Below are 72,089 nucleotides of genomic sequence, written 5' to 3' on the forward strand. Positions count from 1 at the left end.
CCAAACTCCCTTGCCTCTCAATGAAAGAAGTAGTCAAGCCAAGCACTATAGTCACCAGCATCTCCAATGTCTTGTCCTGCTTCTCAATTTTCTCAAACAATGGAGTGAGATTAGTAGATGTATTGGTCTCCTCAACTTTTCTTCTCTTTGCAGCAGGTTCCTTCTTTACTGGAGAGTCTCCAATATTGCACAGCTTGTCACCCTTAATGTCTAGTCCCTTTTGGCGCAGAATCTTCAAGGAGAATTTCTGTGCAGGGATGGTGTCACCACTCAGAGTGTGACCTTCTTTCATCAAGATCCCAGAGATAAGGGACCCATAGGCTAGAGAGTGAGAGGGAGCATTCTTGCAGTTCATCATGTGTTCAATTATTAAGGCAGGGAAATTAATTTTCACATTCTTCATCATTAGGTAAATCAGAACCATATCCATGATTCTAACTGACCCTCTACCCTATGACTTTTAGATCAACACTTTTTGACAGATTGAATGCAAGATCTTCATTATAGGTTCCCTAAGACTAGTGGTTTTGAACCCTTCCCTAGTCCTAACAACACTACTACAAAAATGAGCAAAATCACCATTTTTAAGAAACCGGTTAATTCAAATCACCGGTTTCTTACCTTAAGAAACCGGGTATTCACATTAACCGGTTTCTTAAATCCGTCTAAAAGACCGGTGAGAAAAAACACATCTCTTAAATGAAGAGAAGACATCGGATTTATAAAAACCGGCCTCCAATCTTATTTAATACATTTTTTATTATTATTTTACAGTTGTAAAGTTGACAACTCTACAACTCTCTAGAACTAACACACACTATCCTCACGTATTCTCTCTCCTTACTTTTTATCTGCTCCATACCTACCCCTTTTCCTCTCCTTTCACACAACTCCTCTCTTGTCTGACTCTTTTATTTGCATCTTATCTCTCTCATCTCAATCTTTAACTTGCATCGACACTTGATGAGTTCGATCTATCTGTAAGGTATTTCATATCGCTCGATTTTTTGCTTGTTTTTTTTTCTGCTCGATCATTATTTGCTGGTTGTAAATTTTTGCGAATTTCTGCTCGATTTTGCGAATTTTTTCTTTTCGATTTCTGCTCGATTTTTGCGATCTACTGGTTTTTAATTTACTTCGTTTTTTTCCTGTTCGACCTGCTAGTTTTTTTTTCTCCCTGAATTTTCCTTTTTTTGCTTCGCTTTTCAATTCAATCTCCTGCTTCATTTTGATTTTCTTGCTTGGTTTTTGAATATTTTTTGTGGGTTTTTCAATATCCTGGGTTTTTAATTTTTGCGCTTTTGATGTTGTTTTGTTAGGTTTTTTGTACTTTATTTTCCCTTTTGTTGATTTCGTTTTTCAAATTCTTTTTTTTTTTGTTTTTTTTTGTTCTTCAATTCCTTCGTTTTTCATTTCTTCATGTTCGTTTATCAATTTGTTGATTTTGTTGGAAGATTACATCTTTATCTCATTTTTCTTGCTTAGATTTATTGATTTTCTGTTTTGTTTTGAGGTAATTTAATTGAAATTATCATTGTTTAATAATTTTTACCCAGTATTTTGCTGTAATTTGGTGTTTACATCTGAATTCTGAAGTAAGTTTCATTTGTGCTTATTGCAGGCCTGTGGGATATACAAGGAATAATGTTGAATTAAAAGTAAAATGGTGTTTACTGTATTGTTATTGTTGTACTCCTTATTTTGTTTGTTTTGATATATTTTTTTCTTCACTAACATTTTTTAATTTGTTTTTACAGGTTAAAACAAATAGCTTGAAATAGAATGTTAATACCTCAAAATGAAGAACAAGTTTTATGGGAATTTAGATCTTCGTATTTGTAATTTTGATATGTATAATACAATATATTTTTTCTATGTATTTTGTTATAGTGTTTTTCTAATATTCATTAATTTATCGTTTATATCGAAATAAAATTAATGCTAGCCAACTTGCATAATGAGATGTAAGTGGGGCCAGCTTTTTTAAAAAAAAATATTTACCAAAGAGACCGGTTGTAAGTCAAAACCGGTCTCTTATGTAAATCAAAGAGACCGCATTTGTCATTAAAACAGGTCTCTTTGATCAATCTAAGAGATCGGTTTTGACATACAACCGATCTCTTTGATTGATTTAAGAGATCGCAAAAAATACCCGGTCTGTTTACCTAAGAGCCTTGTCACCTTGAGACCTGTTGTTTTGTGGTCTCTTTGGTCTTTTTCAACCGGTCTCTTAGGCTTTTTTTTGTAGTAGTGCAACCTTCCCAAACAGAAACTTCATTATCTCCTCATGACCTACACCAGCAACAGTAGGCCAACCATCTGCACTGTACCCAGCATAACCATCTCTAGGCACATTCAAAAACTCAACTAATGACAAAACAGACACATGCACATCTTTGCTATAAACATTGCTAACTAAACTCATATCAAGATATTGAAATAAATTAGCATAAAACTCCTTCACAGGCTCTACATAAGCCTTCTTAACAATCCTAATATGATTTAGCCAACCCTTAAATTCTAACACTTGTTTCACCTCAAATAACGCAGGAATATCCCAATAACCTTCTTTACAACCACAACCAGACATAACAGCTTTCTTAGAAGACTGAACACTAGAAGGAGAAGCAGCTGTTTTACCTTTAGCAGACCGGGGAACATGTGTGTAGACACCCATTGTGTCTCCCCAAAACCAAACCCAGTGATGAATGCCTTGTGCGTCGTGTTATTATCAAATTAGGTGAAAGTGATTCGAAGGTCAAGTGTTGCGGTTTAGTTTTAATTAATTTCTTTTCTCTCTGTTTTTGAAAATGACTTTATTTATTTGAAAACGTCCAATTCAGTTTATTTTGGTCCATGATAAGGGTCCAATAATGGTGTAGTTGGATGGGGCTTGAAAAGACCTTTCCAACGATATATTATAAGCCCAATTCCGATGAATAATGAGGAAGTTATGGCCAAAATACTAAACTGGGCCCGGTGCTTTATTTTAATACGGCCCAATGATCTAGAGGAGGGCCCAATATTAATTACTATTCCTAAAATTATTAGGATTAATTATAGTTTTCTAGAAGTTTCTAGAAAGTTCTTTTTAATTCTAATATTGATAGGATTAATAATTAATTATCTTTAAAGGTTTTTTTATTTGGAATAAAATATTATTTTGTTATCTTAAAATATGTATTTTATCTTCTGTACGGATTCCGTAGATCAAGTTGATTAAAGATCGGATTCCGTGTGAAGAAAAACGCGCTTATACAGGCTGTCGCCAGACGACAAGTCTGTCGCCACGCGACAGACTCTGTCGCCGCGCGACAAACCCTGTCGCCTCGCGACAGACATTGTCGCGTCGCGACAGAGTTAATTCCTGGCGACAGCGTGGAGTTTTATTCCTTATCAAATTCCGTGATTTTCCGGATTATTTTCATTATAAATAGCGTCCGAATTCCTGTTTTCAGAATCAACAATCAACTATCAACTCTCTCAATCATCTTTCATCAACTTCCATCATCAATTCTCTTTAACTCTTCCTTAATTCTCTCTTTTCTCTCTTGAGCAATATATGCTTTCTTTCCCTCTTTTTCTAAACTAGCTTTTCACAAACACAATTCCGCATTCACATGATCTTGAATCTCTTAACCAAGTTCGAAGTTGCCTTCGCCCTAGACGTGAAAGGTTGATAATTTCTGAGGGTTTGGTCCAAAACTAGTCTAAACTTTATTTAATTTGATTTCAATTTAATTATTTAATTATTTTTTATTATTTTCATTGAAGTTTACTAACTTGTGTATTTTGTTATTAGAAAGAGGTACGAGGCTTCAAAGTAAGTAGATTAGCTTACTCCCTATTTCTTTCACAATGTAGATTGCATGTTTATTATCGTTTTATAATTTCTAGTATCATGTTAGGATGTTTTTAATGCTTTCTAGTATCATGTTTAGGGTGCCTTTACTCTTTCTAATATCATGTTAGTACCATGTTAGGTTGAAAGCTTTGATCTTTATTGTTTAGTGACATGCTAGGATTTGTTATTAATCTTGTTAGTATCATGCCTAGGGTCTTGCTATTGTTTTTACGCTTTATTATGCCTTATCATGTTATTATCATGATTATTATTATTGCTTTATTATTTATGTTGCTTGATATTATATTTTTATTGTTATTGCTTGATCACGCCTTTTATGCAGGCTTAAAGGGAATTTGTACTTGAAATCACGCTTAATAAGATAATTAATAATTTGGTTTAGGCTAATGTGATCTTAATTCAAGTGATCGCCAATAATAGCATTATTTGTGCATTAATTTCAACCAACATAGATAAACAGGGTAGGTTTAACATAATGTTTGTATGTTATTCGAAAAGCGCACATGAATACGAGCATAACAAAGTAGAGGCCTATTTTATAGGGCGGGTCCTTTCTTTTGTAGATTGGATTCGTACCCTCATCCCCGGACCCTATTTGGTTCAAGACCTTATGGAGTAGTTGATGGTCCTTTTGGATTGTCTTTTGGGTACAAGTTCCTTAAAACTTGTTGGCGACTCTTTTTGCTGTTTGTCTTTCCCTTTGGAACGCCACAGTATTTTAGTGTATGATCACAGTGGGGTTCAAGTTTGGGGTTATCATAATGCTTGAAATATTCCCTACAGTTTTTGGCGACTCCACTGGGGAGGATTTCTATTTATATTCCTGAAATTTATTTAATTTTGGCAATTATTTAGAATGAGCGAATGAGACTCGAAAAATTCTAAGTATTTCATGTGCGTGATTTGATTAACATTATTGTCATATGCATTAAAAGGTCCTCATGGGAGTACCCCATGAGTCAATCCATAGGAATTTTACACGTAGGAAATTTGGGAAATATCTTTCATGACTAGAATCGAAAAGATAATACGAAATCTGGAAAATTCGAAGAACACAGAAACTTGCCAAGGCATGTAGGAACTAGCGTCTAGAAAACAGGGCTTGTCGCCCGTAAAAAGTTTCTGTCGCTTGGCGACAGGAGCTTTTTTGCGGCGACAGTCCCTGTAGTCTGGCGCCAAGTTCTTCCAATACCGAGCCAGGGGTTTGTCTTCTTGCTTTGACCATTTCTAGTGTTGTTGGCTTGATTTTGCTTATTGATTGAGTCATTTTCTCACTTTTCTGAACCCATATGTGTTCTACATATGGATATAACCCTCTGGGGGTTCCTGCTTCGCCTACCCAATGGAATATTCCACTATCTTGTGCAAAGTTCAGATTTGGGGACGTGTAAGTTTTGTGAATCCACCAAACTGTGGCGTCGAGTTCGATTTCATCTCGCACTCGCGGAATCTTGTCCATTCGCTCCAACCCTCCCGGTAGGCTTGTGTGCAATGCATATGGATTCTTAACCATGGACCTTTTTGACTTAACCCATATCCTCGAACTTTAGAGAACTAGAGCCATGGTTAGGTTGCAAACTCATCATGTTGTGACTATGTGAACTACTTGTGCCTTTGTTTGTATATATTATATGTGTGTTAACCGTTTGTTTGACTTGTGTTTTAAAGACTAAATAAATTGACTAATGACTAAAAGGACTTTGTCTAATCAATCAATTAATTAATCTTGAATTAATTAAAGGCTAATAATCTAATCAATTCGACTTAGTACGACTTTAGGCATGTCCATTTAGAGTAAAATTACTGGAAACAGTCCAGATTAATGTTCCAGCAATGGCGCAGGAATTTGGACTGTGGCGCTGCAGTCTAGTGTCTGTCGCCTGGCGACAATTTTGTCGTCTGGCGACAGGCTCTAAACGGTGGCGACAGTCCTGTTGCTTTAGCGACAGTCCAGTTTTCTTGCTCGAGTCATCACGATGAGTCTAATTAACAGTCTACTAATCGGTTAATCAGTTTATTAATGGTTCAAACCATGTTTAAGTCTTTAATCGAGTCTAGGCACTTAAAAGTCCAATGGTCATACACTAAGAGTCAAAGACTTTGTTTAATTAATTAATTAATTAATTTGAACTAATAAAATTCCCTTAAATCGAGTCATAATTCCTTTTAGTCAACCCGGATTTTTATTCCCGTATACTGCACATGCGTCAACTTGTTTTGGTCATAGCCGGAGTTCTAGTAAGAACCACGAGTCGCATAACCTATGGATCTGTAGCCCCGAGTTTTATCTTTAATTTGGCGTTGGTTTCGTCCCAATCAGAGTCACAGATTAAAAGTTATGACTAAAATACCACAGCCTGTCCAGTTTAATGCATATACGTGAAGTCTTAACTTAGTCTTTGCTTGAGTCTAGTCACATAGTCTAGCCACATGGTCATGACACTGATGAGTGACATTTTTGGCACTCATTTGGTTTCTTTTTGGATGATTTTTATTTCATTTTATCTCTCTTTTCTTTAGTTTTCCTTGGTTTTATTCTTGTTTTCCTCATTTTATGCTTTTTGTAGTTTATTTCTCTTTTTCATGTCTTTTTCTAGTTTATTTGTTATTTTTTCTCTTTTACTTGCTTTTTATCTTTTGCTTGTAGGTGGTAGTCGATTGTCCAAGAATTCCCGAGCCTCCTCTCTATGATTTTTCATTGCTTTTATGCCTAGAGAAGGTGCAAGAAGTTTCAAGTCAAAGGTGGATTCAAGGGGCAAGCTTCAAGGCTTTGTTTATGCTTTATTCATGGCTTTCATTCTTCAAGAAGTTCAAGAAAGTTTCTGCCCACCTTGTCCTCCATCATCATCATCCTAGGTGCGTGCATCACTTGAGCTAGGACGAAGAGAAGAAGGGGAGGAAACCCAGCTATGTGCGGGCGCACACAGGGAGTGTGCGGCCGCACAGTGGTCGTGTGCGGCCGCACACCAGGTGCGTGCGGGCGCACATGCCTGGGTGTGTCCCGTGCGCACCTTTCTCCCTCCTCCGAGCGCCCGCACTTACGAGGGTCTATTTTTGGGCGTCATTACCGACCTCCTCCTTGTATATATAGTTATTTCTACCTATTTTTAGAAAGGAAGTTTAGATTGAATTAGATAGTTAGTTTTTTTGGAGGATTTTTAGAGAGAGAAACTCAAGAACTAGAGAGAGAAACTCATGATCTTTGGTGTTTGTTCAAGAATTCATCATTGTATTTGATCTTTTGATCAAAGTTTTGTAAGGATCTTCTTCTTAATCTCAATTCAAGTTTAATTTTAGTTGATTTCATTAGTTTTTCATGTTGTTGATGATTGATTTGGTTATTGATTGAATTTTGATTGATTTTGATTGATTGTTGGTTTAATCTTTGAATTCAAGCATGTTGATGATGAATTTGATGAATGTTGTAGTTTTGATCTCCATTTCTATGGCTAGTGAGTAGTTCCCTAGCTAGGGAGATGGTGAAGCATGCATGAATGATGGAATAGTGTAATTTGGGGATAATTGATGGAGTTGATGATATGATTAAATTGGTTGATTTTTCATGTGCATGTGTGTGATTAATTGAGGTTTGGCCATCTTTGATTAATACACTAGATTGCATTGTAAGCTTGCTAAGATACGGACAATTGATTAGTAGACTTGCAATTTCACGATTGAGGTGCTTTGTTATGTTCCCTAGTTAGTGTTTAGCGTAGTTGACGCTAGTTAGACCTCTAGGTGAACCACCTTAGCATGCTCTTTTGGATACATGATAATTTTCCCTCATATCCATTGACTTAGTCGGTTTGACCTCCCAAATTACCAATTCCATTGTGAATGTATGTGGATCCATTGCCCTAGTGTTTTAGATCGATTAGATACAAGTTTGCATACCTAGTTTAGACCTAGTTCTACTTCAAACCCCTTTTGTTTCCGAAATAGCTTGATCTAAACTTCGTGCACTTAACATCATTCCCTTGGGATTCGACCTTGACTTGCCGCTACACTATTAGGGGTTGGTTAAGCTATAAATATTGTTTGATAGGGCGAGGTGGTAGCCCAACGACCTACCATTCTCCCCACATCAAAATGGCGCCGTTGCCGGGGAATGGTGCTTGAGTGTATGTTGTTTTTGAGTCTATTTCATTTTTGATAAAATACAAAAAGATTTTGTTTCTCTAGGATACATTTGTAGCCGTGCTACTAACATTTTTGTGTGAGTTTTGCATGCATAGAACCCGTGATCGTCCCCTTGTTCCCCTTGATCCGGAAATAGAAAGGACTATTTCAAGAAGAAGAGTGGATATTAGATCTTTGGCTTATAGCTCTTCGAGTGAAGAAGAAATTCAAGAAGAATAAGGAATGGGTGAACATCCTAGAATAGCCTTGAAGGAGCTTGGAGTGCCCGGGGCATATAGATTTGAAAGTGGAATTGCTCCACCAACTACCCCGGCAAATGACTTCGAAATCCGTCCGGCAATGATCACCTTGATCGAGAGAAGGCAATATAGTGGGGCTAAGAATGAAAGCCCATTGAACCATTTGAAAGAATTTGAAAAATATTGCAACACTATCAAAGTCAATGGGGTCTCTCAAGAATTCATCTGCCTCAAGTTGTTCCCCTTCTCTCTAATAGGAAGATCTTTGGAGTGGCTAGACAAGGAGGTGAAGCCCAACTCCTTGAGAACTTGGGATGATGTTACAAAGGCTTTCTTGTCCCGTTTCTATCCCCAAAAGAAGACGGCGGAGGCAAGAGCCTTGATTCAAGGGTTCAAGCAAAGGCCAAATGAAAGTCTCTATGAAGCATGGGAGAGATTTAAAGAGTATCAAAGGGAGTGTCCTCATCATGGAATCCCCACATACCAAGTGATCCAAATCTTCTATGGCGGTTTAAGTCCCCAAGGCAAATCATGCCTTGATGGAGGGGCCGGGGGCCCTATCATGAACAAAACCGAGGAAGAAGTTGTGGACATCATTGAGGATGTGGTGACATATTATAGGGATTGGCAAGATGGGGAGAGAGACTCTTCAAGCAAACAATCTTCATTGTATTCGGTGGACCATCTCAATGCAATCAACAACCTTTCCTCTCAAATGACAAATTTAGGAAAGGAGGTCACCGCAATCAAAGCTAAGTTGGAGAGCACTTCTACCTCTTCTCAAGCTTCCAATCTTCCCTCCCAATTTAAGGGGAGAGGTACTCCTTCTAACTCTCAACCCCCTCCCTCTTCACATAATATGCCTTTGGGTTGCTTGTTTTGTGATGCATGTGGATCATATGATCATGATTCTAGTGCTTGTCCTAATGAATGTGTTGATGAGTTTGACAATGAATGTGAACATGTCAATTTTGTGTCAAACAACAATGTTCAAAGGTTTGATAATCAAAAAGGCCAATGGAATAGGAATTACCAAAACCAAGGCAATTTTGACAACTATAATCATAATGGTGGTTATAGGAACCAAGGGAATCAAGGTTCTCGTGGTAACAATAACCAAGGTTATAGTAGCCAAAATCAAGGCCAAAATTATGGTAATCAAAATCATAATTATGGTAATCAAAACCAAGGTTATGTGAATCATAACCAAGGTAATGGAAACCATAATCATGGTGGTGGTAACCATAATCAAGGTTATGGTTCAAATCAAAATAGGAGTAATTGGAACAACCAAGGAAGGGGAAATTTTCAAAACAATGCTCAAAGAGGTCCCCCACCCGGTTTTGCTCCAAAGACTCAAAATGAAAATTCCTATTCACAACCTTCTTCTCCTAAGACAACCTTGGAAGAGTTGATTGATAATCAAACCAAGATCATTAACACCTATATGGCGGTTAGTGATAAGAAATTCAATGAGATGATGACTCACAATAAGATGCTTGAGACTCAAATTACTCAATTAGCAAGCACAATTAAGGATTTTGCTAGTCCTTCATCTTTGCCTTCCCAAGGTGTTAACCAAAGAAACCCGTGTACTCTATAGCCACTAGTGGTGGATTTGATTTTGATGAGGGAGTTTCTTGGTCAAAGGAGGAAAGAGATGAGTGTGTTGTTAAGGAGAATGAAGAGGAAAAAGTTGAGTCTAAGGAATTCTTTTGTGAGGTTGACAAAAGAGAAGAGTGTGTTGATGAAAGGATGAGTGAGATAGAGAGAATTCCCGATCTTCCATATCCCCAAAAATACTTGAGATTTAAAATGGATGAGCAATTTGGGAAATTCCTTGAAGCTTTTAAGGATGTTCATGATTCTACACCCCCTACCGAACCAATTCCCGATATGCCTAAGTACTCCAAGTTTGTTAAGGAGATCTTAGAAGAGAGAGAGGATGTTGATGAGGGTAGTTCGGTGGATGGAGGGAAGTGCTTTAGTGCTCTTATCCATGGTGAACTCCCAAGGAAGATGGAAAATCCGGGGAATTTTTCAATCCCTTGTCGAATTAAGGAAATGCTTTTTGAAAATGCTTTGTGTGACCTTGGTGCTAGTGTTAGCATTATGCCTTACTCGGTTTTCAAGCGGCTTGATCTTGGTGAGCTTCAACCATCCAAGATAACACTTCAATTGGCCGACCGTTCTATTAAGCTACCTAAGGGAAGAATTGATGATGTTCCCTTAAGGATTGGAGAGTTTGTTTTTCCGGTGGATTTTGTTGTTCTAGAGATTGAGGAAGATGAACATATTCCAATCATCTTAGGGAGGCCTTTCTTAGCTACCTCGGGAGCTTTAATAGATGTCAAAGGAGGTCAAATTACTTTGAGGTGTGGGAATTTAGAAGAGAGATTTAAGTTGAAACCTATGCATGAGTCTTTGTCTTGTGTTCAAGATATTGCATGTGCTAGTCTTTCTCATTCCATCAATGATATATGCATGGTTGATTCTTCCACTAACAATGTTTTTGAGTTTGTTGATGATGCTTGTGCAAGTATTGATGTTGTTAGTGAAGAAGAATTTGAGATTCAAAAGCCAAAGGATGAGAAAGATATTGGTTTTCCAAATTGGTTCAAACTTAATCCTCATGAGGAAGAGAAAGCTTCCATGACAATGGATGTTGAAGTCGAGCCAAAGAAAAAGGCTCGTGACTCTAAGAAGGCAAGAAAAAGGAAGAAGTTGAAAAGTGAAAAAGAAGAATTTGAAAAGAAGTTTGTGAGAGTTTCATCAAGCAACAATGAGAAGTTGCCAAAGGTTGAAGAAAAATTTGCTCTATCAACCACCTTGAAGAGGGTGGTGTTCTTTGATCCTCCGTGATTAGGAGGAAGGGTCGAGCTTAGGACCTTAAGCAAGCGCTTCCCGGTAGGCAACCCGGAGTTTCTAACCTTTCTCTTTGATTTTTGATTTTTCTCATTTTTTTGTTTCTTTTATTACTTTGTCTTTTCTTTTACTTTTCTCTTTATTTGGATTTTTAGGATGTTCGTTTGTGGGATTGGAATTCAACAAGCATACATGATGATGGAAGGTGTTCATGGCACAAATCATATTTTGTTCGATTTCAATCGAAATTTGAGGTAAAAGGGTAAGAATTTTTAGAAAGGTGAGATAGGAAATTCATATTTTGAATAATGGAGGAAATTGATACTTGGTGAATTTTTGAGGTGTGCACATGAATTTTCAACTTTGAGGACTTTGTAAATAATTTTTGCTACTGCCTATGTTGTTCCTCATCACCATCATGATTCATGTGCGCACCCAAATAGGCAGTAAGTATCAAATTTTTGAGAAAAAAAAGAAGGAAGGAGACGCACAGTATGTGCGGCCGCACACAAGGCTTGTGCGGGCGCACAGCCTTCGTGTGCAAGCGCACACCAGCCCTGTGCGGCCGCACACGGGCTGGACGTGCCTATTTCTCTTCTTCCTCCTTCTTTCCCTTCATTTCCTTATTTCCTCTATCTTCCTCACGAACTCCCCTCATTCAAACCCTCTTGTGCGCACCATTTCATCCCTCATTCACCATCAAAAATCACTCAAATCCTCACTAAAATCACTCCATTTTCAATCAAAATCACTCACAAACCTTCCTACACTACAAATTCCTCACAAATTGACCCAAATTTCACTCACTCTCTCTCCTACACATTGTGGCCGAAAATTTGGGGGTTTTGTGTGGAGTTGGAATTGCTTACTCAAACTTGGTTTATCTTGCTTCTTTGATGGTATAATCACTAATCCTTGCTTTAATTTTGTCAATTATATCATAAATTTGCATGATTTACAATTTTGTATGAGCATGAATAGTGTAGTATTGATTTTGTGATTTTTTGATGATTGTTCTTGATTTTGGTTGTGAATTAGTGATGATTGTTGATTGATTTTGCATGACATTGTGTTGTTTGTTGATTTTGTAGCAATTTTCATCAATTTTGGTTGAATTCTTGTGAGTTGAAATTTTGGAAAGTTGGTAGTAAGTGGTGATTTTGGAATTGGCTTTGTGTTTTGCTCTTGGATTGATTGAAAGGAATTTTTCTTGGTACATTGATATTATTAATTGGTTTGGATTTGGTTTGGTTGAAAGAAATTGTGAAATTGGAAGTTTGGTGATTTTGGTAGTAAGCGTTGAATTTGGGTGTGGTGTTCTTGGTTCTTTGGTTGATTACTTGATTGGTTGTTGGTGATTTCTTATACCTCTCAAAATGTCTAAATACCTCAAGAAACTCACCAAAAAGCGAAAAACCGATGTTAGCATTGAAGAGCCTCCCCGCCCAAGCACCTCCTCTAGGCCTAGTACTTCCAACCCATCTTCTACTCAAACACGACCTCCAACCTCTCTTCCAAAAAAGAAAAATTTCACCGAAAAACAAAAAGCCTTTTACCAAAATCTCAAAGATGAAAGAACCCTCAAACAAACCCGCCATTACTTTCAACCCGATATGTTGAAGTTGGGGATCGATGATGATGTGCGGTCATTACTTTTGAACTTGAGATTGGGGACTTTCATCGCCGATGCTTACCGCACTTACAAGGAGCCTACCTTGGAATTCTTGGCTACCTTGGAACTAGTACCCATTGGAGGGGTATATAGAGTGCGGTTCCAATTATTAACCAAGTTTTTGACCAATCTTTGGAGGAGTTCAACGCTGCTTTGGACTTTGATCCCCATGGGGATATTATTAACGTTGAACACTTCATCTTCCCGGATTATGATCAAGATTCTTGGTGGGAAGACATCTCCGGTGGTAGTGAGTTCATTGCCAACAAGGCCAAGATCTCGGACGTGTTCCAACCTTGCCTTAGGGTTGTGCATCGTCTATTGGGCTATGTCTTGTTCCCCAAGCAAGAGATGGGGAAATTGAGCAAATTGGAGCTCAAGGTACTTTGGCTTTCTACTCGCCCGGAGTTTGTGGGCCGGTTGAACTTGGGCTACATCTTTGCCCAATATTGCTTGGAACTTCGCAAAAGAAGGTCGGGAGAGATCCCTTGTGGGGGTATGGTGACTAGGCTTGTGACTCGCCTTCGCCTCAATGATTATCTTCCATTTTGTAGGGAGATAGGGGATGCGGCTTCCATCTATCTTGATATGCAACAATTGGGCCAAATCCAATTTATCTCCAAGGGTTTCAGTGAAGGGAGATATGAGTGGCTAAGGGGCAACGAGCATTGGTGCTTCTTGCCTAACCCTCGCTTGACTTCTTTGGCTAGGGTTGCCAACAATGTTTGGCATGTTCCAAGGTCCTTCCGGCATCCCAACTTTGATTCCGAGGAGGATGAAGAAGAAGAAGATGAAGAAGAACAACAAGATCAACAACAAGATCAACAACAACAACATTTCTCTCCACACCAACAAGCTTCCCAAGAGCAAGAGCAAGAGCAAGGGCAACATGCTTTTGCCAATGATGACTTGAGAGCTCTTAGTGAGCAAATGAGTGGATTGAAAATCCACATTGATGGCATGTATGATCAAGACTTTGGGGCACTCTATGACCAAGTAAGAGTTATTCAAGAAGTGCAACAAGGTATGTTTTCACAACAACAACAACTTTATGATATGGAAGTTAACCGTGGGAACATCACTCCCCCGGTTAACTATCCATATTTCCCGCCCCAACAAGGTCCTCTACCTTCGTTTGGGCACCCTTATTGGTCGGGGCCTTCTAACCCCGACACCGAGCGTCGCTATTACCCGGATGAGCATGGAAACTATGATTACAAGGCTCCGGGTGGTAGTGACTTTAGGGGGGATCCTAACTACCCCCATGTCCATCCCAACCACCCTTTTGAGCTCACTTTGCCCGATAGCTACACCCCTCTTGCTCCTTGGCAACATGATCTTTTCAAGGGGCGTTATGGGTGGCCCGATGGGTACACCGGAGGATGGGAGCCTTACCCTCATCCCTTCGATGACCCCGAGCGCAACAGAGACCCCGATGGGGCCGGGCCTAGTGGGAGTAGTGGTGGTGGTGGTAGTAGTTATTAGTTCCCTTCTAGCTTCTCATGCTTTTTACCTCCATCCCTTATATTTTTGATACTTGCTTTGTTTTGATTTGGGATGTTGAGATGTATTTTCTATCTAGCTTGGGGGAACTAGTAACTTTCTCGGTAACCTTGTTGTTGTTGTGTACATATTTTAGTTGCTTGCATGTTTATTTTCTTTCCTCTTTTTGGTTTCCTCATTTTCTTGATCTCTAGGCTACTTTCCTTGTAGCTAGCTTGTTTGCCCTATTCGCTTGGATGTTTGTTGTTTGGGGAGATGCTTTGCTTGACATGTTGTTGTTGATAATCCCTTAAATCCAAATCCCTCAATCCAAATCCCTTTAATCCAAATCTTGTAGTTTAGAGTAGTTCTTTAGTTAGTTTAGTTTTAGCTTTTTCTTTCCCTTAGTTGTATATATTTTTTGCTTTGTTTATTTTCTTTTATTTGTTGTTTCCTTTTCTTTGTTTTGAAGTTACTAACCATTTTCTTTGTTCATAGTTTCTTTTATTTCTTTTTCTCACTTAATTCCTTGAAGAGCTGATGGATATGGAATGCTACGAGGTGGTTTCTTATTGCTTCGTTTATTTTGCTATGCTTGGAATCCCGGTGAGACCTTTCTTATTTTTCTATTTATTTTCCTTGGTTGCATAGAATAGGATTAGTTTAGGAGAAGTTGAATGGTTCGAGGATGGATGCTTGTTAACACGTAATGTGTTTGGGATCGGTGACTTTGTTGTCTATCGATCACTTGTTTGTCGATTGGGATTTTTATGTGTTTAACATGCTTTCTAGACCTTTGCATGATTTTCTCCTATGTTTTCCTTTCCTATGTCTCCATTTTTCTTTTCTTTTACTTTCTTTTATTTTACCTTTTTCTCTTATTTTCTTTTATTTTTCTTTTTATTGTTGATGTGATTTTGAGGCATTGTTTTTCATTTCTTTTCCTTTGAGATGATCATTGTACATTGGACTTGTCTTTTGCATGACTTTCTTCCTAGGTTGTAAAGGTATGCACGATTTGAGACTATGTTTGGTTGACTCTAGGATAGTGTATGCTAGGGTAGTTGGTTTGAACTAGGAGGATCATGAAGCCGGATTCTACTTGTTTGTGGTATGTTGGTAGTTGCTTCCTATAGTTGATTTGACACCGTTGGTGAGTTTTTGCCACAACCTTGTGAGGTTACTTGTTTTTCTAGCCTTCAACATTCCTTGTATGAGCGGCGTGGATCCTTGACTATGCAAACCTAATCTAATAAAGCTTGATGTATGATTCTCAAACACGAGACCGAACTATCTAGGAAGGACAAAGGCACATTTTTCGGGGTGGTATTTTCATTTTTACTTTGTTTTGCTACTTTCTTTTATTTTTGGGTTTACATTTGCCTTCTTGCAACCATTTGAGCCTAATCCCTTCTTTTCAAGCCACATCTTTAGTTATTTGACCTTTTGTTTCATTTTCTACTTTTCTTGATTTTTGTGAAGCAATATGATCATTTGAGATGAAGTTCGTGGTGGTTAAGTTGGAAGTTTGGTTTTTATGAAAGCAAGATTGTGTTTTGATTTCTTTGTGAATAATGGCATTTAAGTTTGAGTAAAAGCCGTCCTATGTTATAAAAGGCATGGACAAATAAGTGCAAAAGTTGTAAAAGCCGTCCAAAGTTAAAAAAGGCAAGGACTTTGCAATTACTTTAAAAAAAAACAAAAAATGTGAAAAGTGAATAAATTCAAAAATATTTTGATGTATTCTTTTTCTCCTACTAAGCATTGAGGACAATGCTCCATTTTAGCTTGGGGGAGAAGCGTGTACGCTTTTTGTATATATTTTTGTGAGTATAGCTTCAAGTAAGCTTGGGGGTGTTGTTTTTGTTTGGTAATTTCTTGATTGTGGTGTTAAGGATTGATCACCCTTTTGCTTCACTTTTTAGGAATATCACCAAATTTTTAAATTTTTAGCTTACCTTCACCCTTTATGCCTTACGTTACAACCTTGGGGAAAGACCTTTCGACTTAGATAGTTGAGTCACTATTCGGGGGAGGGCATCATGGGTCATTGCCTAAGGAAAGGGGATGCATAGTCAAGATGTCGAGTAGCCTAATAATATTTCTTTTTCCGGTTCCTTCGAGGAATCATTGGGACACTCACTAAAGGGAGATTTGAGACTAGTGGGAAGAACGCGGTAAGATTGTTTGGGATGAAAGTGAATTGTGATAACTAGTTCCTATGCCTAGCATACCCTATGTTTCAATCAACCTTGGATATCTTGAAACGTGCATACCTTAACTACTTGAGAAAGATTGTCATTCATTTGTTTATAGTCTTTATGTTGATTCATTTCGTAAAGGTTTGTTTTTCTTTCTTTTAATTCTTTGGTTTGCCTCATTGATGTTTGGTTGAGAGTTATGGGTCAAACTCTTAGGATACCCTTACGAGACCTCACTCGTCCTCATAGGCGACTTTGGGGTTTTAAGGGCTTGTTGTAGCTAAAAACAACCGTGATTCTTACGACAATGAGTATTAGTGTATATTCTTATTTTGAGTCTTTCTTTTTCGTTTTTAATAAAATTTTCATCCTCTCTTTTCCTTGCTTGGTTTTGCTCGAGGACGAGCAAAAGTTTAGCTTGGGGGAATTTGATGAGTGACATTTTTGGCACTCATTTGGTTTCTTTTTGGATGATTTTTATTTCATTTTATCTCTCTTTTCTTTAGCTTTCCTTGGTTTTATTCTTGTTTTCCTCATTTTATGCTTTTTGTAGTTTATTTCTCTTTTTCATGTCTTTTTCTAGTTTATTTGTTATTTTTTCTCTTTTACTTGCTTTTTATCTTTTGCTTGTAGATGGTAATCGATTGTCCAAGAATTCCCGAGCCTCCTCTCTATGATTTTTCATTGCTTTTATGCCTAGAGAAGGTGCAAGAAGTTTCAAGTCAAAGGTGGATTCAAGGGGCAAGCTTCAAGGCTTTGTTTATGCTTTATTCATGGCTTTCATTCTTCAAGAAGTTCAAGAAAGTTTCTGCCCACCTTGTCCTCCATCATCATCATCCTAGGTGCGTGCATCACTTGAGCTAGGACGAAGAGAAGAAGGGGAGGAAACCCAGCTATGTGCGGGCGCACACAGGGAGTGTGCGGCCGCACACCAGGTGCGTGCGGGCGCACATGCCTGGGTGTGTCCCGTGCGCACCTTTCTCCCTCCTCCGAGCGCCCGCACTTACGAGGGTCTATTTTTGGGCGTCATTACCGACCTCCTCCTTGTATATATAGTTATTTCTACCTATTTTTAGAAAGGAAGTTTAGATTGAATTAGATAGTTAGTTTTTTTGGAGAATTTTTAGAGAGAGAAACTCAAGAACTAGAGAGAGAAACTCATGATCTTTGGTGTTTGTTCAAGAATTCATCATTGTATTTGATCTTTTGATCAAAGTTTTGTAAGGATCTTCTTCTTAATCTCAATTCAAGTTTAATTTTAGTTGATTTCATTAGTTTTTCATGTTGTTGATGATTGATTTGGTTATTGATTGAATTTTGATTGATTTTGATTGATTGTTGGTTTAATCTTTGAATTCAAGCATGTTGATGATGAATTTGATGAATGTTGTAGTTTTGATCTCCATTTCTATGGCTAGTGAGTAGTTCCCTAGCTAGGGAGATGGTGAAGCATGCATGAATGATGGAATAGTGTAATTTGGGGATAATTGATGGAGTTGATGATATGATTAAATTGGTTGATTTTTCATGTGCATGTGTGTGATTAATTGAGGTTTGGCCATCTTTGATTAATACACTAGATTGCATTGTAAGCTTGCTAAGATACGGACAATTGATTAGTAGACTTGCAATTTCACGATTGAGGTGCTTTGTTATGTTCCCTAGTTAGTGTTTAGCGTAGTTGACGCTAGTTAGACCTCTAGGTGAACCACCTTAGCATGCTCTTTTGGATACATGATAATTTTCTCTCATATCCATTGACTTAGTCGGTTTGACCTCCCAAATTACCAATTCCATTGTGAATGTATGTGGATCCATTGCCCTAGTGTTTTAGATCGATTAGATACAAGTTTGCATACCTAGTTTAGACCTAGTTCTACTTCAAACCCCTTTTGTTTCCGAAATAGCTTGATCTAAACTTCGTGCACTTAACATCATTCCCTTGGGATTCGACCTTGACTTGCCGCTACACTATTAGGGGTTGGTTAAGCTATAAATATTGTTTGATAGGGCGAGGTGGTAGCCCAACGACCTACCATTCTCCCCACATCAGATACAAGTCTTAACATGTCACCTACACTCATTAGTCTTAGCACACACTTTGTATATGTCACCATGACCATGTCTTAGGTTCATGCATGAGTCGTTTTTCCGTTATTTGAGTTGGGGGTCCATTCTTTTCCTAATTCTTCCATATTTCTTCATCTACATCTTCTTCCTATTCTCCACATACTTTCTTCCATATTTCTTCATCTACATCATCTTCTCACTCTCCACATACTTTCTCCACACATATCATTCCCTTCATTCTTTCATGATCTCTTCCCATCTATGCATGTTGAATCAAGTTTGAGTCGTGTGATTGACAATAATAATAATAAAAAAAAGAGTAATGATGAGACAAAATATAAGGCAAGCTTCTCACAAAGATTTCATGCTTTCTTTTTCTTTTTTTCAAACCTTTCCCCCATAAGTTTAGCATAGGCACCCTTTGTCTACCTTAGATTTATTACATAGGTTTTTTTTTTTTGTTCCCCTTAATAAAATGAGCATTTCATTCCTTGCATGTGATCATTGCATTACATTGTCAAAAAAAAAAAAAAAAAAAAATTAAGGTCGAATTAAGCACAAGGTATACCAATGATTTGAGGCACCACTTGTAGCCATATCATATCTCTTACCCTTTAAATATATAATCCTTTTCTTGATAAACCACTTTGAGCCTCGTCTAACGATAGACCTTTCATTTTTCAACCCACATCTAACTAACCTTGGGATGGGATGGTGTGTAACTTATGCAAGTTTCAAATATGAAAAACTTGAGTGATCTCAAAATAAAAAAATAATAAGCAAAAATAAATAAAAGTGTACAAAAGGGCAAGTGTTCCAATATCTTGGATATAAAAATATCTTTGATAAGAACATGTCTCAGATTGCGTCTCTTATCGAGTGCTCGGTACCGTGCCTGAGAAACATGAATGCCAAGTGAGTGATAGACCGCATGATCGAGATTGCCCACACTTATAAAAAATGCGAATATGAAAAAATGCAAAAGCAAAAAAAAAAAGAAGAGCAAAAACAAAAAATAAAAAAGAAAGCTCAAAAGTGAGAAAAAACCTCAAGCATAAAAATATAAAGATTCAAAAACAAGGTTGCACACCTTGGGGACTTATTTAGGGTCTTGAGCCTTTATCCCTTTCTTCTCTAACCTTTAGCCTAACCACGTTACAACCCTTAAAAAAGACCTTTTTTGAGGTATACACACACTTGTGCGAGGTTCGGCTAGAGCTACGTTTGGCCTGATTCCTAACGGATACGTAGGCAACCTCACATTGAGGTGCGGCCATAATAAAAATGCATTCATTTTCACATTCACACACTTACACCATGATCATGTCAAGGGATCTCCAATGCTCATCCCTATTCACTTAGAGCTAGACTTGGGGGCTTGATCCTTACATCACTAGCCTACCTAGCCTAAGAGTCATCATTATTTGACTCTTATCAAATAATATTTTTCCACACCATTAGCCTTTGCAGCCTAACTTTAGTGTCACTTTCACACACATCACGGATACATGACCAAATAGACTTCCAATTAGGAACCTTTTGTCATGAAATCTTAACATAACGTTGAAGCATGCTTTGTCACATCACTCATCACTTATAATCATCATTGTATCAAAGTATGAAGTGCTTAGCCTCCGTGCCTAAGTTACTTAAATACTTTCATAATCGAGTCAACTAAGATAGTTTAGGATGAGGGATAGTATCAAATGCATATACTTGATTAAGCTCATTCAACATGCACCATTAAACACTTCGATTCTTTTTCGCGTCTTTCTTTTTCGGGAGAAAGTCGGTACCCTCCACAAAAATGACGGAAAATTTTTGCTTTTTTGCATTTTCGAGTCATGTACATTGAGTCATGTTGTGTCATATCACATCGAGTTGAGTCTAACACATGTGTCAAACGATTTGAGTCGAGTCATGTCAAATCAATGAGTCAAGAAACACTAAGCCTTAGGTCAACCCTAAGATAATAAAAGATGAGCAAAGTCCTATAGTCTGAAATATAGATGCAGGTACATTCCAGCGAGCAAGAATATTCCCGGATTTTTTCGAAAAACCGCGAATATAGATATATGAGATTGTTCCAAGATGAGAGGAGTTTGAGCAAAATTATATGGAGATGAAGAGCCTTAATTTCCAAAAGATTTGAGCAGATTTGGCTGTAAGAAAACGACCAAATTGAAAGTTCGGAGCGAAACCGAGCAATGAACAGCAGCAGCAGTGGTAGAAATGAAAAAGAAATCTGTCGCCAAACGACAAGGTTTGTCGCCTGGCGACAGAACGATATCGCGGCGACAGAAGATTCTGGCATGCGCCAGTGTAGCGACAGAATGTGAGGCCCCATATTGGATTATGCGGACTTTTTACAGAAATTTGGGTTCCTTGGTATGCCAGTTAGCCCCTTTAAGTAATTGACATGATTCAGTCAGCTTGATCAAAATGCACTGAGTGATCGACTTGATGAAAGATCGTCTCACTTTAGCTTAAAGCGCCTAAGTATTGGCTCGTAATAAGGCACCGAAATAATGGTTCAAGGCACCCAAATAATGGTTCAAGGCACCGAAATATTGGTTCAATAAACGCACCAAAGTAATGGTTCACAAAGGCAAAAGCACCAAAGTACCGGCACAAATATAAAGACAATGATAAATAATGATATTAAGGGTCAATAGGTAAAGTGATTCTTTGGCAATGTCTCAACATAAAGGGAAATTGTTTAGCGGCGAAGTACGGTCGTGACGAGGTAGTGTCACAAATGGTGGAGATGGCGAAGCAAGGCCACCTTCGGCGGTCCCTCAAAGTAAAGAAGAGATTGTCTATAACGGCGACATACTGCTGTGGCGACATACGGCCACACCTAGGAGATGACGACATACAGTTATTTTCGATGATGTTCCCGAAATACTGTGGAGGATTGTCACCAAGAATATTGAAGGCGACGACATATGGTTATCTTCAACGATGGCGTTCACGAGGCACAGTGGAGGTTGTCACAAACAACATATGAAGCAACAGCAAAATGGTTACTTCCAGAGACGTGTGCTCGACGGTGCAAGATACACGTTTCTTAACTCTTTTATCTGTTTTAACTAATGATTAGTTTTGCAGGTATCGGCGTTATAAGAATGATTTGGAATTGCAGAACATTTTGAATCATTCTCCGTCCCTATCGATACTTTGACTTTCGTTTTTTCGAAACATAAGTTTCTTCAAACTCAGTCAAAGTGGGGGCTTCTGTAGACACCCATTTGTGTCTCCCCAAAACCAAACCCAGTGATGAATGCCTTGTGCGTCGTGTTATTATCGAATTAGGTGAAAGTGATTCGAAGGTCAAGTGTTGCGGTTTAGTTTTAATTAATTTCTTTTCTCTCTGTTTTTGAAAATGACTTTATTTATTTGAAAACGTCCAATTCAGTTTATTTTGGTCCATGATAAGGGTCCAATAATGGTGTAGTTGGATGGGGCTTGAAAAGACCTTTCCAACGATATATTATAAGCCCAATTCCGATGAATAATGAGGAAGTTATGGCCAAAATACTAAACTGGGCCCGGTGCTTTATTTTAATACGGCCCAATGATCTAGAGGAGGGCCCAATATTAATTACTATTCCTAAAATTATTAGGATTAATTATAGTTTTCTAGAAGTTTCTAGAAAGTTCTTTTTAATTCTAATATTGATAGGATTAATAATTAATTATCTTTAAAGGTTTTTTATTTGGAATAAAATATTATTTTGTTATCTTAAAATATGTATTTTATCTTCTGTACGGATTCCGTAGATCAAGTTGATTAAAGATCGGATTCCGTGTGAAGAAAAACGCGTTTATACAGGCTGTCGCCAGACGACAAGTCTGTCGCCACGCGACAGACTCTGTCGCCGCGCGACAAACCCTGTCGCCTCGCGACAGACATTGTCGCGTCGCGACAGAGTTAATTCCTGGCGACAGCGTGGAGTTTTATTCCTTATCAAATTCCGTGATTTTCCGGATTATTTTCATTATAAATAGCGTCCGAATTCCTGTTTTCAGAATCAACAATCAACTATCAACTCTCTCAATCATCTTTCATCAACTTCCATCATCAATTCTCTTTAACTCTTCCTTAATTCTCTCTTTTCTCTCTTGAGCAATATATGCTTTCTTTCCCTCTTTTTCTAAACTAGCTTTTCACAAACACAATTCCGCATTCACATGATCTTGAATCTCTTAACCAAGTTCGAAGTTGCCTTCGCCCTAGACGTGAAAGGTTGATAATTTCTGAGGGTTTGGTCCAAAACTAGTCTAAACTTTATTTAATTTGATTTCAATTTAATTATTTAATTATTTTTTATTATTTTCATTGAAGTTTACTAACTTGTGTATTTTGTTATTAGAAAGAGGTACGAGGCTTCAAAGTAAGTAGATTAGCTTACTCCCTATTTCTTTCACAATGTAGATTGCATGTTTATTATCGTTTTGTAATTCCTAGTATCATGTTAGGATGTTTTTAATGCTTTCTAGTATCATGTTTAGGGTGCCTTTACTCTTTCTAATATCATGTTAGTACCATGTTAGGTTGAAAGCTTTGATCTTTATTGTTTAGTGACATGCTAGGATTTGTTATTAATCTTGTTAGTATCATGCCTAGGGTCTTGCTATTGTTTTTACGCTTTATTATGCCTTATCATGTTATTATCATGATTATTATTATTGCTTTATTATTTATGTTGCTTGATATTATATTTTTATTGTTATTGCTTGATCACGCCTTTTATGCAGGCTTAAAGGGAATTTGTACTTGAAATCACGCTTAATAAGATAATTAATAATTTGGTTTAGGCTAATGTGATCTTAATTCAAGTGATCGCCAATAATAGCATTATTTGTGCATTAATTTCAACCAACATAGATAAACAGGGTAGGTTTAACATAATGTTTGTATGTTATTCGAAAAGCGCACATGAATACGAGCAGAACAAAGTAGAGGCCTATTTTATAGGGCGGGTCCTTTCTTTTGTAGATTGGATTCGTACCCTCATCCCCGGACCCTATTTGGTTCAAGACCTTATGGAGTAGTTGATGGTCCTTTTGGATTGTCTTTTGGGTACAAGTTCCTTAAAACTTGTTGGCGACTCTTTTTGCTCTTTGTCTTTCCCTTTGGAACGCCACCGTATTTTAGTGTATGATCACAGTGGGGTTCAAGTTTGGGGTTATCATAATGCTTGAAATATTCCCTACAATGTGCCTTCCTCTTGTTTCCCTTGGGGGTACCAGTGTACTGTTTTGCTTCCTTCATCGCCTTCTCTTTGTCCTCAATCTTGGCAAGTGAACCTCGAGTGGACTTCCTCAAAACAACTCCTGTAACTCCAGCACCCTGAGTAACTCCAATAACCTGAGAGCCAATCTCAACCACATCATCATCGTCACCCTCACCTTCCTCTTCCTCCTGATCCCTCTGTTGGTAGCTTCAAAAATTCGGACTCAAGAACGTCAGCAAGATCCTTGGCAGCAGAACCTTGTTCCCCCTCTATTTTCTCAACCTCAGTTGGTTTTGATTCCAAGCTAGGGTTTTGAGTTGGTAGAGGAGTAGAGGTGGGTTCCACAATTTTAGGGTTTGTGGTAGTTGTGGTTTGTGATGGTAATGTAGGTTGAAGTGGTGGTGAAATTATGGATTGTGGTAGTGGTGCGATGATTTGTGGTGGTGAAATTGGTACTTGAGGTGATGGTGGAATTATTATGGGCTGATTTTGTGGTGGTGGAGGTGGTTGCATGGTGGCTGTTGCAGTGGTGTTAGAGTACCACTCTTCGGGTGGAGGTGGTGTTTGAAGTGGTGGACAAGAAACTGTGGTTTTTGTGGTGTCGATGGTCATTTCCGAGAGCTCAATGGCCACAACCGCCTCTGATTGTGAAGCAGTAGCCTTCTTCCCTTTCCCCTTTCCCTTACCAGTAGTTGCCTTCTTCCCCATGTTCAAAATTTTCTCCAATCAAAAACTTGCACGCAAATCGAGGTAATGCTTTTCGAGTGAAATAGAGCTTTCCGAGAGATGACTTTTGAATTGTGATGATCAAAACATAAAAACAAGAGGGAAATATATAGTGAAAGCAACGAAAATAAGGAGAGAGAGAGTTGGCAGTTTGAGTTATGGAAGTGGAAGTGAAGGGAAGTAACTTCCCATAAATGCCTCAACTTACCAAACATGAAGTGACACGTGATGGTGGGTTGTACCCACTTATTTTATTTTTGCCAAAAATACGAAGAGTGAACTGCCTAAATATCCCAACTGGAAGTAGTTAAGATATTCAATTAATTCTTTCCAAAAACCATGAGTATTTTGGCAAGAACATATACGTGGCCATCTACTGTTCTCATGTACTGTTCTATCACCCCAAACAGTTTACCTGTTCTGGACAACTTAGTTCACTTAACCTGCTCATGCTTCATAATGGTACAAATATTATCAACAAAGTTATGTGCAATATATACATCTATGAACACTAATCTAGCCAATCATTGGGGGTTAGCAAAAAGAAGCCTTTCACCTAAATTTAACTAAACCTAACATGACTCTTAATCTACAAAAAGACTCTCTACACAGTGGTTTTGTGAAGATATCAGCAAGCTGATCTTCACTCTTACAAAACAGTAACTCCACATTACCTTTTTCCACATTATCCTTAAGGAAGTGGTGTCTGATCTCAATATGCTTTGTCTTGGAGTGCTACACAGGATTTTTAGAAATGTTAATAGCACTTGTATTATCACAAAGTATAGGAACACAATCTAATAATACACCAAAGTCTTTCAACTGACTCTTTATCCACAACAACTGAGAATAACAAGCTGCAGCAGCTATGTATTCAGCTTCTGCTGTGGACAAAGCAATTGTGTTTTGTTTCTTTGAACCCCAAGAGATCAAACATGATCCCAAGAAGTGTGCTATACCTGATGCGCTTTTCCTATCAACAAGAAATCCTACATAGTTTGCATCTGTGTACCCAACCAGTTCAACTGTACTACCTCTGGGGTACCACAAACACAGATCAACTGTTCCTACCAAGTACCTAAAAATTCTTCTCACTGCTTTCAAATGTGACTCCTTGGGGTTCCTCTGGAATCGAGCACACAACCCCACAGAGAACATGATATTAGGTCTACTAGCAGTGAGGTACAAAAGTGAGCCAATCATACCTCTGAACAATGTGGCATCCACAGCTGTTCCCCTTTCATCTACATCCAGCTTAGTAGAGGTCGTGGGAACAAGTGTGTCATATGACTTATTGTTTTGCATACCATACTTCTTCAGTAGCTCTTTCAGGTACTTCTACTGGTGGATCATTATCCCTTCATCTGTTTGCTTGATCTATAGCCCTAGGAAGAACCCTAGTTCTCCCATCATGCTCATCTCGAAGTCACTCTGCATAAGATCAGCAAACTCATTACATAGCATCTGATTAGTCGCACCAAACAATATATCATCAACATAAATCTATACAACAAGTAAATCAGTGCCCCTTGTCTTGATAAACAAGGTCTTGTCCACTGTTCCCCTTTTGTAACCATTCTCCATCAGAAAGTTTGACAATCTTTCATACCAAGCTCTAGGAGCTTGCTTAAGTCCATACAAAGCCTTGTCTAACTTATATACATGGTTGGGGAACAGTGCATCCTCGAAGCTGGAGGCTGCTCTACAAACACTTCTTCTTTCAAGTAGCCATTCAGAAAAGCTGTCTTGACATCCATCTGAAACAATTTGAAATTCATGTGAGCAGCAAAAGCAATCAATATTCTTATGGCTTCAAGTCTTGCAACTGGTGCAAAGGTTTCATCATAATCAATGCCCTCTTACTGATTGTAACCTTGCACAACAAGCCTAGTTTTATTTCGGACTATTGTACCTAGGTCATCCAATTTGTTTCTAAAGACCCATCTAGTACCTATTACTGTTCTACCTTCTGGTCTAGGCTCAAGATGCCAAACGCTGTTCCTCTGGAATTGGTTTAACTCATCTTGCATAGCCAAAACCCAATCAGGATCAGACAATGCCATTTTATAGTCCGTTGGTTCTACACTAGACAAAACGGGTAGAATGCACAAAAGTTTTGATAAACAAACCTCCTAGTTTGAATACCCTTATTAATATCACTCAAAATCAATTCTGTAGGATGGGAGGATTGATATTTATAACTTTTAAAACCTATATTCAATTGTGCATTCTCTCCAGCGTTACCACTAGGCATATGTTCCCCCTCAGCTAATGCATTCTCTTGATTTTCTGAGGAAACAGTATGCAAAGTGTTCTGCCGCTGGTCTACTACCTGATTCTCAGTGGGGTCAACCTGATTGTTGATAGTTTCCCCCTGAGTCATTTTCCTGTTCACCGTCTTCATGTGGATTTTCCTCTACAGCTTCATCTTCAAATGCATTACCAGACTCTTCATCACTAGTTGGTGGTGGACCAGTAGGTGAGTCTGGTTCCCTTACATGTGCATCATCTTGACTAGTGAATTGTTCTCCAGTGAATTCTAATAAGCCTATGGTATCATCATCTGTAACCTGTGGAATCTTATAGAACATGTTATATTCATCAAAAATCACATGGACACTCTCCTCAATACACAAGGTCCTCTTGTTAAAGACCCTGTATGCCTTACTCTGTGTGGAGTATCCAAGAAAGACTCCCTCATCACTCCTAGGGTCGAACTTATCCAATTGTTCGTTCCCATTGTTATGCACATAACACTTACAAACAAATATCCTTAAGTGTGCAATATTGGGTTTTCTTCCCCTTAGGAGTTAATAAGGTGTCTTCTTCAGAATGGGACGAAGCAGTGCTCTGTTTAGAATGTAGCATGTTGTACTTACTGCTTCCTCCCAGAAACTCTAAGGGAGACCACTTTCAATGAGCATTGTTCTGGCCATCTCCTCTAAGGTTCTGTTCTTCCTTTCTACCACTCCATTCTATTGTGGAGTTCTTGGAGCTGAAAAGTTGTGACTTACACCATTGTCCCTGCAGAAGTTAGTAAAACTTGCATTCTCAAATTCAGTACCATGATCAGATCTTACCGCAACCAGTGAACAGTTCAACTGGTTCTGCAACTGTTTTACTAACACCTCGAACTCTTCAAAGGTCTCATCTTTGGAAGATAAGAATAGAGTCCAAGTGTACCTGGAATAGTCATCAACTATAACACATACATACCTGTGTCCGCTCCTGCTTTGCACGCGCATAGGACCACACAAATCTATGTGGATCAGTTCAAGTGGTCTACTTGTACTAACCTCTCTCTTTGGCTTAAAAGATGATTTGACATGCTTTCCTTTTACACACTCTAAGCATACTCTATCCACCACATACTTATTGTTTGGCAAGCCAACCACTAATTATATATACATTATTATTATTGATCGGAAGCGGCCTCCACCCAGGCATTCCGATCACTTGACCTTACTGAATATATTAGCTTTCTAATAATTCTTAACCAACTATCAAAATAATTTAACCCTTTTAATTCATTAACAATATCTTTATCCAATTCCCTAGAATAAAATCTAAGCAAACATGGTAAACAAAAATATGGAAAACAAGGTAAAGCAAGAATAAAAACAAGAATCAAACAACTAAACTAATTAATCTACTCAAATCAACAAACATATAAGCAAAAACAATAATATATGAAAGCAATAAAGGTGAGAGAAAGTTAGAAAGACTCATCGAATTGAATAAATTAGAAGAAGAATCCACAAATTACTTTTTCAAAATCCCAAAACTCCATGAAAAATCCAAGCTTTCTCTCTTTAAAACTACTCCTAAACTATAGAGAGAAGATCCTAATCTAACCTTAAGAGAGGGACAATAAAAGAGGCTAAAAACTAATCTAATCTAGGGTGAAAAATAAATGTTCAAGAGTTGTAACCCCTGAAGGGTATTTATAATACAAGCTAATAAAAATAAAATAAATAAATATAACTAACTAAAATAAATAAATAACAAAACTAAAATGAAAAAGAAAATAAAAAGGAAAACAAAACACAAAAACCCTCAAATCCCAACATACCCACGAAATCCATATACCCCCTTCAATCCATTTTCTCATCATGGCTGCTCTGAACTTTCATCACCACCAGCACACCATCATCAACGGTTCAAAGCTCACCTCTAGCCGTCATCAAATCACAGCCATTGACTGAATATTGCATGAGCATTCACGCGTAAGTCATGTGATTTTTAATGGAAATGAGGAGCGGCCACGCAACCCAAATCAGAGAGTCTGCTGCGAGCTTCTGCTACAGAATGAGAATGGTGCGTCCACTTCGTAAGAAAGAGCGCCCGCTCTAGTGGGTATCGAAATTGGGGCTGATTTGGAGTGAATTTCCGGACTGCTCTTTCGGGCTTTGAAGTGGCTGTGAGTTGTGATTTTGGCGGTGATTATGGTGGCGGTTTGCTGTTGTGATTGTTGCGGGGTGGTTAGCGTAGCTTGTGGTGAAGGGCTGCTGCAATTAAGGGTGATTGGTGGTGATTGGAGACAGTTGTTGTTGCGGAGTACGCTGCTGATTGTTTTTGGTGTTGGGAGTGGAAACAGGGGAAGCTTGGTGATTAATTTTTGTTGGTGAATTGGGGAAGCACGAGGGTGATGAGGAGAGTGTGTGATTTGGTTATGTGAGTTGGTGAGAGCAGGAGATTGGGTGGTTCAGTGCTGCAATTGTTGCGGTTTGGAGTCGCTTTGTGTGGAGGAGATGCTGGCAGTGGTGGTGTGCTGCGAGGATGCGGTGGCTGGTGGTTGTTGGTTGTTGGTGGTCAATTGTGGCGGGTTGCCGCTGTTGGTGATGATGGGAGCTGTGTGAAGAGCTAGGAGCCGGGGAGATGGGTCATGAATTTGGTGCGGTGGAGGTTAAGATGTGGTGTGTAGGATAATGCTGGCAGCAAGGGTTAAGGCAGCTTGCTCAGACACATTTGACTCAATCCCGAAATTTCGAACTTGATTTGAACATGAAAATTGAGCATCAACCCGAACACACCTACAACAAAAAACCAACAAGAGGGTAGAACAAAATATAATAAAATAATACGAAGTAAAATAAAATAAAATTCGAAACTAAAATAAAGAAGAAAACGAGATAGAAGAGAAATTATTAAAATAAAAAACTAAGAACTTAAGCTACAAACATTATAAAGTAAGAAAAATAAAATAAAATGATTAATTGTGATTAGTATGCAATTGTTTCTTAATTATTGTCTATGGATGATGCTTTTATGGATTAGAATCTTTCTAGCTAATCGATTCTATGTTTATAATTGTACTTATAATTAATTGTGCGAGTGTGAGTTGGTTTAGAGTTTAAATTCTTCCATACCTTTGCTAGGCTAGTTGCACGAGAGTGAATTAGTTTAGTAGGTTAATTAACATGTTTAATTGTGCGAGAGTGAGTTAAATGTGTTGATTGTTCCTAATCGAGGTCATTTTCATCTAATTATATGATGTTGTTGAATGCATTGATCTATTTGGATTCCTCTTTCCCTAGTTTTAGTTATTTGCTCCTAGTAGTGTTTAGTTTAATCTCTTTCGATCTCACAACCTTTCCTACTAGTCTAATTTGCATAAATTGATACGCTTATTCTTCATGGTTCGACCCTTTACTTGACACTAACTAGTTTAGTGTAAGTTTAGGTTTATAAATATCTTATTTAGTTAGGGTTAGTAGTCCCAACGACCTACTTTCACCCCGCGATCAAATTTTGGCGCCGTTGCCGGGGACTAAGGCGTTCATTAGTTTGTGTTCAATAGAATAGCTAGGTTCTTGTATATTATTTTATTTTTGTTTGTTTTTCTTTGCTTTGTATAAAAATGGCATGCTTATCTTTTCCTCAATTTCATGATGAACCCTTCTATGCTTATTTTGATAGATCAGATGGTTTCCTTAATTTCCATGGGTATTCTCTTAGTGATGCTTGTGGTATAGCTTATTGGGGAATGAATGAGTATACTAGGGGAATGGTTGAGAATATGCACAATGGTAGATTCCGTCATTTATCTATGAATGATGCTTGGAACATCTTCACATGGCTTGCTAGAGATTCTTAAGATAGAGAAAGTCATGTTTCTTGTTTTGATTCTCAATGTCAAGATTCATTTAATTTTTGCATGAATTCTCTTGATACTTCTAATGTTCCTTGTGATGATCCAAATATGCATGTTGACCCCTTCCCCTCTTATGCTCATTGTGATGAGGTTTATGCTAATTTTGATGATATGCAATTTGATTTTGATCATGAACCTCAACCCAATAACATCGATGCCGAAGTTCTTTCTCAAATGCAATACCTCACCCAACAACTCCAAGAGCTTAAAGAGGAACAAAAATTGAGAAAAGTGAGGCTTTCCCAAGTGATGAGTGCTAGTATTGATTTAGATGGATGCGAGGCACCTCACTTGGAGTGTGAGAGTGTTTATGAGGATGATGTGGGCCAAGGGTGTGAAGGTCAGACGAATTTTTCTTGTGATGAGAGGATTTTTGAGGACTTTGATCCTTTTACTTCCCCTTTTGAGCTTGAGTGCCATCATTCCCCTAATTCACCCCCTTTGAGAGCTTCCATTGGTGAGGATATGAGTGAGCCATCTTCATGTTTAAATGAGGGAGTTCATGAGGATGATGATGGTGAGTTTGAGCTACTAAGAGAGATTGAGAGTCCATTGAGTGATGGTGGAAGAGTTGTGAATGAAGAAAATGTCGATTTTGAGGATTCCAACCCCTTTCCCCATCTTAATGAGTCTACCTTGCATGTTTCTGACCCTTCTATCCATGAGTCTTTGGACTCGTTTGAGGTTTTGGCTAGTATGTTCATTGAAGGTGTAATAAAACATTATAGCCTTTTGAGAGAGTTCATTGGCAATGCTTCATGGGAAAGGGATGAGTTTGAGAAAAACCTTTATCCTTTCATGCATGGTTTAAAGACTCTAGGCTTTGAGGATCTTGAGGGAAAAGCTGTGCATCGTTGTGATAGAGAGGACGATGAGGTTGTTTCTCTTGGAGGGTTTTTGTTTGAGGGAGATGTGAGTCATGAATGTTCATTTGAGGATTCTATGATTGATTTTCATGCCCTCATTGGTGATGTGTGGCTTTGTGAGGCCATTGTTTCTCCTCCCCTTCCTCATGTCCCTTTCTCAAGAAAATGTGACCATGTCTCCTACTATCCCATGTTCCTCCCTTCGTTTGTCAAAGAGCCTATTGAGGACCTTCTCTTCTTTGATGAGACTCTTCCTTCTCATACTCCCATTATTGAGGAAATGGGTGATTGTGCCACCCAAAAATATTTTGAGGAGAGTTTGCCTTATTTTTCTTCTTTCTCTTCTTAATTTCTTGATTTTTCTTCTTTCTTTTGGCATCTTCCTCCTCACTTGCGTGCAATAATCTTGTTGCACGTCCTCATACCGTCATTTGCCTGCTATTTATCTTATGAAATGTGTAGTATTACATTTGATAAGCTCTTGCGTTTTGTTGCAATATTATTTACTAGAGCGGTCTCGCTTGGACGTTAAACAAGCCTTTCTCAAGAAGTAGCCCGAGGTTTTTATTGCTTTCATTTTCTTTTCATTTTAGATTAGATTTTCCCTCATGGAAATATTTGTGTGCTTTTTGCTAGGTACATAACTTGATATACACTTATGCATTGGTTTGAATCAAGAATCAAGGAAGTTTGACGCCTATTTTTTCTAGCACATGGAAACCAAGATGCAATTCAAGAGAAAATCGGCTTTAAAAGGTTAAATTGGGTCATTTGCGGGTCTAGCACACCCACCAATATTCGGTTTTATCTTTCTAATATGAATGGTGTCCTTCGAACAAGTGTATTATTCTGATAGCGGGTTCAGAATTATTAGAAAGCTAATATATTCAGTAAGGTCAAGTGATCGGAATGCCTGGGTGGAGGCCGCTTGCGATCAGTAATATTAATATAATAAATATTACAGCTTAATCTTGACTGAACCCTTCGGGTCACACCCAAGCAAAATATACGAACCAACTCGACGAATTAATTCGGAAGAAATTAATTCGTCGCCCGAGTGTTAAATATTTAGACGTCGGTAATTCGAGCTTAGAGCATCGAAACCGAGCGTTGGAAGTCGAGTCGAAAAATAGTGAAAGACGAGACGAGAAATAGTAATAAATCAACAAAAGACCAAAATACCCCTAGCATCAGAATGCTCAAGCAAACCGAGTGCTAAAGGCGTATGGCCTAGCAAGGTGGCTAGCATGCGCACCAAGCCGAGCCTAGGCTGGCTGGTGCGTGCTAGCGCACCCATGCTAGCATCTCAAGGCTAAACGCTGCCTAGTGCGTGCTAGCATGTTAAGCACAGCCTTGTGCGCGCAATGGCTAGCAAGCCATGCCGCAACAAGCTGCAGCAGCTAGCAAGCTAAGCGCGCCAGCTCGCCACAGCTAGCAGCAGCATGGCAAGGCCATTGCTTGCTGCCTAGCAGCAGCATGGCAAGGCCATTGCTTGCTGCCTAGCAGCGCTGGCGAAGGCACAAGACCAGCAGCAGCCCGCTCAAGCATGCTGGGCTTGTTGGCCAGCAGCGCCTGGCAGCCCGCATGCGAGTGCTGGGCCTGCTGGGCTTGCTGGGCGTGGCTGCCACGGACAGCGGCACATGGCAGCCCTCTGTAGACAGCCATTTGTGTCTCCCCAAAACCAAACCCAGTGATGAATGCCCTTCACGTCAAACCATAATCGAATGAGGTGAAAGTGTGAAAAGTCAAGTGATGCGATAGTTTTTATTAAAATATCTTTCTTTCTGTTTTCGAAAACCCACTCTATTTTATAAAAACATCCAATACAGTTTAATTTGGTCCATGATAAAGGTCCAATAATACTGTAGTTGGATGGGGCTTGAATAATGAGGAAGTTATGGCCAAAATACTAAACTGGGCCTAAATCGGATTTACCAACGACCCAATGATTATGAGGAGGGTCCAAAGGTTTAATCCTATTCCTAAACTAATTAGGATTGATTAGAATCTTCTATAAGATTCTAAAAGATCTTAATTATCCTTTTTTGAAAAGATAAGATCATAGAATTTGATTTAAATATAAACTTTCCTTTTTTAAAACTTTCCTAATTCTATTCGATTTTAAAGATGTTCGAAGACAGTCAGATATTATTTATGTGCCTCATATTTTTTATCCAAATTTTATATGTTTGGATAGATCTAGAAATTATCTTTCCAATGATATATTATAATATTAATTCCGAGCTATAACGAAAAAGATATGAAAGGAATACGAACTCTATCCAAAACTGACACCCTTTCACAATTTCGGCCATATTGTTTTTATCTACAAAAGATTTTAATTTGATTCTAATTGCATTAGAAACTATTCTTCAAGATCTTTCCAATGACATATTATATGACTTATTTGGATTTCTGGATCAAAAGATATGATAAAAACAAAATCCGTAAAAACTGTCTCTGTCGCCAAACGACAAGTTTGTCGCCTCGCGACTAGATGAATTTCTGGCGACAAGTTCGGTTTGTTAGAGACAGAGTGGAGTTTTATTCCTTATCAAATTCTATGCTTTTCCGGACTATTTTCTTATAAATAGGGTCCCGAACCTCTGTTTTTATTCATCAACTCTCATCAACAATCAATCAACTCTCATTCACAATCACCCAATTCTCTCTATTCTCTCTTGAGCAATATATGTTTTCTTTCTCTCTCTCTTTCTAAACTAGCTTTTTACAAACAATATTCCGTATTCACAAGATTTAGAATCATCTAGCCAAGTTCAAAGTTGCCTTCGCCCTAGACGTGCAAGGTTTAATATTTTCTGAGGGTTTGGTCCCAAATCCAGTCTAAACTTTTTAACTCTCTTTCTTTCATTTATTTAATTTAATTCTTTAATTTTATTATTTTCATTGAAGTTTACTAACGCGTGTATTTTGTTATTAGAAAGAGGTACGAGGCTTCAAAGTATGTAATCTTATTACTCTCTTTCAATGTAGAAAGCATGTTTATATTGTTTTAATTCCTAGTATCATCTTAGGATGTTTTTATTACTTTCTAATATCATGTTAGCATGTTTGAGTGGTCCTCACCTAACCACTCACATGAGCTTGCCACTTGTTGATTTATTACTAGCTTGATTATTAATTTTATTTTAGCTTTAAAATAAAATGGAAAAATCATACTATCGCACATTGATGGGAGAGTAAGTGATACTCCTATCATTTCCTATAAATACCCAAGTATGGGCATTGGGAATAATGCTTGAGTGGGAGTTAGAAAGAACATTCCATATTTTTGGGAAAACTCTTAAACTCATATAACACTCGGGTTTTGGTCGGACCTTGCTAACCCCAAGGTAGCGGACCTTAAAGTTGTGTTCGCCTTTTGTGGGTGGATACCGTCGGAGGCACGACGCTTGACGTGCTCGTGGCTTTTAAGTAAGAGCCCGGTTTTTGTAAGGGCGAAGCTCACTTCGAGGGTAAGATTCGTTCTCCTTTCCTTGTGATTATTTATTTATGCTTTATGATTTTATTGATTGCGAGTGGTTCCTCAGGTCGGGGTTGTTTCCGCGGTGAGTCGGACTCACCAAACCCCAACAGCGGAATCGGAGTCCCACTCTTTTATTTTTATAATCATGTTTTTCAAGGTTTATTTTGGCTTATTTTTCTGGTTTAAGTTACTAATTAGATTAGTAGCTCGGTTTTATTTGTTATAATCCCGTTTTTAATGTCGAGTTTGGCCCAGAACCCAGATTTTCACCCAAGACTAGTGAATTTTGGGTGGAAAACTTGTTCAGGAAAGGTTGTTCTTCCCAAGGGGACTGTGATTTTAGGCAAATTATGACCAGAAATGCCTTTTTCGAGGGGTTTTTCGTTTTTGACGAAAAATTTTAAGTCTTTTCTAACCTTGAAATTAATGGCATAACTTATTGATTATATGGTTGATTATTTGCATTATTTACTGCATGTTTATGTCCCCTTAAAGCACACTTACTTGATAGTATTTGATGCTTAAAGGTTGATTCATTTTCACATAATTGCAAACTAATTGCTTTTTAGTGTGAAAATTTTAATTTTGAGGCTTCCTAAGTGTTAAAGATTCAATCTTTATTTGTGATATGTGATTGAAACTTTAAAAACCCACTAAATTCCATGTTCTTTTATGTTAAACTTTGTTGTTTTAATCATTTTGAGTTGATTGGAAACATAAAGTTTCAATTTTTGTGATAGAAATTTGTTTATCTTCATGTTGGAAGATATAATTTTCAAGGATTCACAAAATTTAGATGTTGGAATTTTCATTTGAACAATAAAGTTCATATTTTTCCAACTTCCCCTTACTTTGTCAAACTCTCAAGTTTAATTTAAATTGATTAAATTGAAAGTGAGAAATTGCCTTAATTTTATTTTGCACCAAGCTAAACCAATTTAATTAAGAATGGTTCTTGGAATTATTTTGGTTATTTGCACTCTAAAAATTTAATTAAGTTAGACTTGTTTAAAATTTTATTTTGCTCACTAAATTAGTTCTAAAATTAATTTAGAATTAATTATTTTTGTCTCACGAAAAGGGATCAAATCCCGAGGCCGTGACACGCAAAACGAGGCAAAGAACCACCTTGGCGAGCCGGGCTGGCTGCCAAGGTGGCTATCCCTCCTTGCGTGCGGCCACATGCGCGGCTGCAGCACACGCACGGCAGTAGCACGCGGGCTGCAACAGCCACGAGTGGGCGTGCCGTGGCAGCAGCGTGCGGCCGCGTGCCGTGGGCCGTGTGTGCGTTTTTTGGCGTGTGCGTATGCTTGGTGCGGTGAGGTGACTAGCCGTAGTATGCTTAATGTTATTTATTTTGCCGTTTTATTTATTTTAATTAAGTTTGTTTATTTTAATTAAAATTTTGGGAGGCTAGGCCTCGGTTATGAGCGGCATTGACAAAATTTCATTTTGACAAGTTTGGATGCTACCGACTTAATTAATTAGATTAATCAAGGGAAATGCGGAATTTAGTGGGAGCTTCAATGTTTTAATGACGTCAATTACATAATCGGGTAAACAACTTTGACTAGTTTTAATTAGGTGTGTTCATCGGATTAACCACCTAAATTAGTTACTAGTGCGCGCGTTGTTTAAATGCATTTTACTTGTTTCAATTTTGTAATTTGCATGGGCCATTAACAAATAGTGAATGGATGAATGGAATGTATATTCTTTCTCACAGGTTTTATGAAATGGCAACTAGTGGGACCCGACTAGGATAGAAAATACAGACTACGTGCCGTTATGTATTTTTGTAAATCTAAATACGGTCTACGCACCGTTAAGTATTTTTGTACTTTAATATTTAGATTATTCCTAGTTGTAGACACTAGTATTTGCATAGTTTGGTTAAGTCTTGAAGATGGCATATCTTGGAAGACAAAGCCTTGAATTGCAAATGAAGACCTTTTGAAGATATGAAGAATTCAAGGGGTTATGCTAGTTGCCAATATGCATCTATAATTTCGCGTTATATTTTATGCTTATATATATGTGAATTATTCGTTAGATGCATGTTTAGGTTTTCTTGATGTTGCGATGATTAGTTCAGTTCACTTAAATCAACCAACATAGAAATCCTAGGTCCCTTATAATATTGAGTCAAAAATTGCCTTTCCAAAACAAATCTTATTGACCGGACGAGGATGATGGTAGGCTACGCCAAAGCGAGGTGCCATTACTTCTCCAAGGCGCGTAAGGCACACCGGGTGTGCACGTTGGTTTTGGTTTAACTCATCGGTATGAGTGAGGAGTCCTCACATACAGTGGCAAAAGAGATACATAGTCAAAGATGCATTAGATGCGACGATTGTCTAACCAAGAGTGGCTTAGAGCCATTAGCAAGGCAATGCTTACCCTAGAAGATTGAGTGTTTAACACAAGCCAAAGCATGCTTAACCACTCTTTGTTTCTTCGGATCTTGGAATCGCCTTATTTTCACAAAATAGGGACAATTTTACGTGTAAATAAGACGTTAAATAAGTATTGAAAATTTGCATGAATAAAATTCAATCTTATTTAAGTAATTTTGAATGGTTTTTCATTAAAATTCTTTCAATTGTAGAATCATGTCTTCAACCTCAAACAACCAGTTTTCATTACGCTCAATTCTCGACAAGGAGAAGTTGAGTGGTACCAATTTCCTTGATTGGCAAAGGAATTTGCGCATCGTTCTTATGCAAGAACAGAAAGAGTATGTACTTGATGAGGAAATGCCCAAGGCTCCCAATGAGGAGGTAACTCAAGCAGCCCTTAACCGATGGCAAGTAGCCGATCGGGATGTCAAGTGCGTAATGCTAGCCACTATGTCTCCTGAACTTCAGAAAACCTTCTTCGAGAAGGAATCGGCCTATGAGATCATTTTTGAGTTACAGAATATGTTTCAAGAACAGGCTCGAACTGAAAGGTTTTAAACCCACAGGCAGATCCTTAAGACTAAGCTCAAGAAAGGAGATCCAGTCAGCCCACATGTGCTCAAAATGATCGGATTATTTGAGAACATGGGAAGGCTTGATGCGGGGTATTCAAATGAAATGGCTATTGACATCATTCTCCATTCCCTTCACAAAGGCTACGACCAGTTCAAGATGAACTACAACATGCATAGCATGGAGAAAACCCTCACCGAGCTTCATTGGATGTTGAAGCAAGCTGAGCAGACGCTCAAGGATGAGGGAAAGCATGATATGCTCATGAAGAAGAAGGGCAAGCTCTTCAAAAGGGCGGGCAAAAGGAAGAAGGGCTTCAAGGGGAAAGGTAAGAAGAAATTTCCGCCTAAGCCGAAAGCTACCAAATACAACAAGGAGAAAAAGGTAGCATCTTCTAAGTCTGATTCCGAATGCTTCTATTGCAAGAAGAAGGGACATTGGAAGAGAGACTGCCTCAAATTCAAGGAAGATAACAAGAACGGAACCGTTGCTTCTACATCAGGTATTTACGTTATAGACTTTAAATTCACTAGCTCTGCTTCATGGGTATTAGATACCGGATGTGGCTCACACCTTTGTTCCAATTCACAGGCACTAAGGAACACTAGGAGGCTAGCGAAAGGAGAGATTGAGCTTCGCGTAGGAAATGGATCAAGGATTGGAGCTATATCCGTAGGATCTCTTAGTTTGTGTTTTCCCATGGGGCTAATTTTGGAACTTGACAATGTTTATTGTGTTCCCAACATTACCAAAAACATCATTTCAATTTCGGTGTTGGACGCCAAAGGTTTTGAATTTCGAGTTAAAGACCAATTATGTTCATTTTATCTCGATAATGTTTTATATGGTACGGCACATTCAGAAAATGGTCTTTATGTGTTATCACTAGACAGAGAAATTTATAACGTTAATAATCCTACAAAGAAAGCTAAGACTACACAGTCTAGTCAAACTTACTTATGGCATTGTCGCCTTGGCCACATTAACATCAAACGCATCAAGAAACTTCTACAAGAAGGTATTCTTGACTCATTTGATTTAGAATCCTTTGAGAATTGCGAAGGATGTTTATTAGGAAAGATGATAAAGCAACCATTCTCCAAGTTAGGAGAAAGGGCCGGTGACTTGTTGGGAATAATACAAACCGATGTATATGGACCAATGCGTACACCCGCAAGGAGTGGTTATCGGTATTTCATAACCTTCACGGACGACTTTAGTAGATATGGTTATGACTATCTAATGTCGCACAAATCTGAATCGTTTGATAAATTCAAAGAATTTCAGAAAGAAGTTGAAAACCAACTAGGCAAGAAAATCAAAGCGCTTCGATTGGATTGAGGTGGCGAATATTTGAGCCAAGAGTTCGATGACCATCTGAAAGAACATGAAATACTTTCAGAGTTGACACCTCCGGGAACTCTTCAATGGAATGGAGTATCTGAAAGGAGGAATCAAACCCTGTTAGACATGGTCCGATCGACTATGGGTCTTAGTGAACTTCCAATCTCTTTCTGGGGACATGCACTTTTAACTGCGGCACTCGCACTGAATCGTGCTCCGTCAAAAGCAGTGGAAAAGACTCCATATGTATTATGGACAAATAAATCGCCAAGGTTGTCTTTTCTCAAGATTTGGGGATGAGAAGCATATGTCAAGAAACTCATTTCTGACAAACTCTATCCGAAATCTGACAAGGTTTACTTTGTGGGTTATCCAAAAGAAACCAAAGGATATTACTTCTGCAACAAATCCGAGAACAAAGTGTTTGTTGCTCGTGATGGTGTCTTTTTGGAGAAGGAGCATCTCTCCAAAATGACAAGTGGGAGGAAAATCGAACTTGACGAAGTTCGAGAGGACGAGAAACAAGGACACGTTGACAATCAAAGTGCTTACCAAGCAGCTGTTGACATTGGTCAAAGTCAAAATATGCAAAGTCAACCCGACAATGCAAATGCTCAGTCCATTACCCTACGTCGACTCGGCCAAGATCTCAACCTGACAGATATCTCGGTGTTGTATTAACCAAAGATCAGGACATCCTAGTAGTGGATAGAGATGAGCCGGCAACCTACAAGCAAGCTATGACGAGCCCCGACTCTACAAAATGGCAAGAAGCCATGAAATCCGAAATGGACTCCATGTTTGAAAATCAAGTATGGCACTTGGTTGATTTACTTGCAGGTTACACACCTATCGGATGTAATGGATTTTCAAGATGAAAACCGACAAAGATGGAAATGTATTTATTTACAAAGCAAGGCTGGTAGCAAAAGGTTACAGGCAAATTCACGGCGTTGATTATGATGAAACCTTTTCTCCTGTTGCTATGCTTAAGTTCGTTCGAATCTTTTAGCGATTGCTGCATATTAAAATTATGAAACATGGCAGATGGACGTCAAAACCGTCTTCCTCAATGGGATTTTGGAAGAAACTGTGTATATGACACAACCTGAAGGTTTTGTCGAGCAGAACAATCCTAAGAAGGTATGCAAGCTTAAGAAGTCCATTTATGGATTAAAGCAAGCAAGCAGAAGTTGGAATCTGCAATTTGATGAAGCCATCAGTAAGTTTGGTTTTACTCCCTCTGTCCAGTTTACTTGCAACATTTTGACTGGACACGCTTGTCGATGCTTATGTTTGACCGTCGATATCTTTTATTATATATTCATAAAAGCTATAGAAAGTTAATATTAAGAAACTATTTATTATAATAGAGCCAACAATATCTTACATTGGCTTTTACATAATAGCTAAAAAAGATGGTCAAAGTGAGATGTGTGAATAGTGCAAAAAGTCAAAACGTTGCAAGTAATTTGGGACGGAGGGAGTTTCAAGAATCCAGATGAGTCTTGTGTCTACAAGAAGGTCAGTAGGAATGACATCGCCTTCCTAGTCTTATATGTCGATGACATTTTGCTCATTGGAAATAGCATTCCATTGCTAGAGTCTGTAAAGGCTTGGCTCGGGAAATGTTTTTCAATGAAAGACTTGGGAGAGGCTCAGTACATATTAGGCATCAAGATCTATAGGGATAGATCAAAAAGGATGATAGGAATGAGTCAGAGTACTTACATCGATAAGGTACTGGCTTGATTCCAAATGGAAGGATCCAAAAGAGGGCACCTACCCATGTCACATGGCATAACCTTAAGCAAGAAGCAGTGTCCAAAGACACCTGATGAGCGAGAAAGGATGAGTCATATTCCATATGCTTCGCTTATTGGATCGATCATGTATGCCATGATATGTACTAGGCCGGATGTATCGTATGCCTTGAGTGCTATGAGCCGATACCAATCAGACCCAGGAGAGGCGCATTGGACTGGGGCCAAGAATATTCTGAAGTACTTGAAAAGGAACAAGGATAAATTCCTGGTCTATGGTGGTAAGGATGAATTGGTTGTTAAGGGATATACCGACGCAAGCTTCCAGACAGATAGAGACAACTTCAAGTCACAATCAGGATACATATTCTGTCTCAATGGTGGAACGTTTAGTTGGAAGAGTGCAAAGCAAAGCACAACCGCTGATTCTACAACTGAAGCCGAGTACTTGGCAGCATTTGAGGCAGCCAAGGAGGCACTTTGGATTCGCAAGTTCATTGATGAACTTGGTGTTGTACCCTCCATCAATGGTCCAATAGACCTCTATTATGATAACAATGGAGCTATTGCTCAGGCTAGAGAGCCACGAGAACATCAGAGGGTCAAACATGTCCAGAGCCGATTTCATATGATTCGAGAATGGAAATCAGAGTGGAAATCAGAGGGTGAAATCAGAATTTGCAAAGTTGGAACGGATGACAATGTAGCCGATCCACTTACTAAACCTTTGCCTCAAGTGAAGCACAACAAACACATTGAGGCAATGGGAATCAAGCATGTCGTGAACTGGATTTGAATTCCATATTATAGTGTTTTAATTAAATTTTGGACAATGTTGATGTAAAGCACCATGATGAACCATTCAGTTTTGGAGTAATAATTTTCATGCAATTTAAATCACTCCGTCTCTATTTAATTGTGGTTTAGAATTAAATAATGACTCCATTCGATTTTCATAAATATTCAAAATAGGGTATCAAGTCAATGGCTTGGATAAAGAAACACCTATTAAGTGAACATTGAATATTTTAATCGAAAATTATCCCTAATCAAAGTTCATATTTTGTTGACGATTGATGACCATCAGAGATTAGTGTGTAGTATGATTTATAGCACCGTTTCTTGTGCTATGAGGATATAAATCATTTGCACAGGTATTGGTTTAGAACCATACTGGATCGACCTATGAGGATACTTTAAGAGATTTAAAAATCATCATAAGTATTTTCTCATTATTACTATCGGAACTCTTTTCGTTTGACCATGAGTAGTGGGAGATCTCTTGTTTGAGTACTGGTCCGCTTTGGTATCCGCCAAACGTCTGCCGTAACTGGGGATTATAAAGACAGATATCAGGCGGATGAGTCCTCTTAGTAAGAAAAGCTACATTACAAGACTGGAAATGTCCCCCTACTAACAATAGGGAACATGTCTTGTTGTTTACAAGGCCTCTCGAAGAGCGAGATTGTGAAAATGCATGGCCGTGCTCAGATGGATTTTAGAAATCATCTGCTTATTGACAGTAAAACTCGGATTTCGAGAAACACTTCTGGACGTAACAGAGATGACGAGTAATCTTACTCTGTAGTTCATGAAGAGACATGAAAAGACATAGGATAAGGGCTATACACTAAATGCACACTTGTTCGGAAAGACAAGTGGGAGATTGAAAGGAATGGTGTCCTTCAAACAAGTGTATTATTCTGATAGCGGGTTCAGAATTATTAGAAAACTAATATATTCATTAAGGTCAAGTGATCGCAATGCCTGGGTGGAGGCCGCTTCCGATCAGTAATATTAATATAATTAATATTACAGCTTAATCTTGACTGAACCCTTCGGGTCACACCCAAGCAAAATATACGAAGCGACTCGACAAATTAATTCGGAAGAAATTAATTCGTCGCCCGAGTGTTAAATATTTGGACGTCGGTAATTCGAGCTTAGAGCGTCGAAACCGAGCGTTGGAAGTCGAGTCGAAAAATAGTGAAAGACGAGACGAGAAATAGTAATAAATCAACAAAAGACCAAAATACCCCTAGCATCATAATGCTCAAGCAAACCGAGTGCTAAAGGCGTATGGCCTAGCAAGGTGGCTAGCATGCGCACCAAGCCGAGCCTAGGCTGGCTGGTGCGTGCTAGCGCACCCATGCTAGCATCTCAAGGCTAAACGCTGCCTAGTGCGTGCTAGCATGTTAAGCACAGCCTTGTGCGCGCAATGGCTAGCAAGCCATGCCGCAACAAGCTGCAGCAACTAGCACGCTAGGCGCTCCAGCTCGCCACAGCTAGCAGCAGCATAGCTAGGCCATTGCTTGCTGCCTAGCAGTGCTGACCACGACATAAGACCAGCAGCAGCCCGCACAAGCATGCTGGTCTTGCTGGCCAGCAGCGCTTGGCAGCCCGCATGCGAGTGGGAGTTAGAAAGAACATTCCATATTTTTGGGAAAACTCTTAAACTCATATAACACTCGGGTTTGGTCGGACCTTGCTAACTCCAAGGTAGCGGACCTTAAAGTTGTGTTCGCCTTTTGTGGGTGGATACCGTCGGAGGCACGGCGCTTGACGTGCTCGTGGCTTTCAAGTAAGAGCCCGGTTTTTGTAAGGGCGAAGCTCGCTTCGATGGTAAGATTCGTTCTCCTTTCCTTGTGATTATTTATTTATGCTTTATGATTTCATTAATTGTGAGTGGTTCCTCGGGTCGGGGTTGTTTCCGCAGTGAGTCGGACTCACCAAACCCCAACACTTTCCTAGCTCTTTCTCCAATGATTGGTGACTTGTTGGACATGTGTTGGTTTGTTGGGCTGATTTCTTTCTTTTCCCCTCCTATGGATTATTTTGTTTATGTTTGAGCATGTTGTCTCATTCAAGCTTGGGGGAGGTATTCTATCATGTTTGGTGGGATGTTGATTCATATATGTCGTGCACTTGAGGATATGCATTTTCATGTCTTTTCTTATATTTTTAAAAATCCAAAAAGATATTTTACTTTCAAGGTAATTTTGGCAAAATGTGTTTTTTTTGTTCTTGTTTTGGACATATTGTTATGGGACTTGATTCCTTGAATGTTTTTCTTCCTAAGTGGTAAATGTGTGCACGGTTTGAGAGTGTCATTGGTTGACTCTAGGATACTATATGCTAAGGTAGTCGATTTAAGAACTTTTAGGGGTCCATGAAGCCTTAGTTCACGGGAATGTGGTAAGATGGAGTTTCTCTCTATAGTGGATTTGAAACACTTGGTTGGAATTTGTTTGGTTCTACTTCCTTGTGAGATTCATTTGTTCTAGCTTTCATCACCTTGTTGAGCAGCAATTTAGGATCCTTGGCTATGCATGTCTTAATCTTTGCTTTGACCTCTAGCTCCCAGGATCGTGACCCAGCCACTCTAGGGGAGGAAAAGGGCACCTTTTCTCATTTTTCTTTATCTTCTTTATTTGGTTTTATATTTTGCATTAACCTACTTACTAACCAATTTGAGCCTAATGTTTCCCGCTCTTGTTTAAATTGCATTACAAACCCAATGGCCTATGTTTACCAACCCTTTTAGTTAGTGAAACATTGACATTTGAGGTTTGAGTTTTGAGAGTGTTGAATATGAACAAGATATTTTGAGAATTAGTTTAAGTACGGTATTGAAAGTTGAGCTTGAAAAGAATATGCAAAAAAGTTTGAGAAGAAAGATGCAATTCAAGAAAATCAAATGAAGTTTCAAGAAAAAGTCGTCCATACTAAAAAAAGGCAAGGACACCAAATAAGAGCAAAAAAAAAAGAAACACAAAAATATTTTAGTTGGTTTCGTTATTCTTCCCTTGTTTAAGCAGTGGGGACAATGCTTCGTTCAAGCTTGGGGGGGGGGGGAGCGTGTAGGAGATTATAGGTACTAAATGCGGAAATAACATGAATCATATTCACATAGCACCAAACCAAGGATCTCATGCATAACACATAAAGAAGTAAGAATTATACCTTTGAAGCGTGATTCCACGGTGATCGAGCACGAACAATAGGGGAGGTAAAGAACCTCAAACGTGATTCCTCTACTTGGTCCACGGGCACAGATTAAGACCTTCTACGGAGATTAACGAACGATCAACTAGCCAAGAACCACCGCGCAACACCACGTGGGCCACTAGGGGTGGCCGACCGTGGGTGAGAGGGGAGAGTGAGGGGCGTGCGTGTGAGAGAGAGAGGGTGAGGGCTTTTGGATGTTGGTTTCTTAGATTCACAATTCACTGTATGTTAATTGTGACTTAATTAATCAACCCTAGGCATGACTATTATTTATAGATCATATCTCTAAATAATAGTCCAAGTCTAAATCCAAGCCTAATTCCTAATCCCACTCAAACTACACTTAGCCCAATCATACTTATGACTAATTAATTGCTCATGAGGCCCATTAATGGGCCCTTAACTTGCTTAACCCATTACCCTTGTGTGTGACCAATATAGGATCCATTCTAAAGGGCTTTGGGCTATTTGACTAGCCCAAAAATCATCTCTCATAGTCTAGCAACAGAGGATGACGCCCCAATAGAATGAACTTATTATCTCCATAATAGTGATCCTTGATATATTTAGTAATTGCACTTATCGAAGACACAATTCCTTCAGAGCGTTCCATCATTTTTGTATATATTGTGTGTTGGTGTTGAGTAAGCTTGGGGGAGATAGCATTATTGGTATTTTTGTTTGATATTTTGTGATTTCTTGAGTTTGTTTTTGAGTTTTGATCACCCTTTTTGCTTCAATTAGGAAATATCACCAAAATTTTCAAATTTTTACCCCGCCTTGACCCTTAGCCTTACGTTACAACCCAATAAAAGACCCTTATACTTTAGTGGGGTTAGGTCAAAGAACAGTAGAGGGAGATAGATTTCAAGCCTATGGAGAGAGTATGCATAGTTGAGATGTCGGGATTACCTTCTCGAAGTTTTCATTTCTTTATCTTTTTCCGGTTCCTTCAAGGAATCATGAGAAGTTAGCTTAAGGGTTGATTTGGACCTAGTGGAGAGAACACGGCACGATTAGTTGGGGCTAGGGTGGATTGAGGCCCCATTTGTTCTCTATGGTTAGCATATGTTATGTTTTAATCAACCATTGAGATCTTGGAACGTGCATACATTTGTCTACTTATAAAGGTTTGCATTCATTGGTACTTGTTCCTATCTCTTCTCCAAATATGAACTTTGTGTTTTCTTTCTTTTTTTTATATTTCTTTTTCTTTTCTTTTTATTGCCTTGCCTTGGTGTTTATTTAGAGTTCTGTATTAAACTCTTAGCACACCCTCACGAGAGCACTCTCGTCCTCTAGGGTGATCTGAGGTTTTAAAGGGCTTGTCTTTAGTTGCTAAAATTGACCGTAATTTCTACGAAAGTGAGTTAGTGTACATTCTTATTCTCCTATAGTGTCTTAGCTTTGCTTGAATAATTCACTCTCCTTCCCCCGTGTTTCATGTTAATTTACTCGAGGATGAGAAAAAGGTTAGCTTGGGGGAGTTTGATAAGTGGCTTTTATGTCACTTTTAGGGTGTTTATTGAGTCGTTATCCGGCTTATTTTCCAATAATTTTACCCTTTTTATCCTTTATTTCTACTATTTCTTATTCTCATCTTTTATCTTTATTTTGAGTATTTTAGTAGTTTTTTTATAGTTTTTATTTTATTCTCGTACTTTATTTTATTTTTCTTACTTTATAATGTTTGTAGCTTAAGTTCTTAGTTTTGTTTTTAATAATTTATCTTCTATCTCGTTTTCTCATTTATTTTAGTTTCGTATTTTATTTTATTTTACTTCGTTTTGTGTAATTATATTTTGTTCTACCCTCGTGAAGGTTTTTTGTTGTAGCTGTGTTCGGGTTGATGCTCGATTTTCATGTTCAAATCAAGTTCGAAATTCCGGGTTTGAGTCAAATTTGTCAAAGCAAGCTGCCTTAACCCTTGCTGCCAGCATTATCCTACACCCCACATCTTAACCTCCACCGCACCAAATTCATGACCCATCTCCCCTGCTCCCAGCTCTTCACGCAGCTCCCATCATCACCAACGGCGGCAACCCGCCACAATTGACCACCAACAACCACCAGCCACCGCATCCTCGCAGCACACCACCACTGCCAGCATCTCCTCCACACAAAGCGACTCCAAACCGCAAAAATTGCAGCACTGAACCACCCAATCTCCTGCTCTCACCAACTCACATAACCAAACCACACACTCTCCTCATCACCCAATCTCCCTCGTGCTTCCCCAATTCACCAACAAAAATTAATCACCAACAACAGTCAGCAGCGTACTCCGCAACAACAACTGTCTCCAATCACCACCAATCACCCTTAATTGCAGCAGCCCTTGACCACAAGCTACACCAACCACCCCGCAACAATCACCACAACAAACCGCCACCATAATCACCGCCAAAATCACAACTCACAGCCACTTCAAAGCCCGAAAGAACAGCCCGCAAATTCACTCCAAATCAGCCCCAATTTCGATACCCACTTGAGCGGGCACTCTTTCTTACGAAGCGGACGCACCATTCTGTAGCAGAAGCTCGCTGCGGACGCTCCGATTTGGGTTGCGCGGCCGCTCCTCATTTCCATCAAAAATCACATGACTTACTCGTGAATGCTCAGGCAATATTCAATCAATGGCTGTGATTTGAGGTCGACTAAAGGTGAGCTTTGAACCGTTGATGATGGTGAGCTGGTGGTGATGAAAATTCAGAGCAGCCACGAAGAGAAAATGGATTTTAGGGGGTATATGGATTTCGTGGGACTGATGGGATTTGGGAGTTTTTGTGTTTTGTTTTCCTTTTTATTTTCTTTTTCATTTTAGTTTTGTTATTTATTTATTTATTTTAGTTAGTTATATTTATTTATTTATTTTTATTAGCTTGTATTATAAATACCCTTTCAGGGGTTACAAATCTTGAACATTTATTTTTTCACCCAAGATTAGAATAGTCTTTAGCCTCTTTTATTTTCCCTCTCTTTGGATTAGATTAGGATCTTGATGAGTGCCATTTATGGTGTTTAGGGTAAAAATACCCCAGGTACGTGGCCCAATCTTATAGTGACACGTGGCCCAATAAACAGATGACACGTGGCCCTATGAGAGTGAGACACGTGTCTACCTGTTATGGTGACACCTGTCTGCCATGTCTAAATACCCTAAAGCTACAATCAGAAAGAGAAAAGGGCTCTGATGACCTTAGGCCCAAATCCCGAGAAAGCCGTAAAACGGCGCCCCCCACGACACGTGGCGACCTCTGATTGCGCAGCCAATCATGTCACGAGATTTTAGGGCATAAACCCTAGGGGGCACATGCTCCCACCCCTATATATACCCCAATAAATCCTAGGGGGCACTCAAAGAGTGGTTGGGAGACCAAGGCATTACTCATTGTTTTGCTTCAGTCGGCCGACCACAAGCCAATGGTCAAGTTGAGGCCTATAACAAGTTGATTTCAAATGGGATCAAACGCAAGCTTGAAAAAGCAGGCGCCCTATGGGCAGACGAGTGGGTCAATGTGCTATGGTCCATACGGACAACAGCAAAGAGCTCTACAGGGGAGACTCCATTCTTTTTGGTCTATGGAGCTGAGGCTGTACTCCCAATTGAAATGTATGAGCCCACTCTGCGGGTAATGCTTTATGATGAATCGGCCAATTGGGAGGCCATGAAGACCGCCCTAGATTTCCTTCCAGAAGCTAGGGGCAATGCGGCGCTTAGGCATGAAATTTATCGCTTAAGGATGACAAGGGCATATAACCGCCGAGTGTCTAAGCGGCCGCTCAAAATGGGGGACTTGGTGTTGAGGAAAATGGAAGCTGTTGGCCGTGCCAATGAGGATGGCAAGTTGACTCCAAATTGGGAGGGGCCGTACAGAATTAGGGAAGAAGTCCGAGACGGCACATATCGCCTTGAGGCAATTGATGGCCGTCAGATACCACGGACATGGAATACTGATAACTTGAAGAAGTATTATGTTTGAGTTTTGTTTCTTTAAGTACTTAGACAAAAAGTTGTTTATACAGCTAGGTCTACTGACCGAGCCTTGTAATTAAAGCCATACGGCCACAACAATGTACTTTTGACAACATTAATGAAAAGTCAGGCATTGTTGAATTATTTGTTATTTTACTTGTATTAATTTGCTTGCTTTTATTTATGATTAATGGTCGAATGAAATGACTCACTGAGTTGCTTCCAACATAATAACACGGCTTATCATTCTTTTTGAATGGCCAAGGTAAAAAGGAAGCAAGGTTGCTCCCAATATAGCAATTCGGCCATGCAAAAAAAAAAAAAAAAATGATTAAAATTCAGAGAACATTGCGTCCGCCCCAATTTTAGGCGGACGATTGAGGCAAGGTATTCCAAACTTGTGTAGAAAGCAAGTGTCCTTTACAAATAGGGCAAGGGCATACCTAGGCGTTTGGCCCGGACGATCAAGGAATCTCTAAGTTGAAATAATACTTAGGATTTCTAGGGTGCGTCCGAGCGATAGATTCAACGGACTACTCGTACAATAATAGCCGAACGGCCAATTAAATTAATTCGGTGCTTCACCTAGTCCAAGGGCAATCATTATTATGATTTGATTAACTTGCTAGTCGTCATACCCTTTTGAGGTCTAAAAACTACCAAGTTAATCAAACCACTTAGAAAATGGACTAGGCGAACACCGAATAAAGGGGCATACCCCTAGGAGCGTACGAAAAGGCATAATATTGAGACGTACGAAAAACTTGCAAAAAGCAGAAGTGTTGCAAAAATTACTAAGTATGAAACAGAAGTAAAAAACGCTCAAAAGGCGGACAAAATTTCATTAATTAGACCGCACAAAGGCGGCCGAAATGTTTACAAAACCGCTCTAACAGGCGGCCTCAAAATAAAAAAAGAGTACAGAATAAGCTAAGTAAAAAGCTGCATATGGAAAGAAGTTGGGAAGCTGGGCAGACGGCTGCTGGAGGACCTGAGCTCTACTTAGCCGTATTATCCTTGGCAGGCTCCTCCTCAATCTTGACGTCCTTGGCCGGGGCAGCCTTGTCGACTGCCTTCTCCTCCTCATCCCCGTCCTCTCCGGACTCGGGGGAAGTAACGACCAGTTCTGGAGGAGGCATGCCGGCCTTCTTTGCGTCTTCTCTAAGGCAGACATATTGAAGCCGCTTCTTGAAGCGTTCCTTGTAATAGGCGGCTTCACCTTCGTCCACCATTAAGTCGAAGGCATCAAAGAAGTATGCCTTAAGCCTGTCTTCAGCATTTTGCTCGATGCGGATGACTTCTTCCACGCTGATTGGCCGAGGAGTTTTAAGTTGCTCCTCATAGTCCGCAAGGGACTTCTTCAAGGTCTCCACCTCGGCCTTCAGCGCGTCCGCTTCATCTTGCGCAGACTTAAGGTTGGCTTGGGCCAACTTCAGCTCACTCTTCAAGGCCTCGGACGCCTCGAAGCCCAACTTCCACTTTTCCTTCTCCAGGACGGCCTCGTCCCTTTCGACCCTCATGGCCTCCCTGGCCAAGGACTCCTGTTCGAGTGCCTTGCCCAGTTTGACCAGGTCCTCTGTTTGCCGCGCCGCTTTGTCGGACAGCGCGGTTATCTGAGTCTCAAAGTGTACCCTTTGGACGGCGGCCGTCCCAGTTACAGCATCCTCGGCTTTTCTGATTTCAAGCCAAGCATTCTTCAACCGTTCGTTCTCCTTGTCCTTCCAATCTAGGAAGGCGTTCAGACGGAGGAAGAGCTGCGGACAGAAAGAAGAAACTTAGTCAACTATATAGAAAAATTTGCTAAGTGTTGGAAAGAAAAAGCATAAGGAGACAGAAATATACCTCGGCGCTACAATTTAGCATGGGGCCGAGGAAGCCTTCGTTGATCCCCCGCAGCTTATCACGCTACGCCTAGGGGACCGCGCGTACCATGGCCTCGCGCATGGCCTTCCTGTCCGCGCCAGTCAGTGACTGGCCGGGTACCTTCAACTGCATCTCCTCTGATATATCTGCGGACGACCGTGTAAGAAAAGTTAGCTAAAATTCACAAGTAAACAAAGACTTATAAAAAGTGAGAAAGAAGATGGCTAACCAGTGGAGAAGGTTGGAGGGGAAAGATTGGTGGGAGAAGGCGGCAAAGGAGCCTCCCCCTCATCCGAACGAACTTCTTCAGCATCGCTGGACGGCTGGTTGACCAGCATCGTCCCGATCCAGCGACCGGTCATTTGTTCTAGGGTTAACCTATCCCCATCGTCCGAAGGGACGGACTCTTCATGGACCTGATCAGCAACAGGTTCCATGGGCTTGCAGGCCCCGCTTTGTGTCAACCGGGGTTGTTCTCCTTTAGACTGTGTAGTAACAGTCTGCGGCTTTGCCGTTGCCGCGACCTTTGAAGACGGCTTGGAAGCAACCGTCTTTCTCCTTTTTGGTGCGGATGCATCCGGAGTGGACGTGGCCGGCTGCTTCCGCCTGGCCTTCAGAGAGGAAGAGGAGGTCTGCCAAGAATTCAAAGTTAGAAAATTTTTAAAGTTAAAGCACAAGATGGCGTTCGTGCGATTTGGGAAAGGAGCTCCCTTCCAGCATGCATGAATGGACATAAAGTGTCCGTGCAAACTCAGGAAGTGGGTTCCTCCCAATATAGCAGAACGGCCACGGCAAGGAATGAAAAATTCCAAAAATAATCTAAGTGTTTACCTCTTTGATTTGCTCGTACATCTTGAAACGACCTTTGTATCTAGCCAAGTCCACCTCGGACATCTCCACTTCAGCTTTCTGGGCCGAGTCAAGCATAGCGTACGCCTCCGCTGCAAAGACAAAAAGCAAAAGTGTTAGAATATTTTTCTAAAAAATTCTACATGCGTACAAAAAAGGGGTTTATATTTCTAAGTGTCCACCTTGGGGCATGTTCTGGTACAGGCCGTACGCAGACATGAAGATAGGGTCCCTAAGCCAATTGGCAAGAGGAACCCAATGGCTAGGGACCGGTTCAGTTTTGTTGCCCCGCTTGACTCGATTGACTTTGAAGTACTCGAGCGGGTGTTCGTGGCTTGGATGGATGGGCGGCTTGTCAGGCTTGTGGTCTCCGCGTCCGAGTTGAATAGGCTCTGGACGACACCTGTTCATGCGAAGGTTGAACTCCGCATCTTGAGTTTTGATGCGGTAAAAGCGGTGCTTCCAGTCCCTCCATTTGCTGACACGGTCAACCACGACCATATAGTCCCTGGTTGCACTCAAGATGAGCCAACCGTCCACATCCTTCTCCAGCCGAGTAAGTGAGTGCATCTCACAGAAGACCGCAAAGTCTGGCGTGAATTTTTTGGCGATGCACGTCACCAAGTACCCAAAAATGTTCAACCAACTGTTTGGCGTCAGTTGGAAGAGGCCGATGTCATACTCGTCCAGGAGAGTCCGGACGAATGGGTGAAGAGGGAAGCGGAGCCCCACGTCCAAGGCGGCTCTGTAAACGCAAAACGCCCGTTTGCGCGGCTTCTCCTCATCCCAGGTAGCCACAGCAATGGCCTTCCTGGGCACTTGTATTTCGAATCCCTCCCCCAAATGGAGGGACTCCTTATACTTCTCAAAATCCTTTAAAAACTTCAGGGCTGTATCCCCAACTGTACAGGCGTACGGGTCCTTGAAGTTGTCAATGTTGGCGACGTCTTCCTCGGCCGCCGCCTCGCCTTTAGCCGTCTCACCCGCGGCCGCTTTCTCAACTTCTTCTTCTTCCATTTGGTGAGAAGGGGCATTCCCAAACTCCGAAGACAGCACTCTGTCCAAGTCTGCTGCCTTGGCCGAGCTTCGGCCCCTTGAGCTTGGAACGCCCATTGAAGAAGGAACGTCCTCCTCGACCATTGGACGCTTGCCTTTATCCTTGGAAGCGTCCGCCTCATTTCCTGAAGGAGGGGCGTTGCGAATAGGCAGGGCGGACGGTTCGCGGATTGAGATTCCAGTTAAGGGTCTGTCCGCCCCACCGAGTTGAGGCCGAGGTCGAGAAGAAGAAGTGGGGACGGACGAGCCAGAAGCGTCTGCCCCAGGATTGGAAGGGTTGTCTTTGCAAGCTACCAGCTCGGCCCCATCCATGACCAAGTTGGCGAACTGAGGGAACCTAAGTTCCGGGGCAGGAGCGCACGAGGCGCCTTCAGCTTGAAGGCGTTCCTCGAAGGAAGAAGTGACCTCCACGGCCAAATGATGGGAGCCGGTGGAGGCGGTCGTAGTTTGAGTGGTGGAGTTAGTCTCCACCATGGTACTCGGATTACTAGGGTCGTAGGGGACCATAGGGTGAACAAGACTGCTGTCTGGGTTCCTGGCCGCATAACGCTCACGCGTACGCATAGTTCTTGCCATTGCCTGTTGGGACAAAGAAGAATAAGTGGGGGTGAGTATGTACACATCAGACATAGACTCACTCCAAGGAGGAGACATCTCTTCTCCGTCCACTCTAAATTCCTCAGTACCAGGCGAACGGCCGGCCTCATGAGAAGAGTCGGACGAAGCCGAGTATGGATCCAGAATTGAAGTAAAAGAAAAAGAAAAACAAGGAAAAATAAAAAGGGCAATGTAGACGGCCTACCTCTGTACGTTCTGAAAACTTTGGAAGTGGTGGTGAAGCTCTTGAAGATTGACCGGAAAACTCAAATATACCCGGAAAACTCAACGGAAAACTCAAACTCACGGCGGCGCTCTTGAAGATTAGGGGAAAAATCACTTTCTCTCACTAGAATGCTCTGCCTTCTCTCTAGAATTCACAATTGGGTAAAGTGTGAAAATGAGAATTCACTTCCCATATTTATAGAATGAATTCATGGGGGTAAAATGGTAAAATAATTTTTCCCGCCTAAACATTCAAACAGTAATTCCTTGAGAAATTACTCGAAGAAATAAGTGGACGACGTTAAGGTTCTGTTAACTTGTGAAAAAAGACCAGACGGACAATTAACGGCACGTTAAAGTGAATTGAAATGAGTTAAGTGGAAGATTCAAGAAGTTTACACCTTCAACACTTAGTCTCCACAACTTGAGAAAATCTAAGAGGAAAAGCGTTCGCCCAGTTCTCAAACGTACAGTCTTAAACAGGAATTCAGACGTACGAAGCATGATTAGCAAGCCAAGAAGTACGTCTGAAATCATGGAAGCCCAGTTTACCCCAAAGAAAATATGTGGCCGTTCTGGGTGGTTAGGAGATAAGCTCCTCCCAGAGTATCAGAACGTCCAGTCTCACTTCTGTGGCCGTTCTGAGTGGTTAGGAGATAAGCTCCTCCCAGAGTCTCAGAACGTCCGGTGTCATCTATGTGGCCGTTTTGGGTGGTTAGGAGATAAGCTCCTCCCAGAGTATCAGAACATCCAGTCTCACTTTTGTGGCCGTTCTGAGTGGTTAGGAGATAAGTTCCTCTCAGAGTCTCAGAACGTCCAGTTTCATCTCTGTGGCCGTTTTGGGTAGGTAGGAGATCAACTCCTCCTAGAGTGTGAGGACGTCCAGTGGAAGACCGCATGAATTCAGAGGTTAAGCCTCTCTCAGAGTATGAGAGCGTCCATTACGAAGTAAGGACGTCTAAATAAGCAAAAAACCAAGCTCATTCCAGACTACGAGGACGTCCAGGGCAAAATATATGGACGTCCACGTAGAAAAAAGAGCCTTGAATCAAAAGTATATGGACGTCCAGGGCAGATGGGAAGCAAATCCAACCCAGAGTACCAGGACGTCCAGAATGCAAGATCAGAGGAGGCGGCCAGTAAGTGTACGAGCCACCCCCTCTGAGGGGCAAATGTTTAGGGTAAAAATACCCCAGGTACGTGGCCCAATCTCATAGTGACACGTGGCCCAATAAACAGGTGACACGTGGCCCTATGAGAGTGAGACACGTGTCCACCTGTTATGGTGACACCTGTCTGCCATGTCTAAATACCCTAAAGCTACAATCAGAAAGAGAAAAGGGCTCTGATGACCTCAGGCCCAAATCCCGAGAAAGCCTTGAAAGCCGTAAAACGGCGCCCCCCACGACACGTGGCGACCTCTGATTGCGCAGCCAATCATGTCACGAGATTTTAGGGCATAAACCCTAGGGGGCACATGCTCCCACCCCTATATATACCCCAATCATTTATGATGGGAGGGGTGGATTTTAAGGTGACATTAATACAAGAGCTCTAAAAATGCTCCAACTTCTCTCTACTTTCTCTCTCTAGCCTTTTCCGTTTCCGTTTACTAACTTGAGCGTCGGAGGCGAATATTCCGATCATCGGAATATTCGTTGTTTTTCAGGTGTCCGAGTCTTTGTCAACAGAGCGCGACCAGTATCCGAGGGAATCACAAAAAACCCCGAAACATATGGCACTCATTTGGTCCCTTTTTGGATGATTTCTATTTCATTTTATCTCTCTTTTCTTTAGTTTTCCTTAGTTTTATTCTTGTTTTCTTCATTTTATGCTTTTTGTAGTTAGTTTCTCTATTTCATGCTTTTTCTAGTTTACTTGTTATTTTTCTCTTTTACTTGCTTTTTATCATTTGTTTGTAGGTGGTAATTGATTCTCCAAAAATTCCCGAGCTTCCTCTCTATGAGCTTTCATTGTTTTCATGCCTAAAGATGGTGCAAGAAGCTTCAAGTCAAAGGTGGATCTAAGAGGCAAGCTTCAAGGCTTTGTATATGCCTTCTTCATGGCTTATACTTTTCAAGAAATTCAAGAAAGTTTCTGCCTACTTTGTCCTCCATCATCATCATCTAGGACGTGTGCATCGCTTGAGCTAGGACGAAGAGAAGAAGGGGGAAAGACCCAGAAATGTGCGGGCGCACCAAGGTGGTGTGCGGCCGCACATTGGTCGGGTGCGGCCGCACACCTGGTGCGTGCGGGCGCACCAATCTGGGTGTGTCCCGTGCGCACCATTCTCTCTCCTCTGAGCGCCCGCACCTACGAGGGTCTATTTTTGGGCGTCAATACCGACCTCCTCTTTGTATATATAGTTATTTCTTCCTATTTTTAGTAAGAAGTTTTTAGATTGAATTTGATAGTTAGTTTTTGGGAGAATTTTAGAGAGAGAAACTCAAGAACTTTAGAGAGAGAAACTCATTATTTTTGGTGATTGCTCAAGAATTCCTCATTGTTATTGATCTTTAGATCAAAGTTTTGTAAGGATCTTCTTCTTGATTTCAATACAAGTTTGATTCTAGTTGATTTCATTTGTTTTCCATGTTATTGATGATTGATTGAAGTTTGTTTGGTGATTGATTGTAGTTTAATTGATTTTTGATTGATTGTTGATTTAATCTTTGATTTCAATTATGTTGATGATGAAATTGATGATTGTTATAGTTTTGATCTTGATTCCTATGGCTAATGAGTAGTTTTCTAGCTAGGGAAATGGTGAAGCATTGTTTGAGTGATGGATTAGAGTAATTTGGGGATAATTGATGGAGTTGATGATATGATTAAATTTGGTTGATAATTCATGTGCATGTGTGTGATTAATTGAAGTTTGGCCATCTTTGATTATTGCACTAGATTGCATTGTGAGCTTGCTATGATACGGACCATTGATTAGTAACTTGCAATTTCACGATTGAGGTGCTTTGTGACGTTCCCTAGGTAGTGTTTAGCGTAGTTGACGCTAGTTAGACCTCTAGGTGAACCATCTTGGTATGCTCTTTTGGATACATGATGATCTTCCTTCATATCACTTGACTTAGTCGGTTTGACCTCCCAAATTACCATTTTCCATTACGATTACATGTGGATCCATTGCCCTAGTGTCTTTAGATTGATTTCATACAAGTTCTTGCATCATTTAGCTCTAGCTCTAGTTTTCTTCATAAACCCCCTTTACTTGACTCCGAAATAGCTTGACTTAGGCATTGTGCATTCGACCTCCATTCCTTTGGGTTCGACCTTGACTTACCACTACACTAAATAGGGGTTTGTTAAGTTACAAATTTTGTTTGACTGGGTGGGGTGGTAGCCCAACGACCTACCGTTCTCCTTCCCATCAAAATGGCGCCGTTCACGGGGAATGGTGCTTTGAGTGCATGTTGTAGTTGAGTCTATTTCATTTCATTTGCAAAATACAAAAAGATTTTACACTTTAGGCTACACTTGTAGCCGTGCTACTTATATTTTCTTTGAGTTTTGTATGCATAGGTCCCGAGATCGCTCATTTGTTCCCTTTGATCCGGAGATTGAAAGAACTCTCTCAAGGAGGAGAGTAGCAAACAAGACTTTGGATTATAGTTCTTCAAGCAAAGAAGAGATTGAACAAGAGCAAGTCATGGGAGAACAACCAAGAGTTGCCTTGAAAGAATTGGGAGTACCCGGTGCATATAGGTTCGAGAGCGGCATAGCTCCACCTACAACACCGGCAAACGACTTTGAAATTCGGCCGGCAATTATCACCCTAATTGAGAGGAGACAATATAGTGGGGCAAAGAACGAGAGCCCATTGAACCATCTTAAGGAGTTTGAAAAATATTGCAACACGATCAAGGTTAATGGAGTGTCTCAAGAATTCATCCGCCTTAAGTTGTTCCCTTTCTCCCTCATAGGAAGGTCTTTGGAATGGCTAGACAAAGAGGTGAAGCCCAATTCATTGTGAACTTGGGATGATGTCACTAAAGCTTTCTTGTCCCGTTTCTATCCTCAAAAGAAAACAGCGGAGGTGAGGGCTTTAATTCAAGGATTCAAGCAAAAGCCAAATGAGAGTCTTTATGAAGCATGGGAGAGATTCAAGGAGTACCAAAGAGAATGTCCTCACCACGGAATTCCAACATATCAATTGATCCAAATCTTCTATGGTGGTTTGAGTCCTCAAGGCAAGGCATGTCTTGATGGAGGGGCCGGTGGTCCAATCATGAACAAAACCGAAGAAGAAGTTGTGGACATAATTGAGGATGTGGTGACTTACTATAGAGATTGGTAATATGGGGAAAGAAATTCTTCAAGCAAGCAATCTTCGTTGTACTCGGTGGACCATCTTAATGCCATCAACAATCTTTCCTCTGAAATGACAAACTTGGGAAAGGAGATGACGGCGATCAAGGCCAAGTTGGAGAGTGTTTCTTCCTCTTCCCAAGCTCCAAATCTTCCCTCCCAAATCAAGGGGAGAGGTACTTCTTCTAACTCTCAAACTCCTTCTAATTCACATAATATGCCTATGGGTTGTTTGTTTTGTGATGTATGTGGATCATATGACCATGATTCTAGCAATTGCAACAATGAATGTGTTGATGAGTTTGACAACAATGAGTGTGAACATGTTAATTTTGTGTCAAACAACAATGTTCAAAGGTGTGATAATCAAAGAGGCCAATGAAATAGGAATTACCAAAACCAAGGCAATTTTGACAACTATAATCATGGTGGTGGTTATAGGAACCAAGGGAATCAAGGTTCTCGTGGTAACCATAACCAAGGTTATAGTGGCCAAAATCAAAGCCAAAATTATGGTAATCAAAACCAAGGCTATGGTAATCAAAACCAAGGTTATGGAAATCATAACCAAGGTAATGGTAACCATAATCATGGTGGTGGTAACCATAATCAAGGTTATGGTTCAAATAAAAATAGGGGTAATTGGAACAATCAAGGAAGGGGAAATTTTCAAAACAATGCTCAAAGAGGTCCCCCACCCGGATTTGTTCTAAAGACTCAAGGTGAAAATTCCTATTCACAACCTTCTTCTCCTAGGACTACTTTGGAGGAATTGATTGATAATCAAACCAAGATCATTAACACCTATATGGCGGTTAGTGATAAGAAATTCAATGAGATGATGACCCACAATAAGATGCTTGAGACTCAAATTACCCAATTAGCAAGCACTATTAAGGATTATGCTAGTCCTTCATCTTTGCCTTCCCAAGGTGTTGAACCAAAGAAACCCGTGTACTCTATTGCCATAAGTGGTGGAAATGACTTTAATGAGGGAGTTTCTTGTTCAAAAGAGGAAAGAGATGAGAGTGGTGCTATGGAGAATGAAGTGGAGAGGGTTGAGTCCAAGGAAATTTATTGTGAGGTTGAGGAAAAAGAAGAATGTGTTGTTGAAAAGATGAGTGAGGTAGAGAGATTTCCCGATCTACCATACCCCCAAAAATACTTGAGATTCAAAATGGATGAGCAATTTGGGAAGTTCCTTGAAGTTCTTAAGGAAGTCCATGATTCCACACCCTCTACCGAGCCAATTCCCGATATGCCTAAGTACTCCAAGTTCCTTAAAGAAATACTAGAGGAGAAGGAAAATTTTGATGAGGGTAGTTCGGTGGAAGGAGGGAAGTGTTTTAGTGCTCTTATCCATGGTGAGCTTGCGGAGAAAATGGAAGATCCGGGGAATTTTTCAATCCCTTGTCAAATCAAGAAAATGGTTTTTGAGAATGCTTTGTATGATCTAGGGGCTAGTGTGAGTATTATGCCCTTTTCGCTTTTCAAGAGGCTTGATCTAGGTGAGCTTCAACCATCTAATATAACATTTCAATTGGCCGATCGCTCTATTAAGCTTCCTAAGGGAAGAATTGATGATGTCCCTTTAAAGATTGGAGAGTTTGTCTTTCCCGTGGATTTTGTTGTTTTGGAGATTGAGGAGGATGAGCATATTCCAATCTTTCTAGGGAGGCCTTTCTTAGCCACCTCGGGAGCCTTAACAGATGTGAAGGGAGGCCAAATCACTTTGAGATGTGGAAAATTGGAAGAGAGTTTTAAGTTGAAGCCAATGCATGAGTCCTTATCTTGTGTGCAAGATATAACATGTGCTAGTCTTTCTCGTTCCATTGATGATGTGTGCATGGTTGATTCTTCTACTAACGATGTTTTTGAGATTGTTGATGATGTTTGTGCAAGTCTTGATGATGTTAATGAAGAAGAATTTGTAATTCAAAAGCCAAGGGATGAGAAAGAAATTGAGATTCCAAATTGGTTCAAGCTTAATTCTCAAGATGAAGAGAAAGCTTCCATGATTAAAGATGTTGAAGTCAAGCCGAAGAAAAAGGCCCGTGACTCGAAGAAAGCAAGAAAAAGAAAGAAGTTGAGAAAAGAGAAGGAAGAATTTGAAAAGAATTTTGTGAAGGTTTCATTAAGCAACGATGAGAAGTTGCTCATAATTGAAGAAAATTTTGCTCTATCAACTACCTTGAAGAAGGTGGTGTTCTTTGACCCTCCAGAATTTGGAGGAAGGGTCGAGCTTAGGACCTTAAGCAAGCGCTTCCCGGGAGGCAACCCGAAGTTTCTAACTTTTCCTTTTGATTTTTGAATTTTCTTATTTTTGTTTCTTTTATTACTTTGTCTTTTCTTTCACTTTTCTACTTGATTGGATTTTTAGGATGACCTTTTGCGGGATTGGAATTCTACAAGTATGCATGATGAATGGAAGGTGTTCATGGCACAAATCACATTTTGTTCGATTTTAATCGAAATTTGAGGTAAAAAGGGTAAGAATTTTAGAGAGGTAAGATAGGAAATTCATGTTTTGAAAGTTGGAGGAAATTGATACTTAGTGAATTTTTGTGGTGAGCACATGAATTTTCAACTTTAAGGGCTTTGAAAATGATTTTAGCTACTGCCTATGTTGTTCCTCATCACCATCATGATTCATGTGCGCACCAAAATAGGCAGTAAGTATCAATTTTTTTGAGAAAAAGGAATGAAGGGGCACGCACAGGGATGTGCGGCCGCACACGAGGCATGTGCGGGCGCACACCAGCTCTGTGCGGCCGCACATTGCTGGACGGGTAATATACACTCCTTCTTCCTCCTTTTTCCCTTCATTTCCTTTTTCCCTCATCTTCCTCACGAACTCCCCTCATTGAAACCCTCTTGTGCGCACCTTATTCTTCCTCATTCACCATCTAAAATCACTCAAATCCTCACTAAAATCACTCACAAACCTTACTACACTACAAATTCCTCACAAATTGACCCAAATTTCATTCACTCTCTCTCCTACTCTTGGTGGCCGAAAATTGGGGCTTTTGTTATGGGTTCAAATTGCTTGCTCAAAGTTGGTTAATCTTGCTTCTTTTATGGTATAATCACTAATCCTTGCTTTAATTTTTCCATTTATATCATAATTTTGCATCGATTGATGATTTATATGAGCATGAATAGTGTAGTATTGATTTTGTGATTTTTGATGCTTGATCTTGATATTGGTTGTGATTTGGTGATGTTTATTGATTGATTTTGCATAACATTGTATTGTTTGTTGATTTTGTAGTGATTCCCATCATTTTTGGTTGATATATTGTGAGTTGAATTTTTGGAGTATTGGTAGTATGTGGTGATTTTGGTATTGGTCTTGTGGTTGTTCTTGGATTGTTGAAAGGAAGTTTTTTCTTGGATTATTGGTGTTGTTGATTGGTTTGGAATTGGTTTTGATTGAAAAGAAGTGTGAATTTGGAGTTTGGTAATTTTGGTAGTAAGTGGTGAATTTGGGTGTGGTATTCGTGGTTCATTGGTTTTGCTCCTTGTTGGATATTGGTGATCTTTCTAAGCCTCTCAAAAATGTCTAAATACCTCAAGAAACTCACCAAGAAACGGAAAACCGATGTTAGCATCGATGAACCTCCTCGCCCAAGTACCTCCTCTAGGCCTAGTACATCTTCTAGGCCTAGTACTTTCAACCCCTCCTCCACTCAAACACGACCCCCAACCTCTCTACCCAAAAAGAAAAACTTCACCGACAAACAAAAGACCTTCTACCAAAATTTGAAGGAAGAAAGAACCCTAAAACAAACCCGCCACTACTTCCAACCCGATATGGTGAAATTGGGAATTGATAATGATGTGCGGTCGTTGCTCCTAAATCTCCGATTGGGTTCTTTCATCACCAATGCCTACCGCACCTACAAGGAGCCTACTTTGGAGTTCTTGGCTACCTTGGAGCTTGTACCCGTAGGAGGGGTATATAGGGTGCGCTTCCAATTGTTCAACCACATCTTCGACCACTCATTGGAAGAGTTCAACGCCGCTTTGGATTTTGATCCCCACGGGGATATTGTAAACGTTGAACATTACATCTTCCCGGAGTATGATCAAAACTCATGGTGGGAAGACATCTCAGGTGGTAACGAGTTTATCACCAACAGGGCTAAGATCTCATCGGTGTACCAACCTTGTCTTAGGGTTGTACACCGTCTTTTGGGCTATGTTTTGTTCCCCAAACAAGAATTGGGGAAGTTGAGCAAGCTGGAGCTCAAGGTCCTATGGTTGTCTACCCGCCGGGAGTATGTGGGCCGGTTGAACTTGGGGTATATCTTTGCCCAATATTGTTTGGACCTTCGCAAGAGGAGTACGGGAGAGATCCCATGCGGGGGCATGGTAACTAGGCTCTTGACTCACCTTCGCCTCGATGCTTATCTCCCATTTTGTAAGGAGATCGGGGATAATACTTCCATCTACCTCGATATGCAACAATTGGGTCAAATCCAATTCATCTCCAAGAGCTATAGCGAAGGGAGATATGAGTGGCTTAGGGGCAACGAGCATTGGTGCTACTTGCCTAACCCCGGCTTGACTTCTTTAGCCCGGTTCGCCAACAATGTGTGGCATGTCCCCAAGTCCTTTCGGCATCCTAACTTCGACTCCGATGAGGATGAGGAAGAAGATGATGAAGAGGAACAACAACAACAACAACAACAACATTCTCCACAACAACAAGCTCCTCAAGAGCAAGAGCAAGAGCAAGGGCAACATGCTTATGCCAATGCGGATTTGAGGGCTCTTAGTGAGCAAATGAGTGGATTCCACGTGGATGGCATGTATGATCAAGATTTCGGGGCCATCTAAGAGCAACTAAGAGGTATTCAAGAGATGCAACAAGTTATGTCTGCACAACAACAACAAATTTATGAGGCGGAAGTTAACCGTGGGAACATTACTCCCCTAGTTAACTATCCGCACTTCCCCCCCAACAAGGTCCTCTACCTTCGTATGGGCATCCTTATTGGTCGGGACCTTCTAACCCCGACACCGAGCGTCGCTACTATCCGGACAAGCACGGTAACTATGATTACAAGGCTCCGGGCGGTAGTGACTATAGGGGTGATCCTAACTACCCCCATGTCCATCCCAACCACCCCTTCGAACTCACTTTGCCCGATAACTTCACCCCTCTTGCTTCTTGGCAACAAGATCTTTTCAAGGGGCATTATGGGTGGCCCGAGGGGTACACCGGAGGATGGGAGCCTTACCCTCATCCCTTCGATGACCCCGAGCGCAACAAGGACCCCGATGGGGCCGGGCCGAGTGGGAGTGGTGGTGGTGATGGTAGTAGTTATTAGTTCCCTTTAGCTTCTCATGCTTTTTTTCCTCCATCCCTTATATTTTTGATGCATGTTTTGTTTTGATTGGGATGTTGAGATGTATTTTTATCTAGCTTGGGGGAACTAATAATTTGCTCGGTGACCAATTTTGTTGTTGTGTACATACCTTAGTTGTTTGCATGTTTATTTTTATTCCTCTTGTTTGATTTCCTCATTTTCTTGATCTCTAGGCTACCTTCCTTGTAGCTAGCTTGTTTGCCCGATTTGCTTGGATGCTTGTTGTTTGTGGTGATGTTTCGCTTGGCATGTTGTTGTTGATGATCCCTTATATCCAAATCCCTTAATCCAAAACCCTTTGATCCAAATCCCTTAAATCCAAATCTTGTAGTTTAGAGTAGTTCTTTAGTTAGTTTAGACTTTATTGTTTACTTAGTTTTATATCTTTTATTCTTTCTATTCTTTGGTTAGTTTAGCCTTTATTTTCTTTGGTTGTATATACTTTTTGATTGGATTAGTTTCTTTTTATTTGTTGTTTTCTTTTATTTGTTTTGAAGTTACTAACCATTTTCTTTGTTCATAGTTTCTTTTATTTTTTTTTCTCACTTGGTTTCTTGAAGAGCTTATGGATATGGAATGCTACGAGGTGGTTTCTAATCGCTTCATTTATTTTTGCTAAGCTTGGAAGCCCGGTGAGACCTTTTATTTTCCTTGGTTGCATAAAATAGGATTAGTTTAGGAGAAGTTGAATGGTTCGAGGATGGATGCCTGTTAACACGTAATGTGTTTGGGATTGATGACTTTTGTTTAGGGTAATTTTACCCCTCCATGTGGCCCAATCAGAGGGTGACACGTGTCAGCCCGGGGACTGTCCAAAGTGGACCTATCCCTGTGTGACACGTGTCATTCCGGATATTTGGGAGAATGTCGGCCTTCAGGCCCAAATCCCGAGAAAGCCGTAATACGGCGCAGCCCATCTCTGATTAGGGTTCTGTCACCTGATCAGGGGCACAAATCCCAATGACCCTATAAATAGGGAGATTCCCCTCTTTTGGAGGGCACGTTTTTCCATTTACTACAAACTGTCCCTTTGATAGAGACAACTGAGCTAGAAAACCTAGCAGATCCTCACCTAAATTTCCGCACCTTTTTCTCTCCTTCAAGTTACTAACTTGAGCGTTGGAGGCGGAGCACCACCCAAACGGTGTCCCCGTTGATTTTGCAGGTACAGAAGCTCTCCGGACCAGTCTTCGAGTTGTAACTCTCCCAAGGGACAAAAACACCCAAAATATTTGGCGCCATCTGTGGGGAGAGTACCTCAAGATGGTTCAAAGTTCTGTACCAATTCTCAATTCTACCTCTCTACGTCCGGGCACTCAGACGGGTACCCCGGACGACATGCAACCGGTTATTCAGCCGGTAGGGTTTGAAATCCCTCAGCCTCCCCCTCAGCCTCAGCCAGAGGTGTTCACTGAGGAGGAGGAAGAAGATGAAGATGATGATGTGGAGACCTACACATCTAAGGATGGTTCTCTCATCTCGAAATCTATCCGTTCCAGAGATCAACTGGAGCGAAATGAAGACCAGGCGGGCCCAAGCAGGCGCCCATCTGGAAGGCCAGAAGGGGAAACCCAGAAGGCCAAAGGTCAAGCCCCAGTCACCCGAGATGAGCTCATGAAATTCATGAACTCTTTCAAAGGCGAAATCAAGGCCATAATCAACCAAAACAAGGCAGGCTCTAGCAAGAGTCAGCTGGCTAAAAAGACTCCCAATGATGGGAAGAAGAAGAAGCCGGTCAAGGACAAGCAGCCAACTCCTCACCCAAAGGAGAAGGCAGCCACAAAACTTGACTGGTCAAAGATTCTGATGCCCCGGCGACCCCAGCCGGAGGGCAAAAAAGCCTCCACCTTCGATGCTCGAGAAGTCATCAATCGAAGGAGGCAGCAGCAGTCTGAGTCAGCTTCTACCTCAAGCTTTCTAGACAGCTTCAAGCAAGCTTCTGCAAGGAACTGTATGTCCTTGCATGAGAGTCGGACAGGCGGCAAATCCGTCTACACCGAACCTCAGCTGATGATAGGGTCTATGCCATACGCACCTTAGGCGCAGTATGGGCAATATGGCCTCCTATTCATGCAGCCACCTCCTTTTGGAGGTCAGGCGGCATATACTCCTGCCCAGCCTCTGGACTGGCAGCTTCGGCTAATGAGGCTAGGCGAACAACCGTCTGCCTTTGCAGCCAATATAACCGAGGCGGCTCAGCCAGCCAAGGTTAAGAATGTATTGGTGGGCACCTATGATGGTACCACCAACCCAGAAGACCACCTGATGGCATATACCAACCTCATGTGCTTACAAGGTTGGGACGATGCCACCTGGTGTCGTTGTTTCCCGGCTACGCTGAAGGGCATCGCCCAGCAGTGGTTTGGCAACTTGCCAGCCGGTTCAATTGACAGCTTCAAGAGGCTAGCCTCCTTGTTTGCTACCAACTTCTCTATGAACATTCCTGCCAAGAAGACGAGCCTTGATTTGAGCACCATCAGGCAGGGTAAGAGAGAAGGGCTACGCTCATATGTCAGACGGTTTAACCTGGTCAGAATACAGATCTAGGGGCTGTTTGACGAGGTAGCTTTCACAGAATTTTTCAAGGGTCTGAAGGACGGGTCGGCCTTTAAGTTCGACCTTGTCCGAAAAGGGGCATTTACGCTACAGGCGGCCCTGAGGGAAGCGGAGAGCTACATTCAGGCTACCGACCTCTGCTCGCCTGGTAGCCAGTCAGACTCCAAGAAGTCTGACAAACAAAAAGAAAGCCGGTCTGCTCAGCCGGGTAACAAAAAAGAAGAGAGCAAGAAGAGAAAAGAAGTTTGGGCGGTTAGTGATTCTGACCAGCCGTCCCAGAAGAAAAAGAAAGAGTTTAAACCGTACGTCCCCAAGTACGAGTTTAACAAAGATTGAAACTCCATCCTCATGGAGGTGAAGGATCGGCTGTCTATTGAGAAGCCGAATCCCATGAAGAGTTCCGTCCAGTCGCGGAACAAAAATAAATTTTGCCAGTTCCATGAGGAGGTTGGCCATGACACCAACGACTGCTTCAGTCTACAGCGGACGTTGGATCGTCTGGCTGACAAGGGGCTCCTAAAGTCCTATATTTCTAAGTCCCTTGCCGGGGCAAAGAAGAAGAATAAGGGAAAGTCCTCCAAGGCTGGCCCCCAGCCTGCTAGTAGCTCGGAAACCGACAAGGATCCGGTCTACACCATAGCAGGCGGATTTTCATGTGGTGGCCCTACCATCCGGGGCACCAAGAGCCATCTTCGAAAGATGGATAAGGATGATGATGAGTAGGCTTCTGCCTCCTCCACCTTCCCAGATGTCCTCATAACTGAGAAGGATAGGGGCATCGTCCGCCGTCCGCATGACGACCCGGTCGTCATTGAATGTAAGGCTGCCAACCAGCTGGTTGGACGGATCCTTATTGACACCGGCAGCTCGTCAGATATTATCAGCCTCCGGTTCCTGCAGAAGCTGAAATACAATGTCAGCAGCATGCATCCGGTTACCCACCCCTTGGTTGGTTTTGGGGGTGGGATGGTCTACCCAGCCGATAGAGTTGACTTGCCCATCCGGCTGGGAGAAAAAGGCCAGGGACGGCATATTGTCGTCAGGTTCTTGGTCGTTGAGGAGTTGACCGCCTACAATATCATCCTTGGTAGGTCAACCCTCAACGAAGCAAAGGCGGTGATCATCCCGTCTCTCATGCTCATCAAGTATGAGCGGGATGACGGCTCTGTTGGTTCCCTGAACGGGGATCAGAAGACGGCAAGGGAGTGCTATCTCTCAGCCGTGAAAGATACTGTGGCCTCAGACGGCCAAGAGAAGGAACCAATAGACCTTGACGACGTCAAGGATGCCAACCCTGCCCCACCAGCCGTTGGTAAGAAAAGAAAAGCGCCTCTGCTGGTGGAGGTAGAAAAAGAAAAAATAGCAATCACTGACCGGTGAACGGTCAGACGAGCTCCGTCCCCAACCGGCTGGAGAAAACATTGATCTCGTTCTGGACGATAGCCGTCCAGAACGTACGGTGAAGGTTGGGACGGTTGCTTATGCTATTCTGGGTGCAAGCTTGCACCTTCTGCTGAAAGAATTCAAAGACATTTTTACCTTTGAAGTGGAAGAAATGTTAGGCGTCAGCCCGGATCTCGTTGTCCACAAACTCGCCGTGGATCCTAAAAAGAAGCCCATCCGGCAAAAGAAAAGAAACCATGGCGAGGAAAGAAGTCAGGCGGCAGCTGCCGAAGTCAAAAAGATGCTAGACGCCAGGTTCATTCGGCCCTGTAATTTCCCCGACTGGGTGGCCAATGTGGTCCTTGTCAAGAAACCGAATGGGACCTGGCGCATGTGTGTAGACTACACAGACCTCAACAAGGCGTGTCCAAAGGACAGTTACCCGCTTCCAAAGATCGACAGTCTGGTCGACTCTACAGCCGGTCACGCCTTGATGAGCTTTATGGATGCCTATTCCGGCTTCCATCAGATACACCTCTGGAAGAAAGATCAAGAGAAGACGGCCTTCGTCACTGATTTGGGGTTATTCTGTTATACTGTGATGCCGTTTGGCTTGAAGAATGCGCCTGCCACTTTCCAACGGATGATTAATACGATCTTCATTAATCAAATTGGGAGGAATGTGGAGGCGTACATAGATGACATGATAGTCAAATCCAAGCAACAGGAGGATCACCTTGATGATCTCCGAGAAACATTCACCACCCTCAGGCGGCATAAGGTCATGTTAAACCCCAAGAAATGCGTCTTTGGTGTTGAGTCTGGGAAGTTTCTCGGATTCCTGATTGATCAAAGGGGGATAGAGGCTAACCCCGAAAAGATACAGGCGGTAATTGACATGAAGTCACCCCGTTCTGTCAAGGAAGTTCAGAGACTAACTGGTTGCCTGGCCGCCTTGGGAAGGTTCCTCAACCGGTCAGGTGACAAATGCCTTTATTTCTTCCAAGCAATCAGGAAGAAGACCAGGTTCGAATGGGGAGACGATGCTGAGACGGCATTACAGAAGCTGAAAGAGCACTTGCACTCTCTGCCTAGGCTGGTCAGCCCTCTACCTAGGGAGACGTTGTATATGTACTTAGCCGTCTCAGATCATGCTCTCAGTGCCGTTCTCCTTGCTGAGCGAGACGGCGTTCAACTCCCGGTTTACTTCATTAGCCATGTTCTTAAAAATGCTGAACTCCGGTACCCCGTGGTTGAAAAATTTGGTCTTGCTTTGTACATGGCTTTCAAAAAGTTGAAGCCTTACTTTCTGGCTCATCCGGTGGTGATTTACACCGACCAGCCACTCAAGCGGCCAATGTCTACCTTGGAGTCATCCGACAGAATGTTAAATTGGGCTATTGAAATGCAAAGTCTTGAAATCACTTACGAACCGAGAAAGGCAGTGAAAGGTCAGGCGTTTGCTGACTTCATTGTGGAAATGACCCGTCCGGTGGCTCCGGATAATCTCAATCAGGTTTGGAAAGTGTATGTAGACGGGAGTTCAACAAAAAACGGCTGTGGTGCAGGCGTAATTTATGAGTCTCCTGAGGGGGACAGATATGAGTATGCACTACGGTTCAAGTTTCAGGCCTCAAACAATGAGGCGGAATATGAAGCCTTGCTAGCCGGAATTCGCATGTGTAAGGCGGCAGGTGCAACAAAGATTGACGCATACTCTGATTCACAGTTGGTCGTTAGCCAATATGAGGGCGCATTTGAAGCAACTCACCCGGCTATGATCAAATATCTTCAGGCGGTCAAAGAGGAGGCTGGGTCACTTGAGGAATTTCATTTGAATTAAGTACCTAGGTCTGGTAACAACCAGGCGGATGCTTTGTCAAAACTCGCATCCTCCGCCTGCCATGATACGCCTCGGTCAGTCTTTTGGGAAGTACTTGAAAAAAGAAGCATCTATGAAGATCCCATTGGAGTCCTAGACCGAAGCTCTACCTGGATGGATGGAATCCGGGCCTATCTCTCAGACGGGACACTTCCTGATTCGCCACAGGAGGCAGCCGTTCTGAAAAAGCGAGCTGCAAACTTCGAGTTAAGAAACGGAGAGCTCTTCAAGGCGGGGTTTCTTAAGCCTCTTTTGAAGTGTGTAACCCCAGAGAAGGGGAAGGAAGTTCTCGAAGACTTGCACTCAGGGTTCTGCGCCTCCCATATAGGCGGCAGATCTCTAGCCGTTAGAGCCAGACGACACTATTTTTGGCCCACTTTAGAGGCAGACGCCAAGGAATTGGTGAGAAAATGTGACAAGTGCCAGAAGTTTGGCAAACTTATTCACCGTCCGGCTACTTATCTGACGGCCATCCACAGCCCAATCCCGTTTGCAAAATGGGGCATGGACATTTTGGGTCCTTACACGCCTGCTCCAGGCGAAAAGCGCTACATCTTGGTGGCTGTGGATTATTTTACCAAGTGGGTAGAGGCTGAGGCGGTAAAAAATATCAAGACCTTAGACGTGATCTCCTTCATCTGGAAGAATATCATCACCCGGTATGGGGTTCCGATGTCTATGGTGTTTGATAATGGGCCTCAGTTTCAGACGCCTCAGCTTAAGACTTGGTTGGAAGATCAGGGGATCTCAAGTTATTTTGCATCAGTTGGCCGGCCCCAAGCAAACGGCCAAGTTGAAGCCTTCAACAAATTAATCTCAGACGGTATAAAGAAGAAAATTGAAAGAGCCGGTGGCTTATGGGATGAAGAATTTATTCATGTCCTATGGGCCATCCGGACAACTGCAAAGGGGGCAACCGGTGAAACCCCATTTCTCATGGTTTACGGTGCTGAAGCCGTCTTGCCCATTGAGCACTATGAGCCGACTCTCCGAGTCATGCTATATGATGAAGAGGCAAACTGGGAGGCAATGCGCCTGGCATTGGACTCACTTCCAGAACGCAGGGGCAATGCCGCTTTGCGTCATGAGATTCACCGTCTGAGAATGACAAGAGCCTACAACAAGAGAGTACACAGGCGTCCTTTGAAAGTGGACAACCTAGTGCTACGGAAAATGGAGGCAACCGGTAGGGCAAATGAGCTTGGAAAGCTAACTCCTAATTGGGAAGGCCCCTACCGGATTTATGAAGAAGTAAGAGACGGCACCTACTGCCTGGAAACTCCAGACGGCAGGGGCCTGCCTAGAACTTGGAACGTAGATAATTTGAAAAAATACTACTTCTGAGATTTTGTAATAATTTTTGTAAACAAGAAGTGTACATTAATGAGAAATGGCTTTTTGTTTTCACTTTTGAAGATTTTTATACCCCGTCTGAATCACAGACGGGTTACATGTTTGTTTTTCTAAGTTTGATACTTGGAAATTGAATTGACGTCTGATTGACGAAGAGGCCAATGGCCAGATAATTAAGCTAAGCACAAAAACGCTTAGTGGCTACACAGCTGGTCTCAAACAAGACCAGAGGCCAAGGGCCAGACGGCTGATTTTCCCATAAAATCGCCTGTCCCTACACGGACTAAGGCGTCCGGCGACACCCCTCCGGGTGCAATCGTCGCAGAAAGAAGCCAACTTGCTTACTCTACGTACCAATGCAGGCGGCCACGATTGGACGGCTGAATCAGCCATTCATAGCCGTCTGCCTGAACAACTTAGCCGGCCGAATCAACCGGATATCCATGGACATCAGTCGGCTACCAACTGCATTCCTTACTTAGCGTTTTTCGCATTGAAATTGTACACATCCTCGTTTGGGGCAAAAGAAGTGTACAATGGCTAAATGAACTTCACTTAGACGGACATTACCGTCTAGGTAGAAGCGGAAATGCCTGTAAATGTACGGCTGTGCACCTGGTTTGGGGCAATCACTACTGTGATTGATTGACTTACAAACGTATCATGCTCTTTGCAGCATCAGACGTTCCCAAGTCAATCAACCAACTCCACTTGAAACCAAGCACACAGCCGTCCAGGGGCAAGGACAGCCGCATACTTTTGATAAGTTAGGCTAAAAAACTGAAAATTGAAGTGCAAACACAAGCGCAAAAAATAACAAAACCGACTCAGTCGGTGCATTCGTTAAATTTCCACCCAGCCAAACGGCTGGGATGGATTAATTGTTATCCGGACCCCGTCCAGGAAAGTTAAATTGTTTGAACTAAAACACGGCTCCTCAGCCGGTAAATATACACATGTACTCGGCACGCAGGTCGGAAAAGTAGAATAAATGGCATACTGCCGTAGAAAAAATAAAAAAAGAAGACTTGGCACACATCCGCTGAAGTTACTGCCCTGCAGACGGCCCCTCCTGGTTCCTCTCGCCTTCCTCAATGATCTTAATCTCTGGAGCTTCAGCTTCAGCTTCAGGCTCAAGTTGTTCCGTCTCAGCCCAGGTGTAGGGAATATTTCAAGCATTATGATAACCACAAACTTGAACCCCACTGTGATCATACACTAAAGTACGGTGGCGTTCCAAAGGGAAAGACAAAGAGCAAAAAGAGTCGCCAACAAGTTTTAAGGAACTTGTACCCAAAAGACAATCCAAAGGACCGTCAAATACTCCATAAGGTCTTGAACCAAACAGGGTCCGGGGATGAGGGTACGAATCCAATCTACAAAAGAAAGGACCCGCCCTATAAAATAGGCCTCTACTTTGTTCTGCTCGTATTCATGCGCGTTTTTCGAATAACATACAAACATTATATTGATCCTACCCTGTTTATCTATGTTGGTTGAAATTAATGCACAAACAAGACTATTATTGGCGATCACTTGAATTAAAATCACATT

General features: G+C 41.0%; 1 long non-coding RNA gene, 2 other non-coding genes and 1 pseudogene across 3 annotated transcripts; 1 reads left to right on the plus strand and 3 right to left on the minus strand.

The window, feature by feature from the left end:
• Positions 1–779: 779 nt before the first annotated feature.
• Positions 780–1,901, plus strand: LOC145609493 (uncharacterized). The gene is made up of 3 exons (XR_014106033.1): positions 780–985; positions 1,622–1,658; positions 1,758–1,901. It is a non-coding gene; the product is annotated as an uncharacterized LOC145609493 (long non-coding RNA).
• A 6,711-nt stretch (positions 1,902–8,612) lies between these two features.
• Positions 8,613–8,718, minus strand: LOC145609780 (small nucleolar RNA R71). Its single transcript, XR_014106077.1, has one exon. It is a non-coding gene; the product is annotated as a small nucleolar RNA R71 (small nucleolar RNA).
• A 16,517-nt stretch (positions 8,719–25,235) lies between these two features.
• Positions 25,236–25,805, minus strand: LOC145607079 (secreted RxLR effector protein 161 pseudogene; annotated as a pseudogene).
• Positions 25,806–57,708: 31,903 nt separating this feature from the next.
• LOC145609772 (small nucleolar RNA R71) lies at positions 57,709–57,815 on the minus strand. Its single transcript, XR_014106072.1, has one exon. It is a non-coding gene; the product is annotated as a small nucleolar RNA R71 (small nucleolar RNA).
• Between the last annotated feature and the right edge of the window lie 14,274 nt (positions 57,816–72,089).

Source organism: Chenopodium album, chromosome 23, assembly GCF_948465745.1.
Source record: "Chenopodium album chromosome 23, dcCheAlbu1.1, whole genome shotgun sequence".
NCBI lineage: Eukaryota > Viridiplantae > Streptophyta > Magnoliopsida > Caryophyllales > Amaranthaceae > Chenopodium > Chenopodium album.